The sequence below is a fragment of the Triticum aestivum genome, chromosome 4D, assembly GCF_018294505.1.
Source record: "Triticum aestivum cultivar Chinese Spring chromosome 4D, IWGSC CS RefSeq v2.1, whole genome shotgun sequence".
Classification (NCBI taxonomy): Eukaryota; Viridiplantae; Streptophyta; class Magnoliopsida; order Poales; family Poaceae; genus Triticum; species Triticum aestivum.
In genome coordinates this window covers 67,899,166-67,971,254 of record NC_057805.1, presented here as the reverse complement: position 1 = coordinate 67,971,254, position 72,089 = coordinate 67,899,166, and the positions used below count along the sequence as shown (strand labels likewise).

The following is a 72,089-nucleotide window of genomic DNA, read 5'->3' as shown; positions in this document are numbered from 1 at the left end:
TCCACCTTGCTGGTGGGCTCACGCCGCTCCTTGAGCGCCTGCCACTTCTGGTTGTGTCGGGCCTGCATCTCCTTCACGCCCGTCTCCATGGATTCCATGAAGGACAAGTCCATCATGACGGCTGCCGAGTCATCGGCCTCTCCAGCTCCCTGATAAAGCGGTGCTAGGAGGTGTTGAAGCTCTTCGTCAAGCTCTGCGCCCGTCGTCAGAGATGGGCTGAGGGCTCCAGTTCCGGGCGACGACGACACCATGGCCAGTGTACTTGAGGGGGGCGGCAGAATTTCCATGATGATCCCAGAGGAAGGAAGTGGGTCCATGGTTTGGAGAGGAACTTTCCCCTCAACCACCACTCCCTCCTCCGGGGCATTCTCCGAGGAATGCTCTGCCACCGCCAAGGAATCCCGGGCGCTCCCGGCAGCAAGGTCCCGTCCCTCAGCGGCAACAATCTCTATGGCCTCATCTGCGGCAGCCCTTCCTATATCAGCCACCACCTCCAGCATTCTGGCTCCTTGGCTTGGGGGCTGCATATGAAAAGGCCGGCAAACAATGAAGAAACGGAAGTTTCAGGCAAAAAGGGAAATCAGGAGAAGTGATCAGAGCAAGAAAGCAAAAATAAGATAAGTGGAATACCTGGGGAAGTCTGCCGGGCGGGGACCTCAGTTTCCCCGGTAACGTTTGATGCCGGGCCATGGACTTCGCCCTCTGCCGTGGTAGTCACGACAGCCTTCTACGCGAACTCATCCACAGAGCGTTCCGTGGGGGTTCTTTCGGCCTGAGAGGCGGGGGAAGCATGCCCCTCTGGGAGGGGTCGCCCAACATCGTCTCACCTCCCCCTCCAGTCGAGGGAACAGGGAGGCCGTCCCCATCACCTCCAGCGGATGGAACCAAGTTCCCACTCCTGAGCCGAGGGCTGGACTGGAGGCTCATCACGGGGTCCTCTGCATCGCTCCCCGCCAAGGATGGGTTCTCCGCGCCCCTCAACGATCCAAGACGGCGGAGCTTCTTTCATGGGCGGTAAATAAGGGCTTCCGTATCCTCCTCCACTTCCCTGCCAGCAAGAGCAAAACGAAAGGTCAGTCAGTGAAGGTAATCAAGCATATCGAAGATGCTTACGAAGGGCAGGAAAAATCTTCCTTACTCTTCTTCAATAAGCATGGAGTTCAAGTTGAACTCCATAGGAGGCGAGGACTCCCTTCGTCTCTTTGGAGGTGGAGGGGCAGAACTCCCCGGCAGCTTCGGTGCCCGGCGTGGTGCCTGGGGCTCCGGGGAAGACGAGATCTGTGAGGAGCTCGAGCCAGAGTGGGGGCTGGAATCCACTTCCACGTCCGTCGATTGCTTGGCGGAGGAAGCCTTTGTAACGCCCACGATGCGGCTATATCTCCCACGTGTCGAGGCACGACTTAGAGGCATAACCGCATTGTGGTTTTGTCGCAAGAAGGGTCATCTTCACACAATCCCATGTAATGAACAAGAATGGGATAAAGAGTTGGCTTACAATCGCCACTTCACACAATACATAATAAATTCATACATCATTCAAGATACACACATAGACCGACTACGGTCAAAGCCAAAAGAAAAGAAGACAACCCAACTGCTAGATCCCCGATCGTCCCAACTGGGCTCCACTACTGATCAACAAGAAACGAAACAACCCAACGAACAAGAGCTTCATCGAGCTCCCACTTGAGCTCGGTTGCGTCACCTGCACTGGTATCATCGGCACCTGCAACTGTTTTGGAAGTATCTGTGAGTCACGAGGACTCAGCAATCTCACACCCGCGAGATCAAGACTATTTAAGCTTATGGGTAGCTAAGGGGGTAGTGAGGTGGGGCTGCAGCAAGCACTAGCATATATGGTGGCTAACATACGCAAATAAGAGCGAGAAGAGAAGCAACGGAACGGTCGTGAAGCTAGCAATGATCAAGAAGTGATCCTGAACTCCTATTTACATCAAACATAACCCAAAAGCCGTGTTCACTTCCCGGACTCCGCCGAAAAGGGACCATCACGGCTACACACACGGTTGATGTATTTTAATTAAGTCAAGTGTCAAGTTCTCTACAACCGGATATTAACAAATTCCCATCTGCCACATAACCGCGGGCACGGCTTTCGAAAGATAATACCCTGCAGGGGTGTCCCAACTTAGCCCATTATAAGCTCTCACGGTCAACGAAGGATAAACCTTCTCCCAGGAAGACCCGATCAGTCTCGGAATCCCGGTTACAAGACATTTCGACAATGGTAAAACAAAATCAGCAAAGCCGCCCGATGTGTCGACAATCCCGATAGGAGTCGCACGTACCTCGTTCTCAGGACACACCGGATGAGCACTACGTACAACTAAAACCAGCCCTCAAGTTTCCCCGACGTGGCGCTGCAAGTGGCTCTAGTTTGGACCAACACTCCGAGGAGCACTCGCCCGGGGGGGTAAAATAAGATGACCCTCGGGAGCGCGACTCCCAAGGGAAAAAGGCTAGGTGAGGCAAATGTAAAACCAAGGTTGGGCCTTGCTGGAGGAGTTTTATTCAAAGCGAACTGTCAAGGGGGTCCCAGAAATCACCCAACCGCGTAAGGGACACAAAATCAAGGAACATGACACCGGTATGACGGAAACTAGGGCGGCAAGAGTGGAACAAAACACCAGGCATAAGGCCGAGCCTTCCACCCTTTACCAAGTATATATATGCATTAATAATATAAGAGGTATTGTGATATCCCAACATAAACATAATCCAACATGGAGCAATCTTCATCTTCACCTGCACCTAGCAACGCTATAAGAGGGGCTAAGCAAAAGCGGTAACATAGCCAAACAACGGTTTGCTAGGAAGGGTGACAAAGGTTAGAGGTTCATGGCAATTTGGGAGGCTTGATAAGCAAGTGGTAGGTAGCGCGACATAGCAATAGAGCGAACAACTAGCAAGCAAAGCAAAGATAGAAGTGATTTCGAGGGTATGGTCATCTTGCCTGAGATCCCGCAAGGAAGAAGAACGAGTCCAAGAAGAAGACAAATGGACGAAGTCGAACAAATCCTCACAACTCCGGAAAGAAACTAAAGCTAACGAGAGAAGCAACCCGGAAAGAAACAAACAACATAGTAAACAACCACCACATACACATGGCATGATGCACAGTCAAGTATGATGCATGTCCGGTTTAATGAGCATGGCATGGGAAAATGCAACAAACAATCTACAAATTAAGTGGAGCTCAATATGCAACGAGTTGCATATTGACGAAACACCACATCAATTATTTAGTTCTCTCCCGTTTATGTACCCAACAATATTAAATGTTGATTAACATGGCAAGAGGTGAAGCATAAATAAACTAACTATCTAGGCAATTTAAATGAGGCCGGAACAACAAGCAACAATTCCGATAAATCCCCATGTCAATTAGCAATTTAATACAAACACAATTTTAAACATTTAAATGTTGTTATCATGATGCGGATGACAATGCAAGTTTTTTAAGCAATTTTATGAAAATGTTGACATAAGCATGTTATGAAGCATTTGTTACCGTGGTGGAACGAAAAGGGTGCCACGGCAACGATAACGAAAATGGTGCCACGGCAACCTTCCGATGATCCGATAACTCATTGAGATACCAGTGCAAAAGAGCAAGTGTGTGGATGTGCGAAACATGCAAAAGATAGTGGGGTGCTCCCGGATTCCGGGTTCCCACGGTACGGCGGCATGGCAATCGAGGAACGTGCAAAGACCTCTCTCGAAAACGGTGCAAACACGAGCATCTCATACAACACACACGCATTCGTTCACGGGCGTCGTATCGGGGTTATACCTTTGAAGCGTGCGTTTTCGGGGCGGATCGAGTCGGAACGATGTAGAAGAAGTAGTCATTCACGGGTCGTCGTGGGAAGTAGTTGTACACGTTTCGTAGATGAACTTGGCGTAACCGTGCGGTAGTCAAACTTGGCGACGGTAGTGGTACACGTTGTCTTGTCAAAACCGAGCGACGGTAGTCGTACACGTTGTCTTGACGAATCCGAGCGACGGTAGTCGTACACGACATGTTGTGGAAGTAGTGGTACACATATCATAGAGGAACTTGACAGAATCCAGTCCCCGGGGTCGTCGCGGTACTTGTAGCTCGTGTAACTCCACCGTTCGTTGCGTAATCGTACATGGGTCTCGGGTCTTGGTCCTTCTTCTTCTGCTTGCCTCCGCCAGACTTGGCATGCTTGGACGATGGCAGTGGAGCCTGTAGCTCTAGGTCGAGGGAGGGGTTGCAGGGGACGCGGTTCCGGCGAAGCGGAGGCAGCGGCGGCGAGGCTTGGGGCTGGCGATGAGGATCCGGGCGAGGACGACGTCCAGCAGAGGCCAGCGGCGGCGCACGTCCATGGCCCACGCGAGGACGAGCAGGACGTCGAGGAGGGCAGCAGAGGCGACGGGCGAGGCCGAGACGAGGTCGACGACGGCCGGGACGGAGGGTAGCGTGTGGCGGACGGAGCAGCGGCGGGGCGGGCGGAGCAGCTCCGGCGGTGGCGGGGTACACGGCGAGGACGAGCAGGCCGTTGGTGATGACTGGAGGTGGAGGCGCGGCGAACTGCAGAGGAGACGAGGCGGCGCTTGGGACTCGGTGTCGCGGGGAAGGAGCAGCTCCGGTGCTGCGGCGCCGGAGACGGCAGGGGAGCGACGTCCTGGGCAGCGCGGCGAGGCGAAGCCCGACGGCAGCGAGCGGGCTCCGGTGGCCGGCTGGAGGTACGGAGGCGACGGGGTTTGGAGGAGGGCGAGTGAGGGGAGCGAGAGGAGGGAGAGACGGGGATCGGGCGCGAGGCCCCTGCGTGCGTGGGTGGTGGCGGCGGAAGGGAACGAGGAGGAGGGGTCAAGGGATCGAGAGAGAGCAGGGAACCGGCTAGGGTTAGGATGGGTTTTAGTGGGCTGCGGCTATAGGAGGCCCAAGTGGCCGGCTGGGGTCTCTCTCTTCTCTCTCCCTTATTTCTTTGGCAGAAAAGAATTAGAGAAAGGAAAAGAAAGAGAGGGTTAGAGAAAGAATATGCGCATGCGGACAATTTTCCCGGGCTCATAAAAATGTGCTTGTTCCGAGAAAATAGAAAAAGCCAGATTGAAAAATATAAATTCAAATTCATTTGATTTAAATTCAAATGATTTGAATAGGAAGTGAGGGTTGGGACGGTCCCAAAAATGTTCGGATTTATTGGTGGAGCTCCGGAATATGATGAAAAAAATATATGGCGAGGTTGGAGACCAAGAATTAAGATAACAAAGGCATTGGGATATTTGCAAGTGTGTTATGGTGAACTCCAATTAATGGAATATTTTTAATATAGCTCCCTAATATTGGGAGGATAAGTTATAAAGAGAAGTCACCATGTGCATTTCCCTCGATTTAAATGGATCGAAGATCCATGCAATTTACTTAGTTGAGTTTTTAAAAATTAAATGACATGATGACATGATGCAATGCAAAATAAATAGAGCAAGCAAAAGAAACACACGGCGATCACGAAAATAAGGAAGTCTTCTGAAGCGTCGGTCTCGGGGCGTTACAACACTCCACCACTACGAGAGGATCTCGTCCCGAGATCTAGGATGGCACCGGAGAGAAACGGAAGAGGAAGAGAAGAGGTGAAACTAATTGCTTCTTAGTCAAATGAGTGAAACCAAAGAACCTTGCGAGGTTGAACAAATTTAAAGAAGGAATACAACGAAGATGAACAAAGTTGAAAACACTCCGGTTAAAACAAGATAGATAAGGAATAATTGTGATATAATCTGGACAGCACTCCGACTGTAACTGGAAGGAATTGAACATGAATTTGACAAGATGAGGGGATACTTGACGAAATCAACAACACACTGCCTCCGGAACTATTAAAAGAATGGCACAAGGGGTAAGAAAGATTTCAGACAGCACTCCGGTTAAAAGGATAAACAGGGAAAGAAGATGATCTTGACAAAACAACAAGATGGGTTCGAAGAGAGCGATATCACAATGCCTCCGGTAGAAATGAAAGAATGCAATGAAAAGAACGGAGAAGAACGGAGTTGTTGAAAAATCAACAAAGAAAGGATATGAACTTCGTGGGCTTATGGAGACATCTCGAAACTTGAGGTGAAATTCTGCCACTAATGAAAACAATTGCTTGCTTGAGATCAACGAAGAGATGAAAACTTCTCTCGCCAAGAGGATAGGAGAAAATTTGGGTCATTAATAAACACCACAAATAGCTACATTCCTTAGGGAAGGCTATAGGTGAAATATAACCCAATACAACTCCAACAAAAATATTGATTGGTTGAAAAGACCTCTTGAACGAAGATAAAATGATGGATTTAGATATGTCACTCTTGAAAACTTTGTGAATCATGAACCCGAAGGGAAATTATCCAGAATGACATAGCACCATCTCAAAAGATAAGGTAGAAAGAATTGCACTTTGGAATGCGAGATGAAGAATGCTTGAACTCCTCAAGAGAGACATGTGTTAAGCACCATGTAGAGCCTCCATGAAGAACTCCGGTATACAAAAGGATGATAGAAAGAAAGAGAAGTTGACAACACAAGGTGAAGCCTTGCAATGATTTAGATGGAGCTTTGATATGATATAACCGAGAAAAACTTGGAACTCCGGAAAGAAAATGAACAAATGAGATCAAGAATTTTTGATGAATCTTCGGAATAAGGAATTGAATTTTACTCGATGAAACAAGAATAAGAATTATGTTATGCATATCCTTCACCAGTTTAAATTGATGACAAGCAACGGATTTGGCATACTACTTATTCTCGTAGAAAGGATTAAAGAGAGATATTGCTCAACTTGGGAAGGTCTTCATCGAACCACCACTAGGATTTGGAAACAACGAATGAATTGATATGATAACCAAGAAAAAGAACTCTTGAACGAACCACCGCGAGAATTGAAAATGAAAGTAGCAAAGGCACAACTCCATGGAAAGAATTAGAAAATGAATGAAGATACTTGACAGAATTTAGATACAAGTGAAACGAAGAGATCATGAACTGACTAGAGGATACTTGAGCGATGCACCGGTAAGAATATGGAGATGAACGCAGAGACATCAATTAGAATAAATGGAGAACGAAGCTGAAAACTTAGAACGAAGAAATCTTCTGAAATGATGGCCTTTGGATGATCAAGAAATGAAAACAACTCTGAAATGCTCCGGATGGGTAAGAAAAGAATTATGCGATTGGAAACAATTTGAGAGGATGGCAACAAGTAAGAACCATGAATCTTCAAGAGAACGGACCAAGATTTAGGAGAAATTCTTCTTCGGTCTTCAAATGTGGAGAATGATGATGAGAAACACCATCAAGAATTATTGAGGCACTCCGGAATGAAAAATTGGAAAGGTTGAAACAACGACGAAAAGAATTTGAAAGATCTTGGAGAAAGACATTTGACTGATGATAATTTATTCTTACGTCAAACTTTGCAATGAATTTGAGAATAACTCCAGAAAAATTAGAAGAGCCAGGTAAGATCCTGGAAAAAGACCTGTGGGTTAGGGTCCACTCAAAAGAAACACCGTTGAAATGATTACTTGAAAAGGAGATAGCACCGGTTGAATTAAATGGCTTGAATGAGATAACAACCTCAAAATAGTTTAAACTGATTAAGAATGGAAGCTTGAATTTTCTGAGATATCTTCAGCGCTCCGGATACGAATGAATGGCGAAAAATGGATGATTAAGAGGTGCACCGGCATGAGAAAACATTTGAAACGAGGAAAGGAATATGATCAACACTATAAGCTTGAATTGGATCCACCGGAGAAGAAACAACAACGAAGGATGATGAACTTGAAACTGTTGAGCATCTTCATGAGAAATCATCGGTTAAGAACATGGAGGAAAAGAATGAAGAGACTTCTCATCCATAAGATGGATACTTGGTTAAGAAATCTGAGTGTTTCAAGAAAAAGGGTGGGAGGGCGGGAAAAACAAAGACAACTTGGGACGGATGAAGCAAACACCGTTGCAAAGAACTGAGAATTGATCTCGTGAATGTTAAAATGATCGGATCCACTTGAAAAAGAGCACGTCGGTTGGAAAGAATTGGGATGACAAACTCGATGGTCAAGAAGGATTAGTATCCCCATAGGAATATGAGAACACCACTTAGAATAAGGTATGGAATCAACACTTGACATTGAAGCAACTCGAATACCACAACTTAAAACAAAACAAAGGATTGGCTTAGGAAATAAGCCGGAACAAACATATGATAGAGATTTCGTCCGAAGTTTTCGTGGTGGGGCCCACACGGGCTCGATCGTACAGCACCATCATGTACAAGGCAGTGCACATGACATACGAAGCGTCCCCGAGTCGGCATAGCCAAGGACTCTTTAAGACACTACGAGACCACTGTAAAACCAACCATGGAAAGGCGGACCACTAGACGTCGAACCCCAATCTCAAATCATGCATCTGTCGGAAAGATATCCTAGGAGCTACTTGAATTCTCACTTATAAACTCCCAAAACTTTATGGTTATGCAATCAGGTGTTGGGGATACAGGGGACACAAAATATATCACCCAAACTAATAATACCTAGATCCAGCTGTATCCATCCTTCAACACATAACCAAGAAAACTCCGAAAATCATTTACCTCAACCTTCGAAAAGCATCCGTTATACGAGTTATGGCAATACTCCCGAACTCCCGCCCCAGTACTGGGTGGCGTCGAGGTGATCTCACCAACAACTGCATAAAAGAGATTTCGATGTCGGCGAAACTCAGGTATTCCAGAACTGCAACGATAAAATTGTGACGACAACACCTCGGAGCTCAACTCCCCGGGACACTGCCACAACCCCTAAATGTCAGGAGGCACCAATAACAATGTTCTCGTCACAAAACCATCGGAACGATTCCAAGATACCCGCGTGATCCTAAAAATTTTTTAGTGAAATTTGAGGAGAGAAAAGTCAAAACTTCTACGTCAGGAGGCCTCACCAGAGCGACGAAGGGACTGAGGAGTAAAAAGAATCCTACTCTCCGATATATATAATCCTAAGACTCAAAACATTTTTTGGTCTAGACTCAACAACGCCAGCGATTCGATCAAGCAGGGGGCTCCTAAGTCGGGGATGGCTCTGATTACCAACTTGTAATGCCCACGATGCGGCTATATCTCCCACGTGTCGAGGCACGACTTAGAGGCATAACCGCATTGTGGTTTTGTCGCAAGAAGGGTCATCTTCACACAATCCCATGTAATGAACAAGAATGGGATAAAGAGTTGGCTTACAATCGCCACTTCACACAATACATAATAAATTCATACATCATTCAAGATACACGCATAGACCGACTACGGTCAAAGCCAAAAGAAAAGAAGACAACCCAACTGCTAGATCCCCGATCGTCCCAACTGGGCTCCACTACTGATCAACAGGAAACAAAACAACCCAACGAACAAGAGCTTCATCGAGCTCTCACTTGAGCTCGGTTGCATCACCTGCACTGGTATCATCGGCACCTGCAACTGTTTTGGAAGTATCTGTGAGTCACGAGGACTCAGCAATCTCACACCCGCGAGATCAAGACTATTTAAGCTTATGGGTAGGAAAGGGGGTAGTGAGGTGGGGCTGCAGCAAGCACTAGCATATATGGTGGCTAACATACACAAATAAGAGCGAGAAGAGAAGCAACGGAACGGTCGTGAAGCTAGCAATGATCAAGAAGTGATCCTGAACTCCTACTTACGTCAAACATAACCCAAAAGCCGTGTTCACTTCCCGGACTCCGCCGAAAAGGGACCATCACGGCTACACACACGGTTGATGTATTTTAATTAAGTCAAGTGTCAAGTTCTCTACAACCGGATATTAACAAATTCCCATCTGCCACATAACCGCGGGCACAGCTTTCGAAAGATAATACCCTGCAGGGGTATCCCAACTTAGCCCATTATAAGCTCTCACGGTCAACGAAGGATAAACCTTTGAAGCGTGCGTTTTCGGGACGGATCGAGTCGGAACGATGTAGAGGAAGTAGTCATTCACGGGCCGTCGTGGGAAGTAGTTGTACACGTTTCGTAGATGAACTTGGCGTAACCGTGCGGCAGTCGAACTTGGCGACGGTAGTGGTACACGTTGTCTTGTCGAAACTGAGCAACGGTAGTCGTACACATTGTCTTGACGAATCCGAGCGACGGTAGTCGTACACGACATGTTGTGGAAGTAGTGGTACACATATCATAGAGGAACTTGACAGAATCCAGTCCCCGGGGTCGTCGCGGTACTTGTAGCTCGTGTAACTCCACCGTTCATTGCGTAATCGTACATGGGTCTCGGGTCTTGGTCCTTCTTCTTCTGCTTGCCTCCGCCGGACATGGCATGCTTGGACGATGGCAGTGGAGCCTGCAGCTCTAGGTCGAGGGAGGGGTTGCAGGGGGCGCGGTTCCGGCGAAGCGGAGGCAGCGGTGGCGAGGATTGGGGCTGGCGACGAGGATCCGAGCGAGGACGACGTCCAGCAGAGGCTAGCGGCGGCGCACGTCCATGGCCCACGCGAGGACGAGCAGGACGTCGAGGAGGGCAGCAGAGGCGACGGGCGAGGCCGAGACGAGGTCGACGTCGGCCGGGACGGAGGGTAGCGTGTGGCGGACGGAGCAGCGGCGGGGCGGGCGGAGCAGCTCCGGCGGTGGCGGGGTACACGGCGAGGACGAGCAGGCCGTTGGTGATGACTGGAGGTGGAGGCACAGCGAACTGCAGAGGAGACGAGGCGGCGCTTGGGACTCGTTGTCGCGGGGAAGGAGCAGCTCCGGTGCTGTGGCGCCGGAGACGGTAGGGGAGCGACGTCCTGGGCAGCGCGGCGAGGCGAAGCCCGGTTGCAGCGAGCGGGCTCCGGTGGCCGGCTGGAGGTACGGAGGCGACGGGGTTTGGAGGAGGACGAGTGAGGGGAGCGAGAGGAGGGAGAGATGGGGATCGGGCGCGAGGCCCCTGCGTGCGTGGGTGGTGGCGGCGGAAGGGAACGAGGAGGAGGGGTCAAGGGATCGAGAGAGTGCAGGGAACCGGCTAGGGTTAGGATGGGTTTTAGTGGGCTGCGGCTACAGGAGCCCCAAGTGGCCGACTAGGGTCTCTCTCTTCTCTCTCCGTTATTTCTTTGGCAGAAAAGAATTGGAGAAAGGAAAAGAAAGAGAGGGTTAGAGAAAGAATTTGCGCATGCGGACAATTTTCCCGGGCTCATAAAAATGTGCTTGTTCCGAGAAAATAGAAAAAGCCAGATTGAAAAATATAAATTCAGATTCATTTGATTTAAATTCAAATGATTTGAATAGGAAGTGAGGGTTGGGACGGTCCCAAAAATGTTCGGATTTATTGGTGGAGCTCCGGAATATGATGAAAAAAATATATGGCGAGGTTGGAGACCAAGAATTAAGATAACAAAGGCATTGGGATATTTGCAAGTGTGTTATGGTGAACTCCAATTAATGGAATATTTTTAATATAGCTCCCTAATATTGGGAGGATAAGTTATAAAGAGAAGTCACCATGTGCATTTCCCTCGATTTAAATGGATCGAAGATCCATGCAATTTACTTAGTTGAGTTTTTAAAAATTAAATGACATGATGGCATGATGACATGATGTAATGCAAAATAAATAGAGCAAGCAAAAGAAACACACGGCGATCACGAAAATAAGGAAGTCTTCTGAAGTGTCGGTCTCGGGGCGTTACAGCCTTGGTCCGAGCAAGGCGAGGAGATTGGTGACATGCCACCTCAACCTTGGTGACCTTGGTAGTGGTCTTCTTCACCCTCTTGGCGGCTGGCGCTGGATTGGGGGCCGCCGCCCCTCGGTTGGCGGCGCGCCTACGGGTGCGCTGGTCCGGGACCGGCTTGGGGGCTTGAGGCCCGGCCGCAAGCCATTCCTCCTCGAGCTCTGCTACCTCACCTATCTCCTCCTCCTCCTGAAGCTTCATTGCCACTATGGCCAAGGCGTCAAGCCCGACAAGGTTATCCCCGGTACGAATATCCCCGGCAAGCTCTTCCCCGGCAACTCCTTCCGTGGCTTGCACTTCGCTGCCACCATGAGAAGAGCTCTCGTCCTCGGCTTTTCCCTTGTCCTTCCCGGCCTTTGTGGCCTTTGTCATCTCCGCGAAACAGGCGGCCTTGTCCTCCTCAACCCTCCTTAAGATATACGCCACCTCCACAGAGGAGGTGCGTTTGTACATTCCAGCCTCAACCCTAGTGGCCTTCTCCACCAGGGTGTTCGACCACTGAAGCTCTTCATCAAGAGTGGGCAGTCACCAATCACCTGCCACCCCATGAGCATTGCACTCCGACATCCATTTCAGTATCTGGTCCCGGGCTGAATTGATGTTTAGAGGGATGACGGTTGCTGGGAGCTTGAACAGTTCGAAGCGGCTGAACAATTGGTCGCACAACCAGGCATGACCATAAACTGATAAATTGTTGTCCAATCCTGGGAGCAACCTCATCCTATCAGCAGCATCGCCATACAGCCAGGCGGGTCTGTCCCTCTCCTGCAGCAGCAAGATGCGGCGAAGAAGAAAATCTGCCCCACATGCTCAATGGTTAGCCTGGCAGCCTTCAAGTGTGTAATTCTGTTGATTGTCGGGCGCAGCCTATCTTCAGTAAGGCCATGAGCACTCCATTCCTTGTCGCGCTCAACCCATTCCTTCCGTGCTTCACAAAATTCAGGGCTTCCTCATCTTGGATCCAGCAACAATCCCCTCTCCACTCATCCCACCTCTCGCGCTGCTTCCTAGGGATATAATCCCAGAGCCTCCTCGCTACCCGTGGCATCCAGCTAATGTTCCCGGAGCGGTGGCCCTTGTTCTCCACTCGCAGAACGAAATAATGCCGGAACAGATCCACATTGGGGGTGACCCCGACGAATTTCTCACACAAATGCGCGAAAATGGCCATGGTCGCTGCTACCTCTTGAGCACTGCGTTGGTTTTCCCTTGAAGAGGAAAGGGTGATGCAGTAAAGTAACGTAAGTATTTCCCTCAGTTTTTGAGAACCAAGGTATCAATCCAGTAGGAGGCCACGCTCAAGTCCCTTGCACCTACACAAACAAATAAAAACCTCGCAACCAACGCAATAAAGGGGTTGTCAATCCCTTCACGATCACTTACGAAAGTGAGATCTGATAGATATGATAAGATAATATTTTTGGTATTTTTATAATAAAGATGCAAAGTAAAATAAAAGGCAATAAAAATAGCTAAGTGTTGGAAGATTAATATGATGGAAAATAGACCCGGGGGCCATAGGTTTCATTAGTGGCTTCTCTCAAGAGCATAAGAATTATGGTGGGTGAACGAATTACTGTTGAGCAATTGATAGAATTGAGCATAGTTATGAGAATATCTGGGTATGATCATGTATATAGGCATCACGTCCGCGACAAGTAGACCGACTCCTGCCTGCATCTACTACTATTACTCCACACATCAACCGCTATCCAGCATGCATCTAGAGTATTAAGTTCAAAAGAACAGAGTAATGCTTTAAGTAAGATGACATGATGTAGAGGGATAAACTCATGCAATATGATATAAACCCCATCTTGTTATCCTCGATGGCAACAATACAATACGTGCCTTGCTGCCCCTGCTGTCACTGGGAAAGGACACCGCAAGATTGAACCCAAAGCTAAGCACTTCTCCCTTTGCAAGAAAGATCAATCTAGTAGGCCAAACCAAACTGATAATTCGAAGAGACTTGCAAAGATAACCAATCATACATAAAAGAATTTAGAGAAGATTCAAATATTGTTCATAGATAAACTTGATCATAAACCCACAATTCATCGGTCTCAACAAACACACCGCAAAAGAAGATTACATCGAATAGATCTCCACGAGAATCGTGGAGAACTTTGTATTGAGATCCAAAGAGAGAGAAGAAGCCATCTAGCTAATAACTATGGACCCGAAGGTCTGAGGTAAACTACTCACACATCATCGGAGGGGCTATGGTGTTGATGTAGAAGCCCTCAGTGATCAATGCCCCCTCCGGTAGGACGCCGAAAAAGGCCCCAAGATGGGATCTCATGGGTACAGAAGGTTGCGGCGGTGGAATTAGGTTTTCATGGATGCTTCTGTTGGTTTGGGGGTACGTAGGTATATATAGGGGGAAGAAGTGCGTCGGTGGAGCAACGTGGGCCCCACGAGGGTGGAGGGCGCGCCCAGGGGGTAGGCGCGCCCCCCTGCCTCGTGCTCTCCTGGTTGATGTCTTGACATAGACTCCAAGTCCTATGGATCACGTTTGTTCCGAAAATCACGTTCCCGAAGGTTTCATTCCGTTTGGACTCCGTTTGATATTCTTTTTCTGCGAAACTCTGAAATAGGCAAAAAACAATAGTTTGGGCTGGGCCTCCAGTTAATAGGTTAGTCCCAAAATAATATAAAAGTGTATAAAAAAGCCCATTAATCATCCAAAACGGAATATAATATAGCATGAAGCAATAAAAAATTATAGATACGTTGGAGACGTATCAAGCATCCCCAAGCTTAATTCCTACTCATCCTCGAGTAGGTAAATGATAAAAATAGAATTTTTGATGCGGAATGCTACTTGGCATAATTTTTAATGTAACCTTGTTAATTGTGGTATGGATATTTAGATCCGAAAGATTCAAGATAAAAGTTTAATATTGACATAAAAGTAATAATACTTCAAGCATACTAACTAAGCAATTATGTCTTCTCAAAATAACATGGCCAAAGAAAGTTCATCCCTACAAAATCATATAGTTTAGTCATGCTCCATTTTCGTCACACAAGAATGCTCTCATCATGCACAACCCCGGTGACAAGCCAAGCAATTGTTTCATACTTTAGTAATCTCAAACTTTTTCAACCTTCACGCAATACATGAGCGTGAGCCATGGATATAGCACTATGGGTGGAGTAGAATATAATGATGGGAGTTATGTGGAGAAGACAAAAAAGGAGAAAGTCTCACATCAACGCGGCTAATCAATGGGCTATGGAGATGCCCATCGATTGATGTTAATGCGAGTAAGGATTGTCATGCAACGGATGCACTAGAGCTATAAATGCATCAAAGCTCAACAAAAGAAACTAAGCGGGTGTGCATCCAACTTGCTTGCTCACGAAGACCTAGGGCATTTGAGGAAGCCCATTGTTGGAATATACAAGCCAAGCTCTATAATGAAAGATTCCCACTAGTATATGAAAGTGACAAAACAAGAGACTCTCTATCATGAAGATCATGGTGCTACTTTCAAGCACAAGTGTGGAAAAAAAGGATAGTAGCATTGTCCCTTTTTATTTTCTTTTTTTTGGGCCTTCCTTTTTTTATTTGGCCTTTATCTTATTTTTTATTAGGACAATTCTCTATGAATGATGATCATCACACTTCTATTTATTTACAACTCAATGATTACAACTCGATACTAGAACAAAGTATGACTCTATATGAATGCCTCCGGCGGTATACCGAAATAGGTAATGAATCAAGAGTGACATGTATGCAAAATTATGAATGGTGGCTTTGCCACAAATATGATGTCAACTACATGATTAGGCAAAGCAATATGACAATGATGAACGTGTCATGATAAACAGAACGGTGGAAAGTTGCATGGCAATATATCTCAGAATGGCTATGGAAATGCCATAATAGGTAGGTATGGTGGCTGTTTTGAGGAATATATAATGAGGTTTATGTGTGACAGAGCGTATCATATCACAGGGTTTGGATGCACCAGAGAAGTTTGCACCAACTCTCAATGTGAGAAAGGGCAATGCACGGTACCGAAGAGGCTAGCAATGATGGAAGGGTAAGAGTGCGTATAATCCATGGACTCAACATTAGTCATAAAGAACTCACATACTTATTGCAAAAATCTAAAAGTCATCAAAAACCAAGCACTACGCGCATGCTCCTAGGGGGATAGATTGGTAGGAAAATACCATCGCTCGTCCCCGACCGCCACTCATAAGGAAGACAATCAAAGAACACCTCATGTTTCAAATTTGTTACATAACGTTTACCATACGTGCATGCTACAGGACTTGCAAACTTCAACACAAGTATTTCTCAATTTCACAACTACTCAACTAGCACAACTTTAATATCACTACCTCCATATCTCAAAACAATCATCAAGCATCAAACTTCTCTTAGTATTCAACACACTCATAAGAAAGTTTTCTACTAATCTTGAATACCTATCATATTAGGATTAATTTCCCAATTTAAGCAAATTACCATGTTGTTTAAGACTCTCAAAATAATATAAGTGAAGCATGAGAGAATAATAGTTTCTATAAAACAAAACCACCGCCGTGCACTAAAAGATATAAGTGAAGCACTAGAGCAAAAACTATATAGATCAAAAGATATAAGCGAAGCGCATAGAGTATTCTAATAAATTCCGAATCATGTGTGTCTCTATCAAAAGGTGTGTACAGCAAATATTATTGTGGTAAACTAAAAAGCAAAGACTCAAATCATACAAGACGCTCCAAGCAAAACACATATCATGTGGTGAATAAAAATATAGCTCCAAGTAAAGTTACCGATGGAAGTAGACGAAAGAGGGGATGCCTTCCGGGGCATCCCCAAGCTTTGGCTTTTTGGTGTCCTTAGATTATCTTGGGGTGCCATGGGCATCCCCAAGCTTAGGCTCTTGCCACTCCTTGTTCCATAATCCATCAAATCTTTTACCCAAAACTTGAAAACTTCACAACACAAAACTTAGCAGAAAATCTCGTGAACTCCGTTAGCGAAAGAAAACAAAACACCACTTCAAGGTACTGTAATGAAATCATTATTTATTTATATTGGTGTTAAACCTACTGTATTCCAACTTCTCTATGGTTTATAAACTATTTTATTAGCCATAGATTCATCAAAATAAGCAAACAACACACGAAAAAACAGAATCTGTCAAAAACAGAACAGTCTGTAGTAATCTGTAACTAACGCAAACTTCTGTAACTCAAAAAAATTCTACCAAAATAGGAAGACCTGGAAAATTTGTTTATTGATCAGCAGCAATTGTAATCAATATTTTATCATGTTCTGGTAATTTTTAACAATTGTTTTCGTGAACAGAAAGTTTCTGGAATTTACAGCAAGATCAAATAACTCTCATCCAAGAAGATCCTATAGGTTTAACTTGGCACAAACACTAATTAAAACATAAAAGACAAATCTAACCAGAGGCTAGATCAAATATTTATTCATAAACAGAAGCAAAAAACTAAAAACTAAAATAAAATTGGGTTGCCTCCCAACAAGCGCTTTTATTTAAATCCTTTTTAGCTAGGCATTGAGATTTCAATGATGCTCACAAGAAAGACAAGAATTGAAGCACAAAGAGAGCATCATAAAACACGTGAAAAACACATCTAAGTCTAACATACTTCCTATGCATAGGCATCTTATAGGCAAACAAATTATCAAGGCAAGCAAAAACTAGCATATGCAAGGAAGCGGAAAGAAACAATAGCAATCTCAACATAACGAGAGGTAATTTAGTAACATGAAAATTTCTATAACCATATTTTCCTCTCTCATAATAATTACATGTAGGATCATAAGAAAATTCAACAATATAGCTATCACATAACATATTCTTAACACGATCCACATGCATGCGAAGTTGACGCTCTTCCAAAATAGTGGGATTATCATTAACTAAAGTCATGACCTCTCCAAACCCACTTTTATCAAAAATACCATAAGATTGAACATTCTCCAAATATGTGGGATCTAAAGTTGACACTCTTCCAAACCCACTTTCAATATTATTGCAAACACTATTATCAATTTCATATTCATCATGGGGCTTAAATAAATTTTCAAGATCATAAGAAGAATCACCCCAATCATGATCATTGCAACAAGTAGTAGACATAGCAAAACTAGCATCCCCAAGCTTAGGGTTTTGCATATTATTAGCACAATTGACATCAAGAGAATTTATAGTAAAATCATTGCAATCATTCTTTTCATCGAAGGTATCATCAAATATGGGTGCAACAGCAACGATCTCATGTTTAACACAAGGAAAGCAAATTCATCTTCATAAATATTGGCATCATGGCCACAAGAATAGCAAGCATCATGTTCATCAAGGGATATTTCAATCAAATCATCAGAATCATAATTATCTATAGATTCATGCATATCATTATTTTCTTCCGAAGCAACGGTCATTCTTTCAATAAATTCTTTGACATAGACATTATGAGCATAGTTTTCATAGCAATATTTAAGTATGTCAAGATTTTCAGATTCGTAGAGAGTAGTATCATACTTTTCAAACAAAGAAGCAACTTCATAAGCACCCTTAAAAGCAACAAATTCTTCAATTTGTTCGATATCGTAGTAACTATAAACACCCTTTGCATAAGAAGATAAGATTTCATTTTCATTAAACTCACATAGGTAGGGAAGGTGTTTTTTAGGGTTCTTAGAGCAACAAGTAATATCACAAATTTCACAAAGATTCCAAGCATAACATAGCAATTTGTTTATTTGATTCCATAAGAGTTTCCCTTTTTCAGACAAACGGTGACGCACAAAATGAGCATGCTCATCTAAAGATTTCCCATCAACTAGGCTAGTTGGGGTTTCAGCACGAGCGCATAAGGATCGAAGATGATCCAAGTAGAACACTTTAAGTGGATCCATATCAATAGATTTTTAGCAAGCGAAGATGCAAGCATATAGAAGGCACATGGCAACACGAGCAAACAAAAGGACGAACGGAAGAAGGGCGAATAAAACGGCAAGGGTGAAGTGGGGGAGAGGAAAACGAGAGGCAAATGGCAAATAATGTAATGCGGGAGATAAGAGTTTGTGATGGGTACTTGGTATGTTGACTTTTGCGTAGACTCCCCGGCAACGGCGCCAGAAATGGCCCGTTGTCGGGAGTCAAATCTTGACTTCAAATCACTGCTTATATACCTGGTATTGGCCATAATTTACAAGAACGCGCCCTTGCGCTGAAGATGAACGGGGCTAAGCGATCTGCCGAAGTTTACGGAAGAGTGCACGTAGAATAACAAAAGGGTTGGCGCAAATCTCCCCGGCAACAGCGCCAGAAATCCTTCTTGCTACCTTTTGAGCACTGCGTTGGTTTTCCCTTGAAGAGGAAAGGGTGATGCAGTAAAGTAGTGTAAGTATTTCCCTCAGTTTTTGAGAACCAAGGTATCAATCCAGTAGGAGGCCACGCTCAAGTCCCTCGCACCTACACAAACAAATAAAAACCTCGCAACCAACGCAATAAAGGGGTTGTCAATCCCTTCACGGTCACTTACGAAAGTGAGATCTGATAGATATGATAAGATAATATTTTTGGTATTTTTATAATAAAGATGCAGAGTAAAATAAAAGGCAATAAAAATAGCTAAGTGTTGGAAGATTAATATGATGGAAAATAGACCCGGGGGCCATAGGTTTCACTAGTGGCTTCTCTCAAGAGCATAAGTATTACAGTGGGTGAACGAACTACTGTTGAGCAATTGATAGAATTGAGCATAGTTATGAGAATATCTAGGTATGATCATGTATATAGGCATCACGTCCGCGACAAGTAGACCGACTCCTTCCTGCATCTACTACTATTACTCCACACATCGACCGCTATCCAGCATGCATCTAGAGTATTAAGTTCAAAAGAACAGAGTAATGCTTTAAGTAAGATGACATGATGTAGAGGGATAAACTCATGCAATATGATATAAACCCCATCTTGTTATCCTCGATGGCAACAATACAATACGTGCCTTGTTGCCCCTGCTATCACTGGGAAAGGACACCGCAAGATTGAACCCAAAGCTAAGCACTTCTCCCATTGCAAGAAAGATCAATCTAGTAGGCCAAACCAAACTGATAATTCGAAGAGACTTGCAAAGATAACCAATCATACATAAAAGAATTCAGAGAAGATTCAAATATTGTTCATAGATAAACTTGATCATAAACCCACAATTCATTGGTCTCAACAAACACACCGCAAAAGAAGATTACATCGAATAGATCTCCACGAGAATCGTGGAGAACTTTGTATTGAGATCCAAAGAGAGAGAAGAAGCCATCTAGCTAATAACTATGGACCCGAAGGTCTGAGGTAAACTACTCACACATCATCGGAGGGGCTATGGTGTTGATGTAGAAGCCCTCCGTGACAACGCCCCCTCCGGTAGGACGCCGGAAAAGGCCCCAAGATGGGATCTCACGGGTACAGAAGGTTGCGGCGGTGGAATTAGGTTTTCGTGGATGCTTCTGTTGGTTTAGGGGTACGTAGGTATATATAGGGGGAAGAAGTACGTCGGTGGAGCAACGTGGGCCCCACGAGGGTGGAGGGCGCGCCCAGGGGGTAGGCGCGCCCCCTGCCTCGTGCTCTCCTGATTGATGTCTTGACGTAGACTCCAAGTCCTCTGGATCACGTTTGTTCCGAAAATCACGTTCCCGAAGGTTTCATTCCATTTGGACTCCGTTTGACATTCTTTTTCTGCGAAACTCTGAAATAGGCAAAAAACAGCAATTTGGGATGGGCCTTCGGTTAATAGGTTAGTCCCAAAAATAATATAAAAGTGTATAACAAAGCCCATTAATCATGCAAAACAGAATATAATATAGCATGAAGCAATCAAAAATTATAGATACGTTGGAGACGTATCAGTCGCCATCACATTCGGCGTGAAATCAAGGAGGTGGAATCCATAAATGGTCATGATCGCTTTGAAGAATTTGGAGAAGGGGGGACAGAGGCCGCAGATGAAGTAAGCACAGAAAAACCGATATGAGTTCGGCGGATCCTCCTTCCCCTCCGCCAAAAAACATTGGGCGCTCCATGCCCTTTTGGGACTGGCCTCCCCCACAGATACCCATACCTCGCTTGAAGGACTGGACCGCTCAAGGTCGACGGGAGGAAGACGACGTCTCCCCTCCGCTTCCTATTCAGCTCCGCTGCCCTCTTGCTCCCCTCAGCGGCTACCTCCTTCGCCGCGGCCGCCTGCTTTCCTTTCTCTGCGGGTTTCTTCCCCATTTCCGCGGCGGTGATGCGGATGGAGAAGGGATTCGGTGGGAAAGGGCGGCGATGGACGGGAGAGTAAGAGAAGGAACAGTCGTTTGACTTGCGGGGGAAGAAGATGGGAGAGCAAGGCAAGAGACAGGTGAACCGTGTTGCTCCGCTTTTCCCTACTCTTAAGGGGGAGAAGTGCGGAACAGAGGCGCGACGCTTCAGAAAGTTACCGTTTTACCTTAACTGCAACAGTCCCACGACCCCACGACGCGCAGTAATTACGCGAAGTGGACATTGGATTGACTAGTCGCCATAGCAAACTGGCATGCACAGCCCTCTCCTGCCACGTGTCCATGAACTGTTTTGGGGCCTAACCCAACGTGCCACGCGACACGTGTGGCTCAGGCCCGGGGGCTTATGTCAGAGAAAAGAAACAGAGGTATATATTTTCCCCTGACTCATGCACGGACCGACCAAGGCCGTGCCTTGATGCAAGGAACCAAGAGCTTCAAAGGACCAACATGCAGATCAAGAGGACCGAGATCAAGCCAGAGAAACAAGATGCCACCAGGAGAAAAGCCTCCCTTGCCGGGCAGACGAGCTCGACAAGGACGGGGTCGCCCCCGGAAGAGGACGTCCAAGATGTCCTGGCAGGGCCTGCCGGGACTCACGAAGGCAAAACCACCTCACCCAACTACTCCACCACGACCCACGTTGACGATCGATGCGGTGTCAAGCCTCAAAGTGACTAAGTGGCAGCCATTCACCACATGGTGGCCTTTATCTACGAGAAATGCCCATGAACGACACCCTCTTGCGACGTGTCAAGCAAGCAGGTGTGAAGCTAGCAAAACAGCCCGGCAAGGCTTACCGGGCAACCAATGACGTGGCGTTAAGCGGTGCATTTAATGCACCCTGTCAGCCTGCAGAGTTAGGTATGATAGCACTGTTTGCTATCTTATCAGTGCATAATGACTACTTTGACATTGTGGTAACCCCTTAATCTATAAAAGGAGGCCCATGGCAACAGTGGAAAGGGTTGGAATGTTGGACAACACACACACCCATACGCACATAGCCACTACCGCCCCTGCCAGGCAAGTGTACTATGCTCTCGCGGCGGCCCGAACCTGGGTAAAATCGCCCGTGTGATCGCTGCCGCGCCGTCTCACGTTCTTCTGCTCTTTGTGCAACGCGACACCCCCCTGCCGAACCAGCAAGGGGCCCTTGGTCCCATAGGTGGCAGTGGTTTCCCACGACAATATCCAATAGCGGCACGGTGCTTCTTCAGAGTTTTCAATAATTTCTTTTCTTCATGCTTTGAAAGGTTAGCACTAATAATAATAGGATATATCTTCTTTTCATCAAGATAAGCATATTTCAAAGTATCGGTTAATTGTTTAATCTCAAACACGGGATCACCCTTGGGTGGAGGAGGATCTCCAAGGATTTCCATAGGCAAATTGTGTCTCAAAACAGGCCCTTGATTAAAGAATATTTCATCTAATTCCCTTCTTTCATTCATAAACATATCATTTTCATGGTCTAGCAAATATTGTTCTAAAGGATCAGTAGGAGGAATGGCAATAGAAGCAATACCAATAATTTCATCCTTACTAGGCAATTCTTTATCATGGGGTTGTCTACGAAATTTAGAGAATTTAAAATCATGAGGCATATCCCCAAAACTTACAGTAACAATTTCTTTCTCATAGTCTATCTTAGCATTAATAGTATTCAAGAAAGGTATACCAAATATAATGGGACAAAAAATCATCTTGTGGGGAACTAAGAACAAGAAAATCAGTAGGGTATTTTATCTCTATAGGCAAGCTTAATAGTAACATCAATATCTTCTATCTCAGCAGGTGCAATATCATTCATAATTTCTTGATATAAGGTAAAAGGAATTGCACTCACACTAGCACCCACATCACATAAGCCATGATAACAATGATCTTCTATTTTAACAGAAACAACAGGCATGCCAACAATAGGTCTGTGTTTATCTTTAATATCAGGTTTAGCAATCCTAGCAGCCTCATCACAGAAATAAATAACATGTCCATCAATATTATCAACCAAGAGATCTTTAACCATAGCAATACTAGGTCCAACTTTAATTTGTTCAGGAGGTGTAGGTGTCCTAGTATAACTCTTATGAACCATAGTTGAAGCTTTAGCGTGATCCTTTATTCTAACAGGAAAAGGCGGTTTCTCAATATCAGCAGTAGGAACAATAGGATCAACATTATAAGTAATAGTTTCTTCTATAACTTTAATAGGTTCTACTACTTTCACTTCAATGGGAGGATGATATTTAAACCACTTCTCCTTAGGGAGATCAACATGAGTAGCAAATGATTCACAAAAGGAAGCTACTATCTCAGAGTCAAGTCCATATTTAGTGCTAAATTCATGAAAAGCATCGGTATCCATAAAAGATTTAACACAATCAAACTTAAGTTTTATACCTGACTCATTACCTTCGTCGAGTTCCCAATCTTCGGAGTTGCATTTAATTCTTTCCAATAAATCTCATTTGAATTCAATAGTCTTCTTCATAAAAGAACCAGTACAAGAAGTATCAAGCATGGATTGATCATTACAAGAAAGCTGAGCACAAAAATTCTGAATAATAATTTCACTTGAGAGCTCATGATTGGGGCATGAATATAACATTGACTTAAGCCTCCCCCAAGCTTGAGCGATACTTTCTCCTTCACGAGGCCAAAAATTATAAATATAATTCCAATCACGATGAACCAGATGCATAGGATAAAACTTCTGATGAAATTCCAATTTCAATCGGTTGTAGTTCCAAGATCCAATATCATCACATAGCCTATACCATGTCAATGCCTTTCCCTTCAAAGATAAAGGGAAGACCTTCTTGACATCATCCTCGAGCAAACCTGTCAGCTTAAATAATCCACAAACTTCATCCACATAGATTAGGTGCATATCAGGATGTAATGTTCCGTCTCCTGCATAAGGATTAGCTAGCAGTTTCTCTATCATACCCGAAGGAATTTCATAATAAATATTTTCAGTAGGTGCAGTAGGTTGAGGAGCAACTCTTTGTTTTTCCGGTCGAGGTGAAGATACCCCGAACAAGCCCCTCAAAGGATTATTTTCCATAGTAACAAGTGACAGTAAATTTCAGCACACTATATAAATGTTTCCTTACCAAATTCCACTTACCAAAGGCGCTTCACTCCCCGGCAACGGACGCCAGAAAAGAGTCTTGATGACACACAAGTATAGGGGATCTATCGTATTCCTTTCGATAAGTAAGAGTGTCGAACCCAACGAGGAGCAGAAGGAAATGATAAGTGGTTTTCAACAAGGTATTCTCTACTAGCACTGAAATTATCGGTAATAGATAGTTGTGTGATAAGATAATTCGTAATGGGTAACAAGTAACAAAAGTAACTAAGGTGCAGCAAGGTGGACCAATCCATTTTGTAGCAAAGGACAAGCCTGAACGAACTCTTATATAAAGCAAAGCGCTCCCAAGGACACATGGGAATTACTATCAAGCTAGTTTTCATCATGCTCGTATGATTTGCATTCGTTACTTTGATAATTTGATATGTAGGTGGACCGGTGCTTGGGTGCTGTCCTTACTTGGACAAGCCTCCCACTTATGATTAACCCCTCTCGCAAGCATCCGCAACTACAAAAGAAGAATTAAGATAAATCTAACCTTAGCATGAAACATATGGATCCAAATCAGCCCCTTACGAAGCAACGCATAAACTAGAGTTTAAGCTTCTGTCACTCTAGCAACCCATCATCTACTTATTACTTCCCAATGCCTTCCCCTAGGCCCAAACAATGGTGAAGTGTCATGTAGTTGATGCTCACATAACACCACTAGAGGAAAGACAACATACATCTCATCAAAATATCGAACGAATACCAAATTCACATGATTACTTATAACAAGACTTCTCCCATGTCCTCAGGAACAAACGTAACTACTCACAAAGCATAGTCATGTTCATAATAAGAGAGGTTTTGAATAACATTAAGGATGTGAACATATGATCTTCCACCGAATAAACCAACTAGCATCAACTACAAGGAGTAATCAACACTACTAGCAACCCACAGGTACCAATCTGAGGTTTTGAGACAAAGATCGGATACAAGAGATGAACTAGGGTTTGAGAGGAGATGGTGCTGGTGAAGATGTTGATGGAGATTGACCCTCTCTCTATGAGAGGATCGTTGGTGATGACGATGACGACAATTTCCCCCTTCGGGAGGGAAGTTTCCCCGGCAGAACAGCTACGTTGGAGCCCTAGATTGGTTCTGCCCAAGTTCCGCTTCGAGACGGTGGCGCTTCGTCCCGAAAGCCTCCTTATGATTTTTTCCAGGTCAGAACACACCATATAGCAGAAGATGGGCATCGGGGGCCTGCCAGGGAGCCCACAAAGCAGGGGGCGCGCCCAGGGGGTAGGGCGCCCCCACCCTTGTGGATGGCTGCTGGCCTCCTCTGGTGCTTTCTTCGCCCAATATTTTTTATATATTCCAAGAAAATTCTCTGTGAAGTTTCAGGACTTTTGGAGTTGTGGAGAATAGGTCTCTCAGATTTGCTCCTTTTCTAGTCTAGAATCCAGCTGCCGGCATTCTCCCTCTTCATGTAAACCTTGTAAAATAAGAGAGAAAAGGCATAAGTATTGTGCTATAATGTGTAATAACAGCCCATAATGCAATAAATATCAATATAAAAGCATGATGCAAAATGGACGTATCAAACGCACATGAAGAATCTATGAACAGACTGGGTTGAATTTAGCATAGAGGGGGAACGGGTCCGATCACATTCACTTAGATGAAAGATCAACTTGAAGAATTAGCAATAAATGAATGCTATTGAGGACATAAAACTCAAATATATATATATAGGTAACGAAGAATACCAATCAAAAAGATGAAGAAATTGCAAACTTGAGGAATTTGAAAATAGAAGAATTTGCAAAATGAAGAAAAACTCAAATTTGAAGATTTTCAACTTTGGTTGGTGGTGTGACCCACCGTATAAGAATGATGATTTCAGACACCGTGTATGCTACTTATTGAGCTTGCATTGGTTTTTCCCTTGAAGAGGAAAGGGTGATGCAGCAAAGTGGAGATAAGTATTTCCCTCAGTTTGAGAACCAAGGTATCAATCCAGTAGGAGACAACGCACAAATCACCGACTAGCTGCACAAACAATCAAACAACTTGCACCCAATGCGATAAAGGGGTTGTCAATCCCTTCACGGTTACTTACAAAAGTGAGCTTTGATAGAGATAGATAAACGATAAAGTAAATATTTTTGGTATTTTTGGTTTATAGATCGGAAAGTAAAAGATTGCAAAATAGTAGATCGGAAACTTATATGATGGAAAATAGACCCGGGGCCATAGGTTTCGCTAGTGGCTTCTCTCAAGATAGAAAATAATACGGTGGGTTGTAACACCCCAGTGTCATGCTACAGTAACTCCCTGTGATTAAGCTAATCATTTTTTTTCAAACAGTGCTTAATCATCTTGTTCAATATCCCATTTGAAATTCCAGTCAATTCAAATTCAAGTGAAGTTCGAAGTTGCTCAAAAGTTGCTGGAAAAATGTTCATCATTTGTCAAAAATTCCATAACACTCCTTTGTTAAGGAACACAACATCACTTTTGTGCAAAGATGAGCATTAGCAATTATAACAGCACCAATTCAGCATTTTTAAATGCTATCCTATTTATGAAAAATAGCAAATGAATTCTTCTGGTCTCCAAAATATTTGTGGCACTGTCTAATATCACCAGGGAATAAAAGGGGCGCTTCCCATATTTTTCCAAAGAAAATGGCATGCCCAATATTTTCTTACCCATCTCTGATTATTAAAAAAACAGAAAAGCAAAGTTGTTTAAATAAAAGAGAAAACCTCCCCTGTATCCCCCCACTGGGCCTTGGACTAACAGGCCGGCCCAACCATCCCACTCCCCCCGGGTCGTCTTCCCTGTTCGACCGACCTGGTCGCTACAGGGGCTGGTCGCCGCTGAACCCACCTCGCCGACCATGCCACTACAGGCGCCGCGGGTAGGATAAGGACGCCAGCGTCGACGCCCTGGCTTCCGCCGAGATCTTTTCCCCCTTCCCCACGCGCTGCTGCTTCCCCTCTCCACCATGGCCGCCACTGCCGTCTCCTCTGCTTGCTTGCCCGCGTAGCCACCGGCCTCGCCTCGCCTTGCCAACCTGTCCAGCAGCTCCATCGTCGCCGACTGCCTCGTCCCCGTCCGGAGCGCCTGCATCGACGCGGACGACCCCTTCTTCAACCTCGGACCTCCATCGTCGCCGTCGTCGATTCTCTCCACCGAGCCCTCCCCGGGCACGCGTGTGCACACCTGCAGGGCCCGGTGAGCACCCTACAGACTCCCCTCTCTCCCCGTGTCCTCGCGTGCTCTCTAGCTAGCCGGCCCCGCCCTCGTGCTTCGGCCATCGCTATGACCGCGCTGCGCGAGCCGCTCGAGCTCTCTAGCTCCAGCGCGTGCGGTGGGCACGCTCCAGAGCGCCCCTAGCGCCGAGCGCCAGCCTAGCTCGCCCCTGACCCGCTCCCACCTCGTTTTGTCTGAAGGACGAACCCATGCCGCCTTTGCCGCGCTCTGGTTGCCGCCGTTGCTGCCCGCCCCGCGCTCCCAAGCCGCCGCTGCCCCTCCCAACCGCCCTAGCGTGCTCGGGGTGCGCTGCAGGTCCCGCCTACCTACTAAATGCGCTCACAAACACCCCGTAGCCGCGCCTCCGCCTGGTCCGTACGCGGATGCCACCACGGATCATCGCCGGCGTCCTTGCCGGCCCCCTCCACTTGTTCTGTCGCCACCATCGGACCCGCGGCGAAGTGGTCATTCGAAAACAACCGGCCGCGCCCCGGACGGCCGCCCAGAGCCGGATTCCGGCGAGATCCAGCGCATCTCCGCCACGGGAGCACTCGCCGGGGCTCCACCGGCGCCGGTGCCGACGTGGCCGACCGGGGCCACCCCCTTAGGTCACTGCCCAGTGGCCCGGCTGGCCTTGTTGACCCAGTCAACGGCTGACTTGGTATCGCCCAGTCACTGCCAGTGGGTCCCCCGTGGGCCCCGTTGACTGGTCAGCTACATGTTGACCGCTGATGCAGTAATGACACCAGGATGATGTCATATTGTCCTCTTCTGCCGATTTAAATAATTAATAATAATTTCATAATAATGTTCAAATCTTTGAAAAATCATAGAAAATAAACCATAGCTCGGATGAAAATGTTTTCTACATGAAAGTTGCTCAGAACGACGAGACGAATCCGAATACGCGGTCCATTCATCTGTCACATGCCTCTAGCATGCTGAACATGGAACATTCCCCTCCGGTCATCTGGCTAACACAAGTCCGGTACCGGGAATACATTCCCGGTTGATTTTCCCCCTTCACCTATATCGTTCAGTACTACGTTAGGTCGACCCTAGTTCTGCTTTTCGTCTTGTTATGCTTTGTGATGCTTTGTTTGCTTTATATTTATTGTTTCTTCCCCCTCTTCTCTCCGGTAGACCCCGAGACCGATGCCGCCCCTGTGATCGACTACGTCGACGACGAACCCTCCTTGCCAGAGCAACCAGGCAAGCCCCCCTTTGATCATCTCGATATCGCCCATTCCATTCTCTCATGCTTGCATTAGATTTTGCTACTGTTATCGTTTGCTCCTATTCTGATGCTCAGCCTCTTTTGTAACCTGTTCATTGTTACCTACCTGCTTATCCTAAACTGCTTAGTATAGGTTGGTTAGTGATCCATCAGTGACCCCCACCTTGTCCTTGTTGCCCCCGCTTCATCATTGAAGACCCGATAAACGGGATCGAAGACCAGGCCCTGGCACCGCACATCACTTTCCCCTTAGTTGCTCGACACTACTGGGTTACTATCGAGTGCCGAGGGTGAGACCTCTACAGCACTTCTGATGTTAACCCTGTAGTGTAGCTATTCGGTCGTGGTCATCGAGGGTGATTCCGCCTTAACCACTTCCGATACGACTCTGTCGTGCCACCCCTCAAGTGTGAACCTCGGGGTGGTTCCTCTTACGTTCACCTTGATGATTACATCGAGTGGAATTCACCGGGGGTGATTCCTCAGGTTTTCCCCTTGATGTTTGGACACACAGTTACTATGGTTACTATGACTTTACACTGAACCATGTTACTAAAGACGGGTCGGCCCTGAGGGGTACCCGCGCGAGCTTAATTGCGAGTGATGTGGAGTCGGGTTGACCTGGAAGGTGCCCGCGAGATAATTACGAGGTGTGGCCGGGCATTCCTAGCCCTTGCCGCAAGTCCTCGAGACGAGGCGACGGGGTCACATCTTTCGTGAGTCTCTGCTTGTTACCGTGTGTTCCCAATCCACTACGATTTGGATATTTGATCCAAGGGGCCTCTGGCCTGATAGCACTAACCATCACGTGGGCATAGTATGGGCGTTCTGCGTCGTATGCATCAGCCGAAGCTTAATAGACGTCAGCGACTGAGCGGCGCGCGCCGGGTTGGACTGGTAAGCTCCTACCTTTTTAAGGAGGTAGCTAGGTCTGCTCACCGGCCGCCCACGCAACGTGCAGGAGTTCCCGGGGCGATGGCCCATGACCCCTGGGGGCATAGGTTTAGTCCGGCGTGCTTGACCTCTCTATTAGGCCTAGGTCGGGTTGCGGCGTATTGTTTGGCCGAGGCCAGGCATGACCCAGGAAAGTGTGTCCGGCCGGAGTTAATCGAGCGTGGTGGGTAAGTTGGTGCACCCCTGCAAGGAAGAAAACATCTATCGATAGCCTGTCCTACGGTAACGGACACTTGGAGTTGTATCCCGATCGATACAACTAGAACTGGATACTTGTGATGAGACTTGGATATGAGATGATAACTGGATAGTATGGCTCTGGGATTGCTTTCTCGCAGGAGTCGAGAAAGGATCTCTGGCCGAGGTTGATAACACTTCTACTACTTTACCTTATGCTACTCTATTCCCTCCTGTTGCTGCAAGATGGTGGTTTCCAGAAGTTGCTAGTCTTCGATAGGCTAGGCTTTCCCCTCTATTCTGGCATTTCTACAACCCAGTCCACATATACAGCCTCTCTTTGATAATGTTGCATATGTAGTGTAGATCCTTGCTTGCGAGTACTTTGGATGAGTACTCACGGTTGCTTTGCTTCCTATTTTTCCACCTCTTTCCATTCTTCTCGGATGTCGCAACCAGATGGTGGAGACCAGGATCCAGACGCCACCTTTGACGATGACTGCTACTACCCCGAGGGTGCCTACTACCACGTGGAGACCGCCGACGACCAGGAGTAGTTAGGAGGCTCCCAGGCAGGAGGCCTTGCCTTTTTGATCGATGTTGCTTTTGTGCTAGCCTTCTTAAGGCAGACTTGTCAAACTGATGTCTGTACTCAGATATTGTTGCTTCCGCTGACTCTTGTGTATTCGAGCTTATGTATTCGAGCCCTCGAGGCCCCTGGCTTGTAATATAAAGCTTGTCTTATTTTAATTTGTGTCTAGAGTTGTGTTGTGATATCTTCCCGTGAGTCCTTGATCTTGATCGTACACATTTGCGTGCATGATTAGTGTACGATTGAATCGAGGGCGTCACAAGTTGGTATCAGAGCCGACTGCCTGTAGGTAGCCCCCTTTCCAACTCCTTGGCCGAAGTTGAGTCTAGTCACAAAAAAAAACTTTTACTAACATTGGTTGTGTGTCTTACGGGCCCACATCGCCATTGGGTGGTATTAGGATCTTTTACTCCTCGTCTATACTCTGGGACTCTGATCTCTCTTCCATTCGGGTTAAATAATTTTGCTAACTCTAACACTAGGCTCTCGTAACCGCTTCTTCCCGGAGCGCTCCTTCAACACAGATGATCGTCTGCTACATCAGAAGACTCTGAAGATACTTCTTCGATGTTTTCCCGAGACCCTTGTGCCCTTCGCCGTTGCAATTCCCTGCCACCGATGAATCCCTATGGATAGCGACATACACTTGCCGTCCAAACCTTTTCTTTTCCAATTGCTCTTGTTATTACAAGATACCCTGAAATACTTTCCGATATTCCGAAAATCCGTTGCGCCTGCTGCCTTGCAGCTCCTTTTCCGCATGAATACATGTTCGAATAATTCCTCACACTTATCGAGGATTTGTTCATTGTTATTCATGTGTTTCACAAAATATCCCGAAATGCTATTCGACCTTCCGAGAATCCTTTGCAACCTATTGCTTTGGAAAGTCTTGCGTGCCGGCATTATGGTTAATTCCATATTGCTAGTAATCTCCGTTGACATCCTATGTCTCTATCATTTCGAGTCCCTTCATCCAATTTGTTGCGAATGCTCGAAATCCTCAATTAGATCCTAGCATTCATCCTTCCGGCTCGGACGTCACTCCGAACATGGGCTTGTTCTTGGCAAATGAAACCTTGATCGATTGTCGATCTATATCGATTCAACTCAATTATCTTTTGATCAGAGCCTCTGCTTCTGATCTTCTGATTTAAAAATTGTAATCCATTTGTATTTAAGCTTTGAAGTTATCTAGATATATCTATAATCTGATGCCTTTGCATTCTTTCTTCCTCTGGTTGAGTACCGATAATCACATCAGATCCTTTGTGGACCGCCAAATCCTTTGTTGGATTATTATCCGACATTGTCTTTCACATTATAAATTCTCGTAAGTTTTCCCCTGACACATAATGCCTTTGGTAAATTCTATCATCTACTTTTGTCAACCATGCTCTGCTTTCGAGCTAGTATAATTTACTCTGAAGTTTTTGCAAATGTTCCTAAGATGCCCCGATGGGTTGAACCAACGCCTTCCCTTATCTGTGTGAACCCGAAAGATTTCACCAGTCATACTTATCTGGTATTGCACCAGGTAAAACTTTCAACAAGTAATGTCAATGTCGAAATATGAGAAGTGAATGAAAGGTTTTGCATTGGAGAAGTGGGAGTCGACCTTGAACTTTGTGTTCATGCCCATGGACCTAATGTGGAACTTATCATGGAAGCTTCTTGTGATATAATAATCCCCTTATTATAAGTTCATATGGTATCTATGTTTGGTCCTTTGCAAGTGTGGTTCTCACCATGATTGTTCCCCTTTAATTCCATTTCTCGGACAAGTTAAAGCACTTGTCTTCTGCAGATCAATGCATCTCCGCAACCTCTATTTTGATCTTCCTTCGAGTATTACCCTCCGGTACCTCGAGAATATCAAAGAACTGTGTTGCTTCCTATGAGTGTTCATCTAGTATTGCTTCTCACCGATTTCAGATTTTCCCCCGGGTTCTGAGTTATTAGTCACTCAAGAACACCTATAAGAGAATCGGTTCCACACTCTGATTCAATAGCTCTAAGTAATTTTTGTTGCTTACGAGTTTAATAGTCCTTCAAGTCATTCCTAACCTGATCGACTATATCATTATCATACTAAAAAATTTAACTGTGCTACCTGGTCCTTCTTCCCGGAGCACAATTTCCGACAATGAGCTAAGCTTACATCGATCTTCCTTGTCTTATCATTTTTTGCCTTGAACAACAAGCTTGTTTTCGAGTTTGTGTTGTACCCATGGTTCTAATAACCTTTCGCTTCATCATTCCTTTGACTTGATGTCATCGCCGATCGGTTACATCTTCATGAAATCGCTCGACAAATGTGTCGTGATCATCACCAACATTCTGAGCTGTTCCAGGATATCAATCGAATTCATGATGAGAAATACCATTCTTGACCTTCGATGATTTGAGTTATCATCGACAACCCCCTTGTCTTCTTTCCAAAACATGTTTGATCATGTCTTGGTTTTACCTTGGACTCCTTGCTATTCATGTATTTGTTCCTTGAGTATTTCTTGTGATCTTGAACTCCAACCCCTACTTGTAACACCATGTTAATGCTACCTTGAAGCATGACTGAGGTGTTCCGAATATCAACAAGAACATTGGAAGCACATTGTTGAATGTTTCTTGATCTATTATCCAAACACCGTTGTATGTGTAATATCATGATTCTTCCCTCGCCCCCTTTATCTAAATGCTTTTGAACTTGCGGTCATATCATGTATATCCTGCTCCACTTACCCTTGGGAAGGATATACTCCCAATTCTTGTGTGTAAACACATTTTCCTTTCCAATGTTCTGATTAATCTAATGATCACCTTTTCTTTTCCATTGTTTTGTTTAACCTTTCTTGTGGTTTATGAGATCTAAGCAGTAATAGTTCCCTGCTTATGAAAACACCTCGATGTACAAGCTCTGTCAGTAAGACCTTGTTACTATTGTTGATGACATTCCGGTAGCCACCGATGGATGAGAACTTTGCATATTGGTCTGCCTCGCCTTAACGACCAGGAAAATGGTTCTCTTCATCCCTCGCCCTTGGTACCAACGTTGTTGCCAACATAATTGACAGTCTATGCTTTGACATGCCTTGCTATCATCGCCCTTCCTACTACTTTAACCCACATGGTGGGCCCATAACCCATAGTTCCACAGGATCGAAACCTGACTCTACCGTACACCCCTGTTTCCAAAGTTATTCCTCACACTTGGCTTCATATGCTAATCACGAGCCACCTTCTTAGAGATGATCAACTCTCGTATCAAACACAATCTTATTTCCGTTGTTCTAAAACCCTTTCACCTTTTTATTAGGCATCGAACGATTGGTTGCTCGCTTGAAACTTCTTATGGTACCTTCATACTTTGCTCTCGATGTTTTATTAAGTTTCAACTCGAGAGATACTTTCGCCTCATTCCCTGAATTGTTCAGCAGATAATTAACCCTATAAGGGTCAGTTCTCCCAAGTTACTCTTTACTTCTCCACTTAAATCTCGGGACGAGATTTCTTGTAGTTGGGGAGATTTGTAACACCCCAGTGTCATGCTACAGTAACTCCCTGTGATTAAGCTAATCATTTTTTTTCAAACGGTGCTTAATCATCTTGTTCAATATCCCATTTGAAATTCCAGTCAATTCAAATTCAAGTGAAGTTTGAAGTTGCTCAAAAGTTGCTAGAAAAATGTTCATCATTTGTCAAAAATTCCATAACACTCCTTTGTTAAGGAACACAACATCACTTTTGTGCAAAGATGAGCATTAGCAATTATAACAGCACCAATTCAGCATTTTTAAATGCTATCCTATTTATGAAAAATAGCAAATGAATTCTTCTAGTCTCCAAAATATTTGTGGCACTGTCTAATATCACCAGGGAATAAAAGGGACACTTCCCATATTTTTTCAAAGAAAATGGCATGCCCAATATTTTCTTACCCATCTCTGATTATTAAAAAAACAGAAAAGCAAAGCTATTTAAATAAAAGTGAAAACCTCCCCTGTATCCCCCCACTGGGCCTTGGACTAACAGGCCGGCCCAACCATCCCACTCCCCCGGGTCGTCTTCCCTGTTCGACCCACCTGGTCGCTACAGGGGCTAGTCGCCGCCGAACCCACCTCGCCGACCACGCCGCTACAGGCGCCGCGGGTAGGATAAGGACGCCAGCGTCGACGCCCTGGCTTCCGCCGAGATCTTTTCCTCCTTCCCCACGCGCTGCTGCTTCTCCTCTCCACCATGGCCGCCACTGCCGTCTCCTCTGCTTGCTTGCCCGCGTAGCCACCGGCCTCGCCTCGCCTTGCCAACCTGTCCAGCAGCTCCATCATCGCCGACTGCCTCGTCCCCGTCCGGAGCGCCTGCATCGACGCGGACGACCCCTTCTTCAACCTCGGACCTCCATCGTCGCCGCCGTCGATTCTCTCCACCGAGCCCTCCCCGAGCACGCGTGTGCACACCTGCAGGGCCCGGTGAGCACCCTATAGACTCCCCTCTCTCCTCGTGTCCTCGCGTGCTCTCTAGCTAGCCGGCCCCGCCCTCATGCTTCGGCCATCGCTATGACCGTGCTGCGCGAGACGCTCAAGCTCTCCAGCTCCAGCGCGTACGGTGCGCGCGCTCCAGAGCGCCCCTAGCGCCGAGCGCCACCCTAGCTCGCCCCTGACCCGCTCCCGCCTTGTTTTGTCTGAAGGACGAACCCCTGCCGCCTTTGCCGCGCTCTGGTTGCCGCCGTTGCTGCCCGCCCCGCGCTCCCAAGCCGCTGCTGCCCCTCCCAACCGCCCTAGCGTGCTCGGGGTGCGCTGCAGGTCCCGCCCACCTACTAAACGCGCTCGCAAACACCCTGTAGCCGCACCTCCGCCTGGTCCGTACGCGGAAGCCGCCACGGCTCATCGCCGGCGTCCTTGCCGGCCCCCTCCGCTCGTTCTGTCGCCACCATCGGATCCGCGGCGAAGTGGTCGTTTGAAAACAACCGGCCGCGCCCCGGACGGCCGCCCGGAGCCGGATTCCGGCGAGATCCAGCGCATCTCCGCCACGGGAGCGCTCGCCGGGGCTCCACCGGCGCCGGTGCCGACGTGGCCGACCGGGGCCACCCCCTTAGGTCACTGCCCAGTGGCCCGGCTGGCCTTGTTGACCCAGTCAACGGCTGACTTGGTATCGCCCAGTCACTGCCAGTGGGTCCCCCGTGGGCCCCGTTGACTGGTCAGCTACATGTTGACCGCTGATGCAGTAATGACACCAGGATGATGTCATATTGTCCTCTTCTGCCGATTTAAATAATTAATAATAATTTCATAATAATGTTCAAATCTTTGAAAAATCATAGAAAATAAACCATAGCTCGGATGAAAATGTTTTCTACATGAAAGTTGCTCAGAACGACGAGACGAATCCGAATACGCGGTCCATTCATCTGTCACGTGCCTCTAGCATGCTGAACATGGAACATTCCCCCTCCAGTCATCTGGCTAACACAAGTCCGGTACCGGGAATACATTCCTGGTTGATTTCCCCCCTTCACCTATATCGTTCAGTACTACGTTAGGTCGACCCTAGTTCTGCTTTTCGTCTTGTTATGCTTTGTGATGCTTTGTTTGCTTTATATTTATTGTTTCTTCCCCCTCTTCTCTCCGGTAGACCCCGAGACCGATGCCGCCCCTGTGATCGACTACGTCGACGACGACCCCTCCTTGCCAGAGCAACTAGGCAAGCCCCCCCCCCTTGATCATCCCGATATCGCCCATTCCATTCTCTCATGCTTGCATTAGATTTTGCTACTGTTATTGTTTGCTCCTATTCTGATGCTTGGCCTCTTTTGTAACCTGTTCATTGTTACCTACCTGCTTATCCTAAACTGCTTAGTATAGGTTTGTTAGTGATCCATCAGTGACCCCCACCTTGTCCTTGTTGCCCCCGCTTCATCATTGAAGACCTGATAAACAAGATCGAAGACCAGGCCCCGGCACCGCACATCACTTTCCCCTTAGTTGCTCGACACTACTGGGTTACTATCGAGTGCCGAGGGTGAGACCTCTACAGCACTTCTGATGTTAACCCTGTAGTGTAGCTATTCGGTCGTGGTCATCGAGGGTGATTCCGCCTTAACCACTTCCGATACGACTCTGTCGTGCAACCCCTCAAGTGTGAACCTCGGGGTGGTTCCTCTTACGTTCACCTTGATGATTACATCGAGTGGAATTCACCGGGGTGATTCCTCGGGTTTTCCCCTTGATGTTTGGACACACAGTTACTATGGTTACTATGACTTTACACTGAACCATGTTACTAAAGACGGGTCGGCCCTGAGGGGTACCCGCGCGAGCTTAATTGCGAGTGATGTGGAGTCGGGTTGACCTGGAAGGTGCCCGCGAGATAATTACGAGGCGTGGCCGGGCATTCCTAGCCTTGCCGCAAGTCCTCGAGACGGGGCGACGGGGTCACATCTTTCGTGAGTCTCTGCTTGTTACCGCGCGTTCCTAATCCTCTACGATTTGGATATTTGATCCAAGGGGCCTCTGGCCTGATAGCACTAACCATCACGTGGGCATAGTATGGGCGTTCTGCGTCGTATGCATTAGCCGAAGCTTAATAGACGTCAAGCGACTGAGCGGCGCGCGCCGGGTTGGACTGGTAAGCTCCTACCTTTTTAAGGAGGTAGCTAGGTCTGCTCACCGGCCGCCCACGCAACGTGCAGGAGTTCCCGGGGCGATGGCCCATGACCCCTGGGGGCATAGGTTTAGTCTGGCGTGCTTGACCTCTCTATTAAGCCTAGGTCGGGTTGCGGCGTATTGTTTGGCCGAGGCCGGGCATGACCCAGGAAAGTGTGTCCGGCCGGAGTTAATCGAGCGTGGTGGGTAAGTTGGTGCACCCCTACAGGGAAGAAAACATCTATCGATAGCCTGTCCTATGGTAACGGGCACTTGGAGTTGTATCCCGATCGATACAACTAGAACTGGATACTTGTGATGAGACTTGTATATGAGATGATAACTGGATAGTGTGGCTCTGGGATTGCTTTATCGCAGGGAGTCGAGAAAGGATCTCTGGCCGAGGTTGATAACACTTCTACTACTTTACTTTATGCTACTCTACTCCCTCTTGTTGCTGCAAGATGGTGGTTTCCAGAAGTTGCTAGTCTTCGATAGGCTAGGCTTTCCTCTCTATTCTGGCATTTCTGCAACCCAGTCCACATATACAGCCTCTCTTTGATAATGTTGCATATGTAGTGTAGATCCTTGCTTGCGAGTACTTTGGATGAGTACTCACGGTTGCTTTGCTTCCTATTTTTTCACCTCTTTCCATTCTTCTCGGATGTCGCAACTAGATGGTGGAGCCCAGGATCCAGACGCCACCTTCGACGATGACTGCTACTACCCCGAGGGTGCCTACCACCACGTGGAGACCGCCGACGACCAGGAGTAGTTAGGAGGCTCCCAGGCAGGAGGCCTTGCCTTTTCGATCGATGTTGCTTTTGTGCTAGCCTTCTTAAGGCAGACTTGTCTAACTGATGTCTGTACTCAGATATTGTTGCTTCCGCTGACTCTTGTGTATTCGAGCTTATGTATTCGAGCCCTCGAGGCCCCTGGCTTGTAATATAAAGCTTGTATTATTTTAATTTGTGTCTAGAGTTGTGTTGTGATATCTTCCCGTGAGTCCTTGATCTTGATCGTACACATTTGCGTGCATGATTAGTGTACGATTGAATCGAGTGCGTCACATGGGTGAACAAATTACTGCCGAGTAATTGATAGAAAAGCGCAAAGTTATGACGATATCTAAGGCAATGATCATGAATATAGGCATCACGTCCGTGTCAAGTAGACCGAAACGATTCTGCATCTACTACTATTACTCCACACATCGACCGACTCCTGCCTGCATCTAGAGTATTAAATTCATGAAGAACAGAGTAACACATTAAGTAAGATGACATGATGTAGAGGAATTAACTCAAGCAATACGATGAAAACCCCATCTTTTTATCCTCGATGCCATACAATATGTGCCTTGCTGCCCCTACTGTCACTGGGAAAGGACACCGCAAGATTGAACCCAAAGCTAAGCACTTCTCCCACTGCAAGAAAAATCAATCTAGTTGGCCAAACCAGACCGATAGTTCGAAGAGAATTACAAAGATATCAAATCATGCGTATAAGAATTCAGAGAAGATTCAAATAATATTCATAGATAAGCTGATCATAAATCCACAATTCATAGGATCTCGGCAAACACACGCAAAAAAGTATTACATCGAATAGATCTCCAAGATCATCGAGGAGAACATGGTATTGAGAATCAAAGAGAGAGAAGAAGCCATCTAGCTACTAGCTATTGACCCGTAGGTCTGTGGTAAACTACTTATGCTTCATCAAAAGGGCAATAAAGTTGATGTAGAAGCCCTCCGTGATCGAATCCCCCTCCAACAGGGTGCCAGAAAAGGTCCCTAGATGGGGTCTCACGGGTATAGAAGGTTGCGGCGGTGGAAAAGTGTTTTCATGGATGCCTCTGGTGGTTTGGGGATATATGGGAATATATAGGTGAATGAATTAGGTCAGGAGGGTCATGGGGGGGCCACAAGGGTGGGGGCGCGCCCTACCCCCTGGGTGCGCCCTCCGTCCATGTGGCGTCTCGTGGCTCCTCCGACTTCATCTCCAAGTCTGCTGGTTGTCTTCTGGTCCAAGAAAAATCATCGCGAATGTTTCATTCCGTTTGGAATCCGTTTGGTATTCCTTTTCTGCGAAACTCAAAAACAAGGAAAAAACAGGAACTGACACTGGGCTCTAGGTTAATAGGTTAGTCCCCAAAATAATATAAAATAGCATATTAATGCATATAAAACATCCTAAACAGATAATATAATAGTATGGAACAATCAAAAATTATAGATACGTTGGAGACGTATCAGCGTACAATTGTCGTAGGGCTCTGAGAATCAATTTTTTCATTAATTTCTTCACACCTAGATGGTTAGTCTTCATTTATTGAAGAAAAACGTTACTACGTGTGTTGCACATCTAAGTCATCAATTTTGTGGAAGTATTAGGATGTGTGTCCTTTCAAAGAACACGATTCTAAGATATTTAGCTCACACCGCAGCTAAATCTCTTCTCATCCAAGGGCTTTGTGAAGATATCTGCCAGCTGATCTTCAGTCTTTACATGGTCGATGGAGATGTCACCCTTCAACACATGATCTCGAAGAAAATGATGATGAATCTAGATGTGCTTAGTCTTCGAGTGCTGAACTGGGTTGTGAGCAATCTTGATGGCACTCTCATTGTCGTAGTAGAGTGGCACATTCTTCATGTTGATGCCAGAGTCCTTGAGGGTTTGCTTCATCCACATCAATTGAGCACGGCAAGAACCAGCAGCAATGTACTCAGCTTCAGCAAGAGAGAGTGATACGTAGTTCTGCTTCTTCGAGGACCACCATACTAAGGATCGTCTGAGGAAATGACATGTGCCTGATGTTGACTTGCGATCCACCCGATCACCAACATAGTCAGAGTCAGAATATCCAATGAGATCAAAAGCCGAGCCCTTGGGATACCATGATCCAAGTGTTGAGTGTGAGCTAGATATCGAAGAATATGTTTCACAGCCTTATGGTGTGATTCCTTCGGTGTAGCTTGAAAACGGGCACACATGCAAACACTAAGCATAATATCTGGCCTAGATGCACATAGATACAATAAAGAGTCAATCATGGAGCGGTATACCTTTTGATTGAAGTCTTTACCATTTTCATCGGTGCATAGCTGGCCATTAGTGGGCATTGGGATTTTGACGCCTTTGCAATCTTGCATGCCGAATTTCCTTAGCACATCCTTGAGGTATTTCTCTTGAGATATGAAGATGCCATTGCGTTGTCGACAAATTTGAAGACCTAAGAAGAATTTCAGTTCTCCCATCAGAGACATTTGATATTCCTCACTCATCATATAGGCAAATTCGTCACTGTAACGTTGGTTAGCACAGCCAAAGATAATATCATCAACATATATCTGGCACACGAATAATTCATCATCATATGTTTTGGTGAAAAGAGTTGGGTCAAGTGAACCGGGTTTGAAGCCTTTCTTCAAGAGGAATTCCTTTAGTGTATCATACCACGAGCAACATATACTTCTTTCTCAAGCTTACCATTGAGAAATGCACTTTTCACATCCATTTGATATAAGATGATATTATGATGGTTAGCATAAGCAAGCAATATGCAAATAGCCTCAAGTCTAGCAACAGGTGCAAAAGTTTCATCAAAATCAATTCCTTCAACCTATGTGTAGCCCTGAGCTACAAGACGAGCCTTATTCCTCACCACTAGGCCATTTTCGTCTTGCTTGTCGCGGTAGATCCACTTAGTACCGATGATATTGTGCTTGCGAGGATCTGGTCGCTTGACAAGTTCCCACACATTGTTGAGCTCGAATTGATGTAATTCCTCTTGCATAGCTTGAATCCACTCAGGCTCCAGAAATGCCTCATCAACTTTGGTGGGCTCTGTGATAGAGACAAAAGCGAAGTGCCCACAAAAGTTAGACAAATGTGAAGCTTTTGAGTGTGTGAGAGGACCTGGTGCGTTGATGTCGTAGATGATTCTCTCAATATGCACTTCACTTGCAATGCGAGGATGAGCAGGTTGACGACTTTGATTGGGATGAGCATTTTCTTCAGTGAGATTTTCTCCAAATGCACCAGCATAATTTTCTTCACGTTCTGGAATAACTTCTTCAGCAGATTCTTCAGTAGGTATGACATCCTCAGTAGCCTTGAACTTGATGGATTCCTCAGGAGACATTTCATCTAGCACAGTAGGTAGGTGCTCTCTTTGCGAGCCGTTAGTTTCATCGAACCGCACATCTACAGTTTCAACAACCTTGTTGTGATAGGTGTTGAAGACTTTGTAGGTGTGCGAGTCCTTTCCGTAACCAAGCATAAAACCTTCATGTGCTTCCGGTGCAAATTTATAATTATGACGAGGATCTCTAATCCAACATTTAGCACCGAAGCCTTTGAAATAACTCACATTGGGCTTCTTGTCAGTGAGGAGTTCATATGAGGTATTCTTGAAGAATTTGTGAAGATATACCATGTTGATGATGTGGCAAGCAGTATCAATAGCCTCAGGCCAGAAGCGACGAGGTGTCTTGTATTCATCAAGCATAGTGCGAGCCATCTCAACAAGAGTCATGTTCTTGCGCTCCACGACGTCATTCTGCTGAGGAGTGTATGGGGCAGATAACTCATGAGTAATACCAAGTTCATCAAGATAGTCATCAAGACCAGTATTCTTGAACTCGGTCCCATTGTCACTCCTGATGTGCTTGATCTCCACACCGAAATTCATCGAGGCCCTTGAGGAAAATCGTTTGAAGACTTCCTGCACTTCAGTTTTGTACATAATGATATGCACCCAGGTGTAACGAGAATAATCATCAACAATAACAAAGCCATGTAGGGATGTTGCATTTGTTAGTGTGGCATAATGAGTAGGGCCAAAAAGGTCCATGTGAAGCAATTCAAAAGGACGAGTGGTAGTCATGATAGTCTTCGAGGGGTGCTTGGCTCTGGTCATCTTTCCAGCCTAACAAGCCCCACAAAGATGATCTTTGAGGAATTTGACACCCTCGATGCCAATGACGTGCTTCTTCTTCACAAGCGTGTGCAAGTTCCTCATGCCAGCATGACCGAGTCGATGATGCCATAGCCAGCCTTCTGAAGCTTTTGCAAGTAGACACGTGGCATGCTGTGGTCCTGTAGAGAAATCAACAATATACAAGTCTCCTCTCCTAAAGCCTTCGAAGACTTTGGAATTGTCAGATTCCATGAGGACAATGCAGCGATATTTGCCAAAGACGACAACCATATCAAGATCACAAAGCATTGAGACAGACATGAGGTTGAATCCAAGTGACTCGACAAGCATAACTTTGTACATGTGTCGATCCTTTGAGATAGCAACCCTACCTAGACCCAATACCCTGCTTTTTTCCTTTATCAGTGTAGGTGATATGCTTCAGATGCGATGGAGATAGTACAGAGTCCATTAGTAGATTCTTGTCACCACTCATGTGATTTATGCATCCACTGTCGAGGGCCCACTCAGTTGCTTTCGGTTGATCATCCTGCAGATGAATTAGTGTATCTTACGAACTCTTATACTTCAGAGTGAAGAATATGACATCAGATTCATCAGACGAAATTTCATCAAATAATACAACACATATATATAGCAGCATGAGGACATGAGAAATGAGTGAATCATTTCTTCATGATTAGCATGCGTCCTTTCAAGCATTCTCAAGTCTCTAGCAAATTCTTCAGACGTTCAAGTTCGTCTGGAGACCTGACCCTGCATAAGAGATTAGTTCTTTTTCTTCACCACCCACATCTGGAGGGGTGGCAAAGAATTCATCATTCTGCGAGCTCCATAAGAGAAAGTTGGCATTGAAGCCAGTGCACTTCGTTTCACAGAAGAGGGGTTAGAGTATGCATATGAATAAGCTGAGAAATTCTTCGAGGACTTATGAACATAATGATTTGAGGAATAATGCACATATTCATAACTCTTAGATTTCCCCCGCGAAACAGAAGCATTAGCACGATGATGTTCATATGAGGAATTTGATCCATGTGAGGAATTTGGTCCATATGAGGACTTGGATCCGTATGAAGACTTTGGTCCATATGAAGAATTTGATTTGGGGTTCCTATTCTTCACAGGTGGTGTCATGAGGACATTCACCTGAAGACTTTCAAGGCACTTTTTGGGAACCCAGATTTTCTTCATAGGGGGACCGTTCTTGTAGTTAGTTCCAACATATCTAGCAAATACTTCACCATTCTGATTTTTGAACAACTTATAATTGGAGTCAAATGACTCATCAGATGAATATGAAGATTCACATGTAAAGCCAGATAAAGTGGATGGATCTACGGGAGGTCCTTTTGCAGCAACCCATGAGGTTTTGGGATACTGCTCAGGTTTCTAGTAGGTCCCATCAGCATTGAGTTTCCTCTCAAAGGCAATACCCTCTTTCCTAGGGTTCCTGTTCAAGATCTGCTTTTTGAGCACATCACACAGTGCTTGATGCCCTTTGATGCTTTTGTACATGCCTGTCACATACAATTCCTTCAACCCTTCATTATCGTCAGTGATACTTATGGTATCCTCAAATGAGGAATTTGTGACCACATAAATAGTTGAAGAATTTGCAGCAATAGAAGTGTTTGAACTTTCAGGTGAAGAATTAGCATATTCACGTTCAATGCATTTCAAACATGGTGGAATGAATTCTTCCTGAGCGGAACTGATCTATTGAGCAAGCAAAGAACCATTCTCCTTCTGAAGGTCTTCATGACTCACCCTTAGTTTCTCAAGATCTTGCTTTCGTTGAAGAAATTCATAAGAGAGCTTCTCATGATCGGCTAAGAGAGTTTCATGACGACCTTGAAGGTTATCGAACTTAGACTATGGTCCTTGAAGATTATCAGTCAGAGTTTGTGTTCGATCCATTTCCTCACCCAACAGGTCATCGCTTTTGTATAGCAAATTTTGAACACTTTCCAAGGTTTTTTGTTGTTTCACGGCATTATTAGCAAGTTTGGAATAGCTAGGTTTGAGATTTTCATCAAATTCATTCCTCGCCTGAGTCAGAGGAGGGATATTTTAGTACCTTGGCACCTTTTGCCATGAAGCAATATGTGGGAGTGAAGTCATCGTTGCCATCGTCGGTAGTGTTGGAGTCGACATTTTCTTCACAGTTGAAGATGGACTTGCTGATGAAAGCAGTAGCGAGAGCTAGGCTCACCACACCAGAGTCCGACTCCTCAGATGCCTCCTCTTCCTCATTTTCTTCAGATTCAGCTTCAGAATCCATTTCCTTGCCAATGAATGTCCGAGCCTTTTTGGAGCTGCTCTTCTTGTAAAATGAAGACTTTGAAGGTTTCGACGATGAGGACTTCAAAGATTTCTTCTTTTTCTTCGAGTCGTCTGAACTGTCATCCTTGTACTTCTTCTTCTTTGATTCTTTTGCCCACTGAGGACAATCTGTTATGTAGTGACCAGGCTTATTGCATTTGTCGCAAGTCCTTTTCTTGTAGTCGTGGGATGAAGAGTCCGATCTCAAGTCATCACCTCTTGAAGATTTTCCAAATCGGCCACACCTTGAGAACTTCTGGAATTTCTTCACGAGCATTGCTAGCTCCTGACTTAGTTCTTCAGGATCACCAAGGCTGCTGTCAGAATCTTCCCCTTCAGATGAGGAAACTGCCTTGGCCTTTAGCGTGCGTGATCTTCCATGGCTTGGCCCGTAGAGGTCTCTTTTCTCGGCTAGTTGGAATTCATGAGTGTTCAGTCTTTCAAGGATATCAACAGGATTAAGTGACTTGTAGTCTCCACGTTCTTGAATCATCAGTGCTAGAGTGTCAAATGAGGAATCAAGTGATCTCAACAATTTCTTCACCACCTCATGGTCGCTGATGTTAGTGGCACCAAGTGCTTGCAGCTCATTGGAGATGTCCGTGAGGCAGTCGAAGGTTTGCTGAACATTTTCGTTGTCGAGTCTTTTGAAGCGGTTGAAGAGATTGCGAAGAACGTCAACTCGAGAGTCACGTTGAGTTGAGACTCCTTCGTTGACCTTGGACAGCCTATCCCAGATAAGCTTTGCAGTCTCCAAAGCACTCACTTTGCCATACTCTTCTTTGCTTAGATGGCCACATATGATATTCTTTGCTTGAGAGTCGAGTTGCTTGAATCTCTTCACATCAGCAGCGTTCACAGAAGGAGTGATGGACTGACGGAGGGAACGCCATTTTCCACAACGTACCAGTGATCGTTGTCAATTGCCTCAAGATGCATGCACATCTTATTCTTCCAGTAGGGGTAGTCCATCCCGTCAAAGGTAGGACACCCAGCTGAGACCTTGATCATGTCTGCAGTCGACATAACTAAAACTCTAGGTGGTTAAACCAAAATTACACAGAACAATGAAGTACCTTGCTCTGATACCAATTGAAAGTGCGTTATATCGACTAGAGGGGGGGTGAATAGGCAATTTTTATGAATTCGTCATAGAGGAAATACAACTTAAAGAATTTGCTAAGTGATGAACTACAAGCAGCGGAATAAGTACTCAGGTGCATGCATAACAAGACAGTAGCATGGTCATCATGATGAAATGAAACATACACAAAGCACAGGTAGCGTGTAAACAGGATAAGCAGGCAGAAGACAAGATGACTGAAGAAATAGGATTGAGGAAATTGAGAAAGTCTTCAGTCAAAGTCTTCAAACAATAACGATCAAGTACATAGCAAGTATGCGATGAAATGAAAGAGTTGAGCAAATAGAACCAGTAGCTCGGTGAAGACAATGATTTGGTAGACCAGTTCCAACTGTTGTGACAGTTGTACGTCTGGTTAGAGCGGCCAGGTATTTAAACCAAAGGACACATAGTCCCGGACACACAGTCCTTACCGTAGTCTCCTTGAGCTAAGGTCACACAGACCTCGCCCAATCACTTGTGGTAAGTCTTCAAGGTGACTTCCAAACCTTCACAGATTGGTCACTCGGCGATCCACAATTCCTCTTGGATGCTCTAGACCTTGACGCCTAACCGTCTAGAAGATGCACAGTCTTCAAAGGTAACAAGAGTCTGTTCCACACAGGAACAATCTCTTCAGTGATACTCAATCACTTTAGGTTTTAGGTGTTTGGGTTTTTCCTCACTTGATGAATTTCGCTCAAAGTCCTCGGAGGATGGGATGCTCTCAATGACAAGTGTCAGTTTCTCTCGGAGCAGCCAACCAACTAGTGGTTGTAGGGGCGGCTATCTATAGCCGGGGAGCAGCCCGACATGATAAGACATAAATGCCCTGCAATGATATGACCGTTAGGTGGATAAGATATTTGGGATAGCTAGCGCATAACACAACGACGGTCGGAAATTTGAGCTCTCAAATTCCTCAGGGCTATCATGTTCCTCACTTGTAGGTAATCTGCACTGCGAATTCCTAACTCCTCAGTCAGAACATATTCCTCTGAGAACAGAAGATCTTCGTCTCTGTCACTAAAAAAATTGACTGAATTGTATGAGATTTCTAATGGCTTCACTCGAAAGGATTGGGTAGGAGTAGGCTTTGAGATGAGCATCACTTGAAAATATTTCCTTAGTTTTACCTCGACCCCCTTTAACAGTACGGTGTTTCCTATGACTCAAGAAAGAGAAAAAAACTACAAAAACAAAAGTCTTCATGCTTCATAATCCTCGCATCAGTATCAAAGTCTTCAAGGTCACACCAATTTCCTCATTTTCAAAGTCTTCAAGAAAACCAAAGTCTTCAAATGAACACATTCATTTTTAGGGGTCGACTTTCTTCAGAAATATCAAACTCCTCAGAGACTTATAGAGCCTGTGTACACTCACAAACACATCAGTCCCTTAACCTATAAGTCTTCAATACACCAAAATCACTAAGTGGCACTAGATGCACTTGAAAACAGAAACTTACGGCGGCGGAAAAGTATTTTTGGTATGCCCTCTGGTCTACGGGGAATATTTGGGTACTTATAGAAGAAAAAATAGGGTTGGAAGTGCCACGGGGGCCCACAAGCTTGGAGGGCGCCGTTATCCGATGGGCCGAAAGCTCTTCCTCAGGATTGTGAATTCCATCCAGGAGTTCGACAACTACTTCATTTGCAAGAAGGATTGCACCGGCGCACTTGGATTCTCCTCACTCCAGAAGTGCACGACAACTATGAGGATGCTTGCATACGGAGCTCCCGGTGATATACTGAAAGACTATGGACGCATGGCTGAGTCCACCACCATTGAGTGTTTGTACAAGTTCTCAGGACAGTGGTGGCAGTGGTTGGACCACAATACTTGCGATCACCCAATGCTGAAGATACAACTCGGATCCTAGCACATAATGCAACAAGAGGATTTCCTGAGATGCTTGGAAGCATCAACTGCATGGGCATGGAAAAATTGTCCATTTGCTTGGCAGGGGATGTACAAAGGCGCCAAAGGAGCTTGCAGTGTGATACTTGAGGCAGTGGCCACACAGGACCTCTGGATTTGGCACTCCTTCTTTGGTATGCCAAGAACTCACAATGACATCAATGTACTGCAGTGCTTGAATGTCTTTGCCAAGCTTGTTGAAGGTCATGCTTCTCCGGTGAACTTCGAGCTCAATGGGCGCACTACAACAAGGGATACTACCTAGTAGATGGCATCTATCCGAGATGGTCCACATTTGTGAAGACTATCTCAAACCCTGTGCCAGGAGGCAAGAACTCCTACTTTGCCAAGCGTCAGGAGTCTTGCATGAAGGATGTTGAGCGGGCATTTGGTGTGCTCCAATCTCGATTTGCTGTTGTCCGGTACCCCGCTTTGACCTGGTCGAAAGATCAAATGTGGGAAGTCATGACTTGCCGTGTCATCTTGCACAACATGATCATTGAGAACGAGTAGGAAGAGACAGTGTTCGATATTGAACCATATTACAGGCAGGGTCATCTTGCCCAAATTGATCACCAACTACCGGCATCATGGGCTGCATTCCTTAATATGCGTCAGGAGATCCGAGACCTACAGGTGCATCAAGAACTGCAACATGATCTGGTGGAGCATCTATGGAGGCTCAAGGACAATGCCTAGTTCGATGTGTGATGAGCTATGAGTTTTAATTCATGTTTGAATTACGAGTTTGCTTCGTTGAATTATTTAATTTGTATTGATTTCTGTGATGAACGATATGATAAAAATTTGTTTTTTGGGTCAGCTGGGAACCCGAGTCTTACCGCCGGTTGGGCGTTAAGCGGTGCTATTCAAAGCCTCTCGGGCCGAAAGGCTGGAGATGCTCTAACCCACCCTGACGAGCAGTTTGATCCCTGGTAAAGCACGGGCGCTAAACTAGTGGATTTCATCAGCATTTCAAAATCCGTCTCGCCATCTTCTTCCCTGCGAAAACCCCCTCCGCCGGCGGCCCGCATCACCGCGTCCGCCATTCCCACCCTCCACCTCCCCCTCCCTTTCCCCGAACAACCAGACCCCACTTGCACCGTGGCGGCATCAGCATTCTCTCCTCCCCAAGTCAAGTCTTCTCAAAAAACCCCAATCCAACCACCGGCCAGGGCGGAAACCGTCGCACTTTATTTATACCCGGCCACGCGCTCCACCACGGCGACCCCGACGGCTCCCCCCTCCCCTCCGCCCGCTCCTAGCTCTAAGCGCCGCCGGAAGACTGACCCCGCCGCCGGAGCCACGGGGAACTCGCCGCTGCGCGGCGGCGGGAGAGGCCGCTCGCCGGCCTCCTCCGCCCCGCGCCGCTCTTCGCCTGGGCTTACAGGGCCGCAGGGAGGGTTTGACCCGCTCGACCCCAACGCGGATCCGCCGGCCCGGGTCCTGATGCCGGATCAGGTGAAGCACTGCAAGACGGCGCTCAAGGTGCTCGACAAAACGCTCAAGAAGCCGGCCGCAATATTTGACGACTTTAGAGGCCTTCCGGTAGGAAATCTTTCCTGGTCACCCCCTATTTGTGCAAGTCCGGCGAGGCATGGCCAAGTTAATATCACCAACATTTTCTTTGCTTTGCGAAATCAGGACACACCATCTTTTTTCCCTTGTTTCCTTTTTTTTTGCAAAAATAAGAAGAGTGACATTAGGTAGAATCTTTTTAGTTTTGCAATCATAGAAGTGAGTTGTGAATGATGGAGGATGTGGTTTTATGTATAGTGGTTACCCTTAGTGCCATGTGATCTTCACATTGTTGCTTCCAAGTGAAGCGTCATGGTGGGCGATAGCTGTACAGCCAGATAGAATTGTGCTGGTTATGATTAAGGGAAAATAGAGATTATTTCTAAAGCTACATTTTAACATGTGGATTCTCTTGGCAACTGGGATTGAAGTCCATTTTGGGTTGCCAAAATTATACTCTTGAGGAGTTATGCTGCTAGCTCCAGAATACCGCGTCAACATCAGCACTCAGGAAATAAAACTACAATCTCCTCTCATGGCATTGCCTCTCCCTTGGACCAATCCTACCATTGGCCTTAGTATGTACTCCCTCCGTTTGTTTTTATAAGACGTTTCAGACAGTTTGCTTTGTACTGTTTTGGACAGTGTCTGAATGTCTAAAACGGCTTATAAAAGTGAACAGAGGTAGTATTTGTTTTCACGCGCTTACCTGAGATGGACTTAACCTCAGCGAAGTAGCTGAGTATTCTCTTTGAGGAAAATAGCTCACATTTTTCGATCTTCTAGGCCACCAGGAAAAGGTAGTATTGCTGGAGTTGGTGTTCTTTCTAATTTATAATATGGTAGTATTTATCTGTCATCTCTAGTGCTGTGTTGGTTGCCTTCGGATATCTTATGTGAAACTTTAAGCTCCCTGACGATATTCTGTCATCTGTAATGCTGTGCTTGTTGCCTTCGGATATTTTATGTGACACTTTAAGCTACCTGATGATGTTTGGGACAACTTTGTCCATTCTACTGCTTGTGTGAATCTTAATCACATCCAAGTTATCCATTTTCTACCGTTTTAGTAACTTCTAACCTAATTAGCTCACTCTCTGTTTCCAAGTCTAATCTCTAAAGATTATCAATTACACGCTGAAATCTTAATCCGTAGTTTTCTCTTCTTTTTTATGACAATCAATATATTGATAACGATTAAAAGGATATGCATTCTCAATGGGACTGTCACCATATCAAATGTGTATTCTCAAATGCCCGTCGTCGTATCAAATGCTGTATGAACTATGAACAAGTGAATTATCTGCCCTTAGCATCTTGCTCAACTTTTTGTAAGAAAAAAAACATGGGTATGGAAATTGTATCACGATACCATTCAGTTCTAACCTCGTGGTACCACACTAGCTCGTCCACATTCAGTTCAATGCAACTGAAAGAAACAATTCAGATATATGTGTTGACTGGGGACAGCTGATCCTGGACTAATTATTTTTTCAATTGTACATATAAGAAATATTTTGAAATTGGCTGTTATAAGAATTAAGGAATGTTTTTTCCTAAGCAAATCATGCAACTATTGATTCACAATTATTTCAGGCCATAAGAACATCGCTCCAGTTGGCTCAGAAGTTTACTGTGGCTCGAAGTCCTGCTAATAGGGAAAGGAACCGCTACACTGATGTCTTGCCATGTGAGCATCATTAACTTGTGGGGGCAGTCATGCATATTCTGCAATTCCACCATGTGAATAAATTATTTGATTTAACTCGACCTTTGTTATTTAGTTGATGAAACCAGGATAAAGCTACAGTCCTCAACAGGCAATCAGACTTCAAGTAATGATTACATCAATGCAAGCCTTATAAAGGTAAGAAATAGCATATTTCCTGCCGTTTTCTTTCTTTCTGATCCTAATTGGCACTGTTGGATATAAAATCTGCAGTATGATGACAAAGATCAGACAAAGTTCATTTCTACTCAAGGTCCGCTAGTGAATACATTCGAAGACTTTTGGCAGATGGTCTTTGAGAACAGCTGTCCTGTAATTGTCATGCTCACTAAATTTGACATTGTTAAGGTATGAATAACAAACACTTGTGACTTGCATGTTTCATTGAGTTGGCCTAATGTTCAGTTTTCAGTTTCTCGTCTTCCATGATTTTAGCACAACCTTACTCCACATGTTTGCCTACAGTGTTGAGTTATTTTATTAATCGTTAAATCCTATCAACAGCGACTAGTAGGACATGAGAACATTCAAATAGAATGGAGCATAAGCGTCACTAGAATCTATTTATTGAACTGACGTGATAGTTGCTCAGTCCACTGCTTGCTTCTCTTCGTGAAAAAGCTTTTTCTTTGACTGGAATCAGCAAAGTTCCCGAAACCAAATTTCTCAGTAAAGACTAGATTCTCTTTCGGATCCGCCCTGAAAGGAGAAGAACAACCTTCTTCCAGTATTCTTAGCTTACTGTACGTCCTGCCTGATTGGTGCTGACTGACTGTTCTTGCACGATCAGTATGGGAAATGAACAGAGAAGCTGGATAGGACTGTGTTCTTCAATATGTAAATGGCCATTTTTGATCAAAAAATGACTTCGTTTTTCCATTTATAATGTCACCTGTCTATGGACAAGGCTTTTTTGCTTAGTATATTTGAAGGACGCTAAATGCTCAACAATTGTTGCATTTGTATATGGATGTGTTGCATGCACGCTTTTCAGCTTGTCATATGTACTTCCTCCGTCCGGGATTAAAGGGCAGGCAGACCACCATACGCCATCCGTATTTGTTAGGCCATTGCTTTTATAGTGCCTTTTTTCTCTCGCAATCTATTGCTGGTCCCGCGAGATGATTGGACATGCAGGCTAGGTGAGAGAAATAGACTGCTGCATGCATGCTATTGATTGGGGTATGCAAGCAGGAGATAGAACACATGCAGGAGATTGAAGGACTACGCAATTAAGACGACTGAGTTCCTTGATCCTGGAGAATTGACCGTCCGCTCCAATAAACCTGGCCGTCGTAGGGAGTATTTGAAACTTAATTCGATAGGGCGACACTGTACCTACATTTTTTAGCGTGTTACATATGGGTCTCCTGTGTAATTCAGAACATGGAATGCAACTGGGTTTCTTTCCTTTTCTTAGAATAAACAAGGGGTGCCTGCCCCTCAGATTTTGTCTTTATTTTGTCCAAAACATGGTTATTTGGTTTCTGTCTTTTCCTCCTTCCTGTATAATGCACCCATGATTCCCCTAGCGGGAGAGATGAATGGAGAGAGTGAGAGGTTTGGTTCCTTTTTATCCAATCATTTACCATTCTGAGGCCGTGATTTAGACATTTCGGTTCATACATTGACATGTTAATACATGACTCCTGGAATAATACTTTCGGCTTTGGTACCATCATGGTTTTCTGGGATTCTTAATCTTGTAGACACAGTTTGTAGTTTTAACTTTCTCCTTTGGTAAAATCCTATCAAATATTATTTACATTGAAATAATGGCAGTGTGATGAGTATCTTCCACTGAGCAAGGGGCAAGGAGACTATGGAAGATTGAACATTAAAATCATGGAGACCAGACAAGATGGGGAATTAACATTGCGCAGTGTGAAGGTGCAACATAACGAGGTAAAGATGTGTAAAACCAATGTTGCTTCTGTGTCTAAATAAAGTGTGAAGATATGCTGTACGAGTGAAGGACTATTTGTTCCATATTTTCATATACTACTGTATGCCATTGCTCTTGTTCATCAACGATGCATACACTTAAGTTTTAGTACCTTTGCAGGCTTCATTAACAGTACATAATACTTCCATTAGAAGTAAAAAGGGCAGCCCGGTGCATGTAGCTCCTGCTTGCGCAAGGTCCGGGGAAGGGTCCATTAGAAGTAGCTTGAAGTAATTCACATGTGATGTAAAGGCCCTTGCGTATATTCCACCAGATATATTGCCGGGTACTTTTTCATTCATTTAGGATGCTCATGCTTACGCTCTAGTGGTAGTGAAGATTTCAGTTCAGCATTGATCCATCACAGGCTATCACAAAGTGTCCTGGTCGCAGTGTGATGGATGGATTACCCTTTCCAGCACTACTTGATGTAGCATTGCTAAGTGAGGTCTCAAGACAACCACCATATACATGTTAGCTTACACCACTGGTGAATATTTATCATATTGCTACAAATGCTGAACATCCGTAGTTTGCAACATTTACTTATTTTCTTCCATGAATGGCTTTTTATGCATCTTGCATTGCCCCTTTGTGTATGCTTCATACCTCTTTCACCCATATTACTTGTCTTCGTGTTTGTACTGCCCCAACTTATAATTCTTTATTTTGCAGTCAGATAGAGTGCATACTGTTCTCCACATCCAGCACTCCACTTGGCCTGACCATGGTGTGCCAGATGACAGCAGTACTGTACGGAAGATTCTAAAAAGATTATATTACATTCCTAAAGAGCACCCAGTTGTTGCACATTGCAGGTTTGTTTCAAATTAATGGCATGATTCCTTTTTCACCCTTGCGGCCTTGCCCACATTCAAATAATATTGCATTCCTTTTCTGGTTTCTGCAGTGCAGGCATTGGGAGAACTGGTGCTTACATCACAATCCATAATACAGTAGAGAGGATATTACGTGGTGAACAAGCTGCTACAAATCTTGTGGAAACTGTCGGGAAGTTTAGATCCCAGAGACCTGGCATGGTCCAAACAGAGGTACGATTGTGTTATTTATTTATTTCAGTTTTTAAATCAGTTATAGGATCCTCCCAGGTTATGGATCTTGATCCACAGCGAGATGATTGCGGTAGAGTAAGGTCCGAAGACCAGGATATGGCTGGCGACAGGGCCTGTCTCTGATGTGGAAGAGAGGCTCTGAGACTTGTTGTAGAACTTTGTTTATTGACTGCTTGAACTAAAAGGTTACAATCCAGTTTGCCTAGCTATACTATGTGTCCAATCCAACTGGACTAGACTCAATTGGATGCATATGGGATAAACCGTGCAACACAAACTATTCCTTATCAACCAACTCAAACTCTCGTCTCTATAACTAACATCTTGGCTTTGCAGGAACAATACAAGTTCTGCTATCATGCAATTGCGGATGAGCTGAAAGATCTGATTAGGAATTCGAAGCGCTGAAGCATTTTCGGCGGTAAGCTTGATGCAGAAACATGTATGAAATACCACCGTGATAATGTCAGACTCTACATATTCTCATACATTCAAGAATTTGCAAACATATACTTGGTTTGCATTACATGAACCTCACATTTCTTCTCATTTCTTGTTGTCTCCCTGTAGGGGTAATTGTGAGTCATATGTAACGGCCTGACGTATCTGACCATCTATCACCTTCTCACTTCCTCAATTTGTTAAGCTTAGCCGACATCATTGTTGTATATCACGAAGACTGGAATTCGAATTTCAGCCGGAAGCTCTCGGAGACACTTTCCTTTTTCTTTTCTGATCAGGATTTCACCAATTTGATCGTGTCGGCTGGCTCACATCCAGAATCACGTGGGTACCCGCTATGCATTCACCTGCGTTGCTTCTCTTGCTGAATTGTTATGTGCTGAGGCCAGAAGGTTGACATATCAACTGGTGCATTACCACCTTAGCTTGCGTGGGTTGATGACAGATGTATGAACTCAGATGTCTACCAAAGTTTGACGCGGACGTATCTAGAAATGGAGATTGAAGCTGCATAAGCCATTCTATCTCCGTTTCTTGATACGCCTCTTGTTTGTTTCTGTCCAGTTCTTGATGCCGCTTCTGAAACTCAAGGCCAGAATCAAAGCATATGGCCGTCCATATTTGTATGTCCCGAGAAAAAAAAACATGTAGGCTATCCCTGTTTCATTCACCAAAAGGGATAGCATTTTTATCCAGTGAGCCAAGTATCCCTGGATAATATGCCTACATTCTTGCCCGTGGATTCTCATGGGCGGACTATGGAGGCTGCATCTCATCAATAGGCCTGCTCATGAACACACGGAAGTTATTGCAACCAGAAAAACCAAGCCGGATGCGCCACTGACCAAACATCTATGAGCTCAGGATACAAAATTGCAAAATTCATCAAGGAAACAAGAACATATCTGGAGGGGAGATGTAAAATAATAGTCCCTGTTTTCATGCTAGATCACCGAAAAGATCTTACGTAAAACAGAATAAAATTTGAGAAATTCGAGTGGACATCTGTTCCAAACTTGGGAAATTTACAATTTTTTCACAATAATTTCAGAGCAAGTGGGTAAGTTCTCCAAGAACTAGGAAAAGAGTTGCTGATGCAGGGCCTTAACCAAATGAAGTTTAATGAAGCATCGAAGACGTAGAGCCGGCTTTTGCTAGGAGCAACAAGGCATGAGAACATGCTTCTGCGAGAACTAAAAGCTGCACTGTGATCCAATCTAGCGTGCCAATTTTAAACTTGGCAGTCACCTAAGCCCAAGCGTCATCGAGCAAGTTGAAGATTTAGTTAGTACTGATCCAAGCCGAGGAAACGTAAAAATTTAATCTAAATATACCCACTGTCCATTGCTCCAACGGCTGAGCAGAAGCTATAGCTTAAATAATGGTTGACAAGAAACAAAACTAGAGTACGAGCAGAAATTTTTCCAACACTTAATGTGCAAAAGGGAAAATAATTGTAATATTTGACTTTGGCTCATGTTATGAGGTGTCTGTCACGCGGTCTAGGGAACACAGATTTCTGAATTAGCCATTTAAACCCTTCTAAATGGACATCACAGATGTGTCAGTCAAAACAATTAACAAAAGCCGAAGACTATGGACTACGGGAGGACATGGGAATAATCCCCTTTGGATACCCCAACATAGTTTACTTCCTCGATATAGTTAATCATATCTAAGCTAGCACAGGTGCTCTCTAATTAGATAACAGGATCACACATGATACAAGTTGCATGGTGTGCATGTTACCTGCAGATATAAATACTCACAAGTCACAGGGTTCCATGCCTCGGAATAAAGGAATAAACCTTTGAGAGATCAGTTTTGTTTTGCTCTGCGTAATTTGATACTAATATTCGTCCTAGAGTAACGACATGATTTGGCGCGTTCAAAATGTTGTATGTATTATGTTTCTCTTGAAATAAAAATGTTGTATTATGCTCAGGTTCAGTCGAGTCAACTACTGCTCTGACGCCATGCTGAGTTATGTGATGAAATATTGATGTGATATAGTACTGCTGTAACATAATCGTATGTACTTCGTATGACAAAACGGGGTACAAATCTGGTACGATCATTTCATACGGCAACGACTTCTCGCCTATGTTTTTTCTAGGACTTAAAATGGGCTGGTTCACCGCAAGAAAACCTAACCATCGGCTCAGTTTGCCAACCCCCCCTTGCCTGATTCCATGCAAGTTACAAATCAAATCCTGATGTGTCATGTATCATATTAAAGCCATAACACGTACGAAGAGTACCACTTTTTGAGAGGAAACACCTCGGCACACAATGACGTGCAAATAATTTGGTACCAAGCCGAAGCTATGTGATCCAATGTCGCTGTGATGCATCATATTTAAGCCATACTGCTTTGCGTCGTACATGAATAGCGGTCCTCATTTTCATATGGCAATTTGCATGCATAAAAGGCTTCTCAATTTTCTTTCTAACTGCATGCCCACTGTTTTTTTTTTTGCATGGAAACTGCATGCTCGTTGTCAACTTCATAGATGATGGTTTGTCGCAAAAAGAAAAAAAAACTTCATAGATGTGGCAATATATTGGATGGGTATGATTACATTTCATGATTTCAATGTCTTAATCTTAACCCCCACCCCCCCAAAAAAAGACACACCTTTCATGGACCATGGGTTAAAACACCATTCCCGTACATAAATTATTAAAATATATAGAGGGTTTGGTTAGGGCTTGTTAAGTTGGAAAACCGTGTATTTTGCACGAAAACTTTAAAATTAAGTGTCGTATTGGTACCATTGTGCATAATGTCAAACAAAAGAAGATAGGAGGAGGGCAAGGAGGTAAGCATGATTTTTGTCGATTCAGGTTAAAGAAACAAATACAATGACGAGAGTAGCTGAGGCAGAGGAAAAAAACTAAGAACCTAGCTTTTATATGGCATTGGCTTCTTTCTTGGGTTTACAATATCGGCACGGCCCATCCCAAGTTTGTCAATATTTTGGCCCAACTCCACCACCCGAGAATAATCTCGATGACCATCGAGCCAACGACCTTGCAGACCAAGCCAAATGAAGGACCATCTCTATTCTCAACAGATATAGCGTGGTGCGGTGGTAAGCTCTGAGAGTAGCAACGTTGCGGAAAACACTAACAACCTCTATTTTTTTACTCGGCATTGGCTTCTTGTGTTTTCACTATCGACAGGGCGCATCCCAAGCTTGTCACTATTTTGGCCCGACCCCACCATTCCAGGAGAACCTCGATGACCACCGAGCCAACGACCTTGCACACCAAGCCAAATGAAGGACCACACCTATCGTCAGCCAGATATAGCGTGATACGGTAGTAAGCTCTACCAACCATGCGAGCACGACTCCACCGACCAACCAAACCTTGGTGCCGCTGAATAAACTCATTCCATCGCGTGGATACCACTACCACCTCAACACCGCACTAAGATATGCAAGTGAAGGCATACATAAGATGAGACTACAATCAGGCAAAAAACCGAGTTCCCCCTCCCCGTGCATCGACGATGATCAGCCGTGTAAGGAATACAACGGGTAAGCCCCTTATCTCCAGTTCTTTGAATATCTTCTCCATGAGAGGGGACGGGAAAGGCATTTGGTATTGCATAATCATGAAGAATAGATTAGATAGAAATTGGCTAGGCCGGAATTATCATAATCCACCCCAAAGTCAAGCAGGCTACCTAAAAGCTAACCAAACTAATCTACTCTAAAATAAAAGTTTACCAAAATTAGAATGGAGAGGAACGGATCTAGGAGTATGTGAGATGGTTTGTCTGATTTTTCTTCTGAAGTAAAAAAAGAGAATAGATCTGATTTGTGGGTTTTGACCATCTCGCCTTCCCACCTGGATGCACAAGTCAACCATTAAACTAAGAGCAAAATGCGCATCAAACCTGGATTCTTTACTTGTTTACTTAACGAGTAGACTTTCCTCCCCCCCCACTTGCAAACTGCTATACATTAACGTCGTTCTTCGATTGTCCCCCCCATTTCCTGGTCATCTCCTTCGTGGATGTTCTTGTGTGGATCCCGTCATTGATTTCTCCCGATTCTTGCAATCAGAGCTTCTCGCACGATCATTTTGAATGGGCGTATTGGTGGATCTCCCCTAAAGACCGCGACTTGCCGCCGAAACTGTGGAGTTTTGAGTTCTTTCCTGATCGGATTGAGGAAGATGGGTTGGCTCTGCTGTTCGGGAAGGCTTGCGCTGGGATCCTTGTCGTCTTCGGATCAAGAAACCTCTGCTTGCCATGAGGAGGAGGGGGAGGAGAAGAAGAAGCAGCAGCAGCAGCAGCAGCCGCCGAAGTTGCAATCCGTTGGGATGGGAAATAAGCGGAGCAGGAAGACGGCGCCGGAGATCGCCGGCGAAGGCGGGAAGGGTGTTAGGCCGCCGCCGCTGGCCGCCAAGGAGACAACATTGTCTGACAAGGGGAAATCAAAGGCAAGTGGCCCGACATATTATTACTTCCTTGATGCTTGGTTTGTGTACTCCTGCTTGGATAGAAATCTTGTTTGAGCAATTGGTAGTTTTTGTAAAAATGGATTCCCCCCCACAAGAATTGGTGTTTTAGGGATAGATTTTTTCATCTAGGATTTTGATATAGTTGATGAATTTGTTAATAGGAGTGTGGTTGAAATTATGCTTATTTTTCTTGTCAAAAGCATATCTTCTGTTTGCCTATTGTTCGTGAAAACCATAGATTCCGTGGAAAATTATGGGTTATCTATATGATTAATCATGTAATGTGGATCAACCAAACCATTCTACTATAAAAGCCTCCTCTAATTTTGTCTCTTTGATCTTACAGGCATCACAAACAGACATGTTTTCCAGCAAAACCTTCAGAGCAGAATCAGGGAAGTCACCAGGGACTTCAAGTACCCCGAAAACCGCAGTTTCTCGCATCAGGTCCTGTATTGCTGCCAAAGAAACTAGGACAATAGAGATCATGGCCTTTGAGGTTGCCAACACAATTGGGAAGGGCTACAATCTGATGAAATTCCTCTCTGAACAAAGCATGAGGAACCTGAAGTCCGCGGTGCTTCAGTCCCAAGGCGTCCGATGCTTGGTTTCAGATGATTGCAACAAGTTGCTTGCTCTTGTCGGAGCCGAAAAAAGGTAGGCAGTGACATTTTCAAGCAACTTAATTTAACTAGCAGTGCTTCTCTTCCTTTCTGGTTGTACATTTGCTTATATGCATTTTTTGTTGGTCTAATTTATATATGCAGGGAGGAGTTTAAGGAGTTTGCTACAGATGTTGCTCGGTATGGAAACCTATGCAGAGATCCGAAATGGCACAACTTGGATCAGCATTTCTCGAGGTTGGAGTCTGAACCCACACATCAGAAATACTCTAAAGAAGCAGCAGCTTCCAGTATGCAGTATCTCATGGCGCTTGCGGAGCAGACAGTGGTCAGTTGACTCATTCATAGTTCATTATGCTTATGTCCTTGATAAATTTCCCTCCTCTAGAACCACTGGAATTCTGATGCGGTCGATGTCTTATATTTTCTGTTGCGCAGCAACTGTACCATGGAATGCGTCGGTTCGACATCTCCGAGGAGATATACAAGAAAAATTATCAAGAGCACATGGAAGGACAGGAGGACCAATTCTGTTCAATTCAATCTCTTTCGAACGCTGTGGAAATCGAAAGAAAATTCGTCAAGGACTTGAAGAAGCAAACACTTTGGATGAAGAAGATGGAACATGTAATGCTATACCTATGCTGGTGATTAAATTTCACTTTTACTAGTAATGATTTATGAAAAATACTCCATACTTCAATAAATGTCTTCAAGAAACTTATATTCCATACTGTTCTACTGCAGGTTGTGGAAAAACTTGTTTGCGTTGTACATTTCTTGCGGCTAGAGATAAAAAATGTCTTCAAGAAATACGAAGATGAATCAGTGGAAGTGAAAGGGACGATTCAGCTAACTTTAGGGTCTGCCGATCTCGCGCTGCATTATGCGAACATCATTTTCAAAATAAAGAGTTTGGTATGATCCTTCTCTATGTATTATCATGTCAAACACAGCTTATTGAGCCATTATTAAGGATAATGATCAAATGTAGTCGCAAACGACATAAACACATCATCAACATAATTAGTTCCGCCCATAGTGTACTCAGTGCAAATTTGTCTGCTAAGAACACACAATGACAAAGCATTGTTCCATTCTTTCAGACTTTCAGTTAATTTGATGCCCAACTTGGATGATCAAAGTTTGTCTTATTTGTTTCTGATCATGGCTTCTCATTACCAGGCATTATTTGTACCGTCGATTCCGAAAAGCGGCGTTGATTCATTGTACCAAGCGTTGCCTCCATGTGTCAGATCAGCCATACAAACCAAGTTGAAATGTCACGAGTACAAAGAAAAGGTAGCAACTGTTTTCTACAGGTCAACTTGATAGGTTTTATCATGCTCATCATTTTCTGATCTTGGCATGTGCTTTCTTCAGAGGACAGTTGAACAGCTCACATATGACATGAACAAGACAATGAAATGGCTCTTGCCAATGGCAGAATCCACAATAAGGTACCGCAAAGACGCATACTCTTTGAACATACACAACAAATTCATCCAACCATCTCAACTAGTTTCTGCAAAAAAATTGCTGAATGAATGATCTGCTGACCTGATCATTTTATTTTCTCCATTCTGAACATCAGGGTGGGGCGTCGAATGCTTGGTGAATGGCAGGACCAAGGGTATAATAACAATGATCCTATTGTCTACATTCTCGTGCACTAGGTGTGCAACAAAAATTGAAATGTATGTTACTGATGATGCTGTCTCGTGAATTCTTAATAGGGAGCCCAACGGAACAAATGGCAGGAAGGCGCTCAAGATTCAGACGCTATACCATGCCGACAAGGAGAAGACCGAACACTACATTCTGGAGATGGTGCTGGCTCTCCACTATCTCGTATGTGCGATCAATGCGAGGCTCGACAAGTTCTTGAACAGTACTTCTGATCGGTCGGAGATGCAGGAGGCGAGCAATTCAGTTAGCACTAGCCATAGTGGACCGGCAAGCCCCTTTCACCATGGAAGGGATAGCCCCCGGATCCCCATATCAATGATAACTGTACAGGACAGTATACAGCGTTAGGTTCAGCTTCCAGGTTCAGGGCAGAAAATAAATGGGGGATCAATAGGCCAATAACTGTTCCGCAACTCCGCCGGCGAGTCCGGTCCGAGGTTGCGGAGCGAGAGCGAGCGTCGTAGACGAAGTAGTCGAAGTATGCGAAAGTAAAATGACACAGAGAGATGGAGGAGACCAGCTTTATTAATCAATGATCAGGGATTACAATGATGGCTCCTCGTTGCTTTATATAGGGGGTAGGGGTCAAGGGATAAGTACCCACTTAACGTAAAGTGGGGGAAACGGGAGGGGCTAGCTCGTGCGATACGCACGAGGCCGCCGCCACCCCTCGGTGACCCCGGTTTCCCAACACTCCCCCTTGGGTAATTATCCGTATATCCATGCCTCAAAACTCCGAAAAACCCAGTGGGAAAAAATGTGGAGAAAGGGCACACGGTATACGTTGTTGTATTGCACGAATTGCCTCGTCAAAAACCTCGTGTGAGAAACATCAGGAAAACTCACTCAAGGGAAAAAGAGTACAATCCACTCAACCATCAAGTTGAGTACTCGATCATCAAGATTGAGATTTTAGCGACGAGTTTGTGAAGTTTCTCCCCCTGAACCTTGCATCTCTCTAAGTCTCATCATACCGATTCCACGCACACACCTCTCTAAGGTTGATGCCGGTAATGATTTAGTGAACATATCAGCAAGATTGTCACAGGACTTAGTATGCAAAACTCTCACCTCGTTCAACTGTTGCAGCTCATGTGCATAGAAGAACTTGGGACTAATATGCTTTGTGAGGTTACTCTTCACATAACCCATCTGGACTTGTGCAACACAAGCAGCATTATCTTCATAGATAATGGTAGGGGTTTGTACGGTGTTCAGCCCACATGTCTGCTGAATGTGGCCGATCATCCGCCGAAGCGATACACACTCTTTTGACGCTTCGAATAGTGCCATGATTTCCGAGTGGTTCGTGGAAGTCGACACAAGTGTTTGCTTGGACGATTTCCAGGAAAACGCAGTTCCACCACAAAGGAAAACATATCCAGTCTGCGATTTGCAATCATGCGGGTCCGACAGGTACCCAGCATCGGCATAGCCTATAATAGATAGGTCTTGATTCCTCTTATAAAATAGACCAAGATCTTTGGTCCCTTGCAGGTAACGGAAGACGTCCTTGACACCTTTCCAATGTCTTTTGGTAGGTTCAGAACTGTACCGAGCAAGCAAACTGACGGCGAACGCAATGTCTGGCCGTGTACAATTTGCGAGGTACATGAGTGCTCCAACTGCACTCAGGTAAGGAACCTCTGGTCCCAGAGTTTCCTCCCCCTCTTCCTTTGGCCTGAACGGGTCCTTGTCTGGCTGTAAAGATCTTCCGACCATCGGGGTCTTAGAAGGATATGCCTTATCAAATCCAAATCTTTCCAACACCTTCTGGGTGTAGGCCGACTGGTGCACTAGAATCCCATCAGGGGAATGTTCAAGTTGCAGACCTAGACAGAACTTGGTTTTACCCAAATCCTTCATCTCGAATTCCGACATCAGGTAGGAACTCGCTTCCTCAATATCCTCAGGTGTACCGATTATGTTTAAATCGTCCACGTACACCGAGATTATACAGAATCCATCTTGGGATCGCCGTATAAAAACACATGGGCAATCTTTATTGCTCGTGTAGCCCTTCTCATGAAGGAAATCACTTAAGCGATTGTACCACATTCTACCGGACTGTCTGAGTCCGTACAGTGCCTTTTGAAGTTGAACACTGTATAGACCCCTATTTGCTCTATCATGGTTCGGAACAGGGATACCTTCTGGAACCTTCATGTATATGTTCGAATCCAAGTTACCATATAGGTAAGCAGTGACAACATCCATTAGTTTCATTTTCAAGCCCATGTTTACTGCCATCGAGATCAAGTATCTAAAGGTAACTCCATCCATGACTGGGGAATAAGTCTCCTCAAAATCGACACCTGGTCGTTGAGTGAACCCTTGAGCAACGAGCCTTGCTTTGTACCGTACTACCTTATTATTTTCATCTCTCTTTCGAACAAAAACCCACCTATGGCCAACAGGGCGAATGTGGGGAGGAGTTCGACAAACTGGTCCGAACACCTTCCTTTTGTTGAGAGATAATAATTCGGCAGTAATTGCCTGCTGCCAATCTTTCCAATCCGACCTTTTCTTGCAATCAGCGAGCGTGTTAGGCTCAGGGTCAAGATCTATGATTGAGGCAATTTTCGTAGCAAAGTTGATGTCGACAATCACCGTTGCTCGGTTCAGGGACTCCCCCGTATAAATATAATTTATGGCCATTTCGTCATGGAGCGCATCAGGCGCAAACACTTGCTCTACCAAATTTCCCATTATGGGAGCAAGGTCCTTTAGATTTCCCGCGCCGATGTGTGCGCTCACATCTCCGCTGGGTGTTTCCCCTATGGGAAAGTTTAAGTCCGGAATTTCGTGCACTGAATTTTCCGTACTTGTGCCAGGTCTCGACTGGCTCCCCGTTTCAATTTGGGGTACTTTGGCGACAGGCTGTGATAAATCTCTCTTATCCTTTTTCGTCGGGCGTCCCCGAGTACTTGGGATTTGAGAAGCCGGATTTCTCGTCCTTTTAGGCCTTTGGACGGGAGCGGGCATACCATCATTTTTCTTCGGTATTTCAACCCTTTCCGGTGCATTGCGCGCGTGCACATGCGATTTTGTCACAGTCTTTAAGTCACTAAAGTGGTCGGGCAGTTGATTTGCTAAAGACTGCAAATCTATTATCTTTTGGACTTCTCTCTCAGTCTCAGCAGTGCGCGGGTCATGAGCGTGGATCCCCGTGGCTTGCCACGTGATTTCTCGACTTTTAGCATCAAGGGGTTGATTCTCTCCCCCTAAAGTCGGGAAAAGATCCTCGTCAAAAATGCAATCAGCAAAACGAGCCGTGTGACAGTCTCCTGTCATGGGGTCCAGATACCTGATTATGGACACAGTCTCATAACCAACGTATATCCCCGACTTACGGAGCGGGCCCATCGCCGATCGCTGAGGGGGTGGTATTGGTACATATACCTGGCAACCGAACCTACGAAGGTGGGAAATTTTCGGTGCCGACCCTTGCGCAAGTTGAACAGGAGAGTGGATGTTGTAGGCCGACGGTCGAAAGTTGATGAGATTAGCCGCGTGTAACACCGCGTGGCCCCAACATGTAGTTGGTAAATTACAACCCTGAAGGAGCGGTCGGGCAATGAATTTAATTCTTTTAATCAATGCCTCGGCAAGTCCATTTTGTGTATGAACATGTGGTACCGAGTGCTCAACTTTGATTCCCATTGCCATGCAATAATCATCGAACGCCTTTGAAGTAAATTCTCCGGCGTTGTCCATTCGAATAGACTTTATACGATAATCCGGGAAATTATTCCGCATTTGTATGATCTGTGAGATCAATTTTGCAAAGGCATGGTTCCTTGTTGACAGCAGGCAAACATTGGACCATTTAGAGGAAGCATCAATGAGCACCATGAAGTACCGAAACGGCCCCGTGAGGGGCTGAATTGGACCGCATATGTCCCCTTGGATACGTTCCAAGAACGCGGGGATTTCATCCCTCACCTTGAGGGGTGATGGCCTAATGACTAACTTCCCCTTAGCGCATGCGGAGCACACGAAATCATCAGGATTCGGGAAGTTCTTCACGTTAACATTATGGCCATGCGAGTTGTTAATTATATTTCTCATCATCCTAAGTCCGGGGTGGCCTAACCTATCGTGCCAGAGGCAGAAGAGTTCAGAGCTTCTAAAGACGGTCTTGAGGGTAGTGTACACGGGCGGTGCTACTATCTTAGTGTAGTATAGCCCTGTGTCAAACGAAGGAAGCCTTTCGATAACATGTTTACCACCTGCATCCCGCTTTGTGATGAGTAGGCACTCCTTGCCGTTTTCATCATCGGTCTCAACATGGAAACCATTAGCGCGGATGTCTCTAAAGCTCAATAGAGTACGAGTCGACTCCGGGTACAACAACGCATCATTAATGATCAAAGTTGTTCCCATGGGGAGTATAATAGTGGCTCGTCCGGAGCCAACTATGTGAGAACCGCAGCCGGCGATTGTCATAATACTTCCCGGAGATTTTTTAATGGACTCAAAGTACTTAGTTTCTCGTAAAATGGTATGAGTGGTGGCGCTATCGGCAAGGCACGTTTCCTCCATTCGGGCGCCACACGCGTTCTAAAATATGACATCTAATTAATGTAATGAGGAAGAAAATACATTAAAAATAAATGCACACATCTCAGAACATAACATGCTATCATGTATAAATAATGGAATAAATGAATAAATGTCATCCAATCGCCAAAGTAAAGAATAAGTTTATGCTCTCATAGAGCTTACAACCAAATCGAATTTATTCAATTTTATTGTATCAAAGCACGGAATCATGATAACCAAAGAGGTATGCTAAGTGGACTCGGTGAAGAAGCCATTCACTTCCGCCGCAATCTCCATACTAGTGAGCTGATCCTCCTCAGAAATTATCTTGGAGGCAGCATCAATGTCTAGTGGCGGCGCCGCCGAGGCGGCCATGTGGTCAACCTCCATGGCGACGTGGGCGTCGGTAGAGACCGCCAAAGCTGCCGCGATGGGCACCACGGGGGTCGCCTCTATAGGCGCAGCAGGGGGAGTAGCAATCATCACGGGTGCCGCCATGGGCGCCGGTGGAGCTCCCTCCTGAACCAAGGCGAGGTGCGTCTCACGTGCCTTCCGAGCCTTATATGCATCAACGACCTCCTGTGGTGCGCGGCACTGGCGGGAGAAATGCTCCACCGAGCCACAACGGAAGCAGTCCTGAGGCCTTTGCCCTCCCTTGCCCGGCTTGTTCTGCTTAGCCGGGGCGGGGGGGGTGAGGGCCCTTCTTCTTGCCCTTCCGGCCCCTCTTCTTCTGTTGAGGCTTGCGGACTTTGAGAGCGTTCACCTCCTGGCGAGAACTCCCCCCAAGTGGTTGCGCGACAAAGTTCTTTTTGAGAACCTCGTCTTGCGCCTCCGCCACCTGGAGGACGTCAATCAACTCTGAATACCTCGTGTAGTTCCCCTGGCGGTAGTTCCGTGAGGACTGGACCGCGTCGGGGTGGAAAGTGGATAGGGTTTTCTCAATCTTCTGGGAGTCGGTAATCTCAGTACCACACAACCGAAGAGTCGTACAAATCCGGTGCAGAGCCGAATTGTACTCCCCAACCGTCTTGAAGTCCGCAAACCTCAGACGGATCCACTCTGCCTCTGCACGTGGCTTCACAGTGTACTTCAGCCGCTCAAACCGCTGCTTAAGAGCGGTCCAAAGGCCAGAAGCACTGCGCTCAGCCATATACTCATCTTTCAGAGTAGGTGACAGGTGATGACGGAGAAAGTGCAGAGCCTGCGCATTCTCAGTCTCGAACTTGGGATCAGTGACGGCCAGCTGGGCCCCCTTACCGATCGCCCTCAGGAGGGTTTTGCCCTGGAGAAAGATCTCGCAGTCCGAGGACCATGACAGGTAGTTCAGCCCTGTCTGGGCCAACTCAGGAAACTCCTTGTGGACAATTCCGGCCATCTGCGATTTATGCAAAAATCATGAGATTACAGCAGGTAATCTTTTGCACAAAGCGATGTTGATAAACTTATTCAATAAAATGACGTTCCAATATTTAAAACATGCTATTATATGACTTACTAAATGATTAAGAGTGCTAAACAATTAATCTACAGTAGTAAAATCATACAATAATATCATGTTACAAAAGATAGCATGTTAAGCGCATCTAGTATGTGAAAACTAGCCCACAAATTGAATTCCCGAGGTATTTTTAAGCCCAAATACGCATTTTCAGCGAAAACAGACAGTTCCAGGGGGTTCTACGCGAAATATTGCTGCAGGAATAAAAATCGTGCAAAAACTAAAAACTACAGGGGCTAAACCGCAATTTTTTTACGCGACAGCCGGCGCCCCTCTTCTTTTTTTATTGGAGGGATCCCACGGCCGCGGCCCATCCGGCCCAACAGCCAGCGGGCCGGCCCAGGCGCTGCGCTCGGCTCCTGCCCGCAGCGACGCTAGGGTTTCCCCTAGCGCCCAGGGGCGGCGGCGGCCTGGGGCCGGCCAGGTCGCGCGGCGGGGGCTGGCGCCACCCGACGGCGGCCAAGGCACGCGCCGGCGGCGGCCTGGGGCCGGCCAGCTCGCGCGGCGGGGCCTGGTGCCACCCGACGGCGGCCAAGGCACGCGCCGGCGGCGGCCTAGGACCGGCCAGCTCGCGCGGCGGGGCCTGGTGCCACCCGACGGCGGCCAAGGCACGCGCCGGCGGCGGCCTAGGGCCGGCCAGCTCGCGTGGCGGGGCCTGGTGCCACCCGACGGCGGCCTAGGGCCGGCCAGCTCGCGCGGCGGGGCCTGGTGCCACCCGACGGCGGCCAAGGCACGCGCCAGTGGAGCGGCGCGCCCACGGCGGCGGCGCGGCCAGAGGCAGGGCACGGCGCGGCCAGCAGGGCACGGCGGCGTCGAGCCGGCCACCGAGACGGCGGCGGCGGCGGCGTCAGCAGGACGCGGCACGGCGTGCGTGACCAGCGGGGTCGCGACCGGCAGAGGGCTACGGCGCGTGGCCAGCAGGGCCAAGGCGACGCCGTTGATGGCGTGGTACGGCGTCATCTGGACGCCAGCCTCGGGATGCGGATCTTCGTCGTGTTCGTCCGGAACTCCGACGGCGCATGGCACATCTGGTGCTTTTGCGGCGGTACCGCGACCATCTGGGTCGCGATCTGTACCGACTCCCTATAGTGCAGTCAACAAGTCCCTCGTAGTCCAAGAACATCGACATTGGTCGGCGACGTGTTCGTCCGCTCGGTTCTTGGGAGGAAAATCCGCACCATAGGTAGATCAAATCCGAATAATAATCTAATCGCAAAAACGGAATCGTAGTAACGAGAGGAATCCATTTTTGAAAAAAGTGGGGATCGGATCTTATACCTCCGCGGGATCGACGAAAGCCTGCGTGATGCAGGCTTGACGCAGGCTTGACGGAGAGTTGATGGAGCGAAGCGTGCTGATAACGTGTTCCGCAACTCCGCCGGCGAGTCCGGTCCGAGGTTGCGGAGCGAGAGCGAGCGTCATAGACGAAGTAGTCGAAGTATGCGAAAGTAAAATGACACAGAGAGATGGAGGAGACCAGCTTTATTAATCAATGATCAGGGATTACAATGATGGCTCCTCGTTGCTTTATATAGGGGGTAGGGGTCAAGGGATAAGTACCCACTTAACGTAAAGTGGGGGAAACGGGAGGGGCTAGCCCGTGCGATACGCACGAGGCCGCCGCCACCCCTCGGTGCCCTGGTTTCCCAACAATAACCATGACCAACTAGTGTTGTGGCCGTGTGCACCGATTGATGCAAAGCCTGAGGGAGCAGCTTCCTTTCCTTTTTCCAAAAAAGAGTGACCTGGTAGAATTATACAAGTGTTCATGCAAATTCTGGTGCAGGGAGAGTGTTGATAGTCGCAGGTGCCGTTTTCAGATGAATTAGTTCATTGAAATTGGTGGCGGTTTAGCTGAGACTTTTTGAATTGTTACAGGAAATCAGAAGAAAAAAAACATCTGTAGTCCAGAAATCAGGGAATTTAGCTTATAGCCCATCAAACAATTTTAGAAACAAAAAGAAAGAGATTAGACAATTTCAGGTTGGTGTTGGTGCAATACATTTGTTTACTATTTTATTAATTTTTATCTTTTTTAGGAACTCAGATAGTATACATTTAGGACTACACCTAATCCTTGCCCTCTCACGCCCTCTCATTTCAGTCTGTCCTTTTTGCCGATTTGGCCTTGTCTGGCCGTCAGACCTGGTGTATATAGCGACCTCCAATGCACCTTTTAATTACTAGCACAGCTGTCCTAATGGATTGTTGCTCCAGAAGCCAAAACCGAACCCTCTGGTAAACTGGGTTTGTTCTCCCGGCCCATTTAACTAACAGAGGGTCCAAAGTGATCTGTTCCTGCACTCGTTAAGAAAACTGTTCACTTGAGGGGATCCAACGGAGGCATCAATCGGATAGTCTGCCCCTCCGCTTTTCTCAACCTCTCTCTCATTTGGTGACGACTGTTAAAAATAAATAACCCTGGCGGTTATTACGGGATAATCCCTGCTTCCTACACATCAGGTACGCTTCCAGGACTCCAGCGAACGGTCACGGCAGTTCCTGGAACGGCGCCTCTACGAGCGGTCGCATCCCTCCGAGGCGTCTGTTCCCTATGTATATAAGTGTACAATCATCATCAATAAACAACAGTTCGATTCATTGTTGTCTCTCGATTAGTTCCAACACGTTATCAGCACGCTCAAAACCGCTGGGCGAGAACGACGACGAGAAGAAAGCGACGGACAGACGACGGTGTCGTTCGACAACGGAGACAACAAATCCGGCGATCCTTAATTCCGGTCCAGACTCCACGCGAATACATTCGCTGGAGGGGTCGCCTCGAGAAACAGAGAAGTCGGAGTGAGAGAAGATCAAGCAAGCACGTAAAGACCAAAGTCTTGATCTACTCTAATTGCTACATGAATAAGGTGCCACTTTCCGATTTCAATTTGGCAAGCATCAAACGATTTCATCAAGAAATATAGTACTCCCTCCGCAAACTTATATAAGAGTGTTTAGATCATTAAAATAATGATCTAAACACTCTTATATTAGTTTACCGAGGGAGTACCTTTTTGGCATTCTCCGGGTCCGCGCACGCGGCGACTATCTCCAGGCACACAGCAGCATCCTCACGGCAGTTGCAGAGCCCTCCGTCGCTTGGCGGATGTGCGCATGGTCTTCACGACCGGCGCCGCGTGACGCGGAGGCTATGCGATCCCGCGGCATGACAGCGCCCGCTCAGAGCCTCGTTGCGCTTCTCGCGCGACGGCCATCGGCCCCGGTGAGGTCCCCCGTGGTGGCCTCCATCTGGGCCTGTCGGCTCCAGGCAAACGCTGCCTCGCCTGTCGCAGCCCTTGGTTCCACAGCGCTCCAGAGGTTGCCGTCGGTGGCGCACGTCCCAAGCGACGCCATCGTGCCGCCGCGCCTGCCATCTCCGACCCCCGCGGTCGTTGAGGTCGCCACCAGCCACGCACTGGCCTTCGTCTCGGCGACGACCGGCGCATCCTCCTTCGTCTTTGGTTTGGGCGCGGGCGGCTCCTCCAACCACGTGGTTGTCGACGCCGACGCCGACGCCGCGCCTGCCGTCCCCGACGCTGGCCACCCCTCAGTTTTCGCCGCGCTCTGGGGTTCGTCACCGCCTCTTGGCCCTCGGCGTCTCGCTGGCGAGTCCACCGTCGAGCGGCCGCTCCGGCACGCGGAGCCCCGCGGCACTCGGGCTCGCGATCGGCGCCTCCAACGGCGTCGCGCCGGGCACTCTGCTCCCTGGAGGATCCTCGGACGAGGAAGAGCGCGGCGGGAGTTTTTCTCGCCGCCGGTGAAGTAGCCGACCGGCCGTAGTCGTCTCCGCCTGTCTTGGTCGCGTGGAGTGGGGATGGAAGGCGCTGGGGATTTTTGATCCGTGGTACCTCTGCCTTATCTCTTCGCATGACCAAGCTGGCTTCATCTAACATGGATTGCGTGGCCATGTGCATGTGGTGGAAATTTAGGCAACCGGCAGGCGTTGCTTTATTTGCTACTCCATGAGTACTTGCTCCTCTGATTGAGCACAGTAGCAGATTATTAGTGTTCCAACACACTCCTAACAGTGATTTCATTCTTGTTAAAATCAGTACATATATTTTACTACTGTTTTCTGTTGAGTGTTTTCTGTTGAGTACCGAGGTATTCATCTTAAGTTGATGTAATATATTTCCACGTTTACCACGTGTTGAGATTAATTATGTTCATTTGCAATTGAGATTTTTCAATCTCTTGTAAAGATAAATTTAGTATCTCTAGAGTACTGATTTGCGATTGAGAATTTTCTTCTCTCGCAAAACAATCTCATTGCGATTGAGATTAATTTTCTCTCGCAAAACATTAATTCACTTTGCTGAATTATCTTGCAACTTGATGCAACATCATCTCATTTAATTTGAGGCCTATACAATTCAAGTTCTCACTTGAACATCAAGTTTACAACATCATTACTATTCATTACAATAGTAGTGTATTTCCGTTGAGTATGAGGTATTCTGGAATGTATGTATCTCCATGTTCGTTACATGTCGAGATTAATACGTCTATTTGCAATTGAGATTTTTAATTTCTTGCAAATACATATGCAAAATTCAAAGTGTCATCCTTAGCAATTTGAGATTCACACTAATGATTTCGAGCCACCTTCTTGAAATCTATTAATTTTGCAACATTAAGATGTATTTATATTGCGCAATCTGTAATATAAATAAATTACCGGTTTTTCACCGGGGACGATATGTTCTATGTGTTTACCACATTGACATTCTTCATGAACATGTCACAGTGGTCGAGATTGATTTCTCCCGCACAACAAACTTGTAAATTTTTGACAATCAGACCTCCTTCATTATATTAGGAAAACACAAGGTAATGAGTTGGATCTACTGCCCATGTGCAGACTATCTCTATTACTGTGAGATCTTAATGATCTTCAATGTGTTATGTTTCCACAATTGAGGATGCGCATTTTCAAGATATACACTTGAGCGAAATTTTTGCATTTTTATTGAAAAACCATAATGGTTTTTAATTTACTTCTTGTAAATTAATTATCTCTGGCTTGCCCCTATAAGTAATCGATGGCTAACAATTTGAGGCTCTTGCCCTCAATGGCCATAACTTAATTAAGCGGGTCATGGACATCAAGATCAGCCTTGCATCCCATGGGATAGCGCGTGCAATCCAAACCACGCCACCGGGACGCAAAGGACCT

General features: G+C 45.8%; 2 protein-coding genes across 4 annotated transcripts; both read left to right on the top strand.

Annotated features, from left to right (window-relative positions):
- Positions 1-48,298: 48,298 nt before the first annotated feature.
- LOC123096266 (protein-tyrosine-phosphatase PTP1) lies at positions 48,299-54,774 on the top strand. 3 transcript variants are annotated; one of them, XR_006446532.1, is made up of 9 exons: positions 48,299-48,900; positions 50,467-50,560; positions 50,655-50,737; positions 50,813-50,947; positions 52,382-52,504; positions 53,220-53,362; positions 53,455-53,596; positions 53,954-54,082; positions 54,188-54,774. XR_006446532.1 is itself a non-coding variant. In XM_044517953.1 (9 exons), the coding sequence occupies exons 1-8, from the start codon at positions 48,802-48,804 to the stop codon at positions 54,023-54,025; spliced, it is 891 nt and encodes a 296-aa protein (XP_044373888.1). In that variant the 5' UTR covers positions 48,299-48,801; the 3' UTR covers positions 54,026-54,059; positions 54,188-54,774. The 3 variants fall into 3 exon arrangements, 2 of the variants coding, with proteins under 2 accessions (XP_044373888.1, XP_044373887.1); XM_044517953.1 differs by having other exon boundaries at positions 53,954-54,059; XM_044517952.1 differs by having other exon boundaries at positions 48,304-48,900; positions 53,954-54,038.
- A 2,661-nt stretch (positions 54,775-57,435) lies between these two features.
- Positions 57,436-61,438, top strand: LOC123099634 (protein PSK SIMULATOR 1). Its single transcript, XM_044521755.1, has 10 exons — positions 57,436-57,624; positions 58,156-58,534; positions 58,902-59,212; positions 59,323-59,506; positions 59,617-59,805; positions 59,926-60,096; positions 60,364-60,480; positions 60,562-60,638; positions 60,773-60,811; positions 60,915-61,438. Exons 1-10 carry the CDS (start codon positions 57,545-57,547, stop codon positions 61,213-61,215), a joined length of 1,848 nt encoding a protein of 615 aa, XP_044377690.1. The 5' UTR covers positions 57,436-57,544; the 3' UTR covers positions 61,216-61,438.
- Positions 61,439-72,089: the final 10,651 nt, after the last annotated feature.

Coding starts and splice junctions, on each gene's coding strand:
- LOC123096266 (XM_044517953.1), top strand. CDS start 48,802: ATGCCGGATCAGGTGAAGCACTGCAAGACGGCGCTCAAGGTGCTCGAC. Junction 52,505..53,219: donor TGAAGGTGCAACATAACGAG/GTAAAGATGTGT, acceptor TTTATTTTGCAG/TCAGATAGAGTGCATACTGT. Junction 53,597..53,953: donor CTGGCATGGTCCAAACAGAG/GTACGATTGTGT, acceptor TTGGCTTTGCAG/GAACAATACAAGTTCTGCTA.
- LOC123099634 (XM_044521755.1), top strand. CDS start 57,545: ATGAGACTACAATCAGGCAAAAAACCGAGTTCCCCCTCCCCGTGCATC. Junction 59,806..59,925: donor GGATGAAGAAGATGGAACAT/GTAATGCTATAC, acceptor GTTCTACTGCAG/GTTGTGGAAAAACTTGTTTG. Junction 60,481..60,561: donor GTCACGAGTACAAAGAAAAG/GTAGCAACTGTT, acceptor TGCTTTCTTCAG/AGGACAGTTGAACAGCTCAC.